The sequence below is a fragment of the Nicotiana tabacum genome, chromosome 11 (genome assembly GCF_000715075.1).
Source record: "Nicotiana tabacum cultivar K326 chromosome 11, ASM71507v2, whole genome shotgun sequence".
Lineage (NCBI taxonomy): Eukaryota > Viridiplantae > Streptophyta > Magnoliopsida > Solanales > Solanaceae > Nicotiana > Nicotiana tabacum.
This window is the reverse complement of record NC_134090.1, coordinates 10117996-10190084: the sequence shown is the minus strand read 5'-3', so window position 1 is coordinate 10190084 and position 72089 is coordinate 10117996. Positions and strand designations below refer to the sequence as shown.

General features: G+C 38.3%; 3 protein-coding genes across 12 annotated transcripts; 1 reads left to right on the top strand and 2 right to left on the bottom strand.

The window, feature by feature from the left end:
• Positions 1–19016: 19016 nt before the first annotated feature.
• On the top strand, positions 19017–22449 carry LOC107810359 (F-box protein FBW2). Of its 9 annotated transcripts, none has more exons than XM_016635121.2 (4): positions 19017–19168; positions 19724–19811; positions 20837–21160; positions 21532–22449. In XM_016635121.2, the coding sequence occupies exons 3-4, from the start codon at positions 20853–20855 to the stop codon at positions 22199–22201; spliced, it is 978 nt and encodes a 325-aa protein (XP_016490607.1). In that variant the 5' UTR covers positions 19017–19168; positions 19724–19811; positions 20837–20852; the 3' UTR covers positions 22202–22449. The 9 variants fall into 9 exon arrangements, with proteins under 9 accessions (XP_016490607.1, XP_016490611.1, XP_016490605.1 ...); XM_016635125.2 differs by having other exon boundaries at positions 20834–21160; XM_016635119.2 differs by having other exon boundaries at positions 19111–19267.
• A 4722-nt stretch (positions 22450–27171) lies between these two features.
• Positions 27172–36238, bottom strand: LOC107810361 (uncharacterized). 2 transcript variants are annotated; one of them, XM_016635126.2, is made up of 14 exons: positions 35958–36238; positions 34036–34101; positions 33912–33960; positions 33079–33218; positions 32401–32502; positions 30611–30685; positions 30384–30487; positions 29909–29990; positions 29244–29336; positions 28687–28751; positions 28524–28536; positions 28362–28442; positions 27797–27905; positions 27172–27663 (listed from the first exon to the last, which is right to left on the bottom strand). In XM_016635126.2, exons 1-14 carry the CDS (start codon positions 36081–36083, stop codon positions 27539–27541), a joined length of 1230 nt encoding a protein of 409 aa, XP_016490612.1. In that variant the 5' UTR covers positions 36084–36238; the 3' UTR covers positions 27172–27538. The 2 variants fall into 2 exon arrangements, with proteins under 2 accessions (XP_016490612.1, XP_016490614.1); XM_016635128.2 differs by lacking the exon at positions 29244–29336.
• Positions 36239–37235: 997 nt separating this feature from the next.
• Positions 37236–42065, bottom strand: LOC107810358 (uncharacterized). Its single transcript, XM_016635118.2, has 3 exons — positions 41128–42065; positions 39010–39120; positions 37236–37704 (listed from the first exon to the last, which is right to left on the bottom strand). Exons 1-3 carry the CDS (start codon positions 41902–41904, stop codon positions 37501–37503), a joined length of 1092 nt encoding a protein of 363 aa, XP_016490604.1. The 5' UTR covers positions 41905–42065; the 3' UTR covers positions 37236–37500.
• Positions 42066–72089: the final 30024 nt, after the last annotated feature.

Sequence of the window (72089 nt, the reverse complement as noted above, 5' to 3'; positions counted from 1 at the left end):
TATAGACTTCGGGATCGGCCGTTTAGCAAACTTCACGGCCTTACCCAAAATAATGATACGCTAGTCGCTTTAGGCGCGCCTTTAACAATTTACTTTCTGAAACTCGAGTGCACATTTATGTGACCCAAATCCAAATCTCAACAGAGTCGAAATGTGTCGATACCCACGGGTACATTGATGCGACGTGGTCGAGATATGTTTTTCACAATGTTGTAATTCTCTGTTAAAATAATAATAATAATAATAAAAGCGGTAAAGAGTTTAAAGTTTGCACATAAGTTCATAATTGTATAAAATCAGATAATTAAGCTAAATACGATAGTTGAGCGACCGTGCTAGAACCACGGAACTCGGGAATGCCTAACACCTTCTCCCGGGTTAACAGAATTCCTTATCCGGATTTCTGGTTTGCGGACTGTAATACAGAGTCATTCTTTTCCTCGATTCGGGATTAAAACCGGTGACTTGGGACACCATAAATCTCCCAAGTGGCGACTCTGCAATAAATAAATAAATCCCGTTTCGATTGTCCTTTAATTGGAAAAAATTCCCTTTCGCGTCCCTTCACGGTGGGTGAGGGTGAAAAAGGATGTGTGACAGATACCTGAGTAGAAATTCATTACAAAGGACCTTTTGCCTCACAACCTCAATATGCTGAGGCAGTTCAGAGAGAGAGCAGGCTGGGACTATTTCATAGGCCACGTTGAGAATGCAAATGAGCACTTGGTGAAGGAGTTTTACACGAATGTTGCCCGTATCAAAAGGGGCACTACAGTGACCAAGGTGCAAAATTTGAATGTAAAGTTTGATGGAAAAACGATCAATGACTACCTGAACTTTCCGGAGGAGGATGAGACGTTGTACTTAGAGAAGGTCACTTTGGGGGAGGATGTCCATCCATGGTTAGCTGAGTACTTGGAAATCCTAGGTACCACCCCAGCTTGGTTGACAACGGGACTACGGGAGTAAAAATTCTGAGGAGAGCCCTGAACTTCGAATCAAAAGGGTGGGAGACATTTGTTTGTAGCAGGATAGACCCCACCACTCACAACAACTCTCTTCCTATCTCCCGAGCTATATTGGTGGCATCTATCATGGCGGGGTACCTGATCAACATCAAGAATGTGATGTCCAGGGTGATTACACGGGTGGTGAATGAAGGTGATAGATCCTACCCCTTCCTAAATTTCCTGACCATGTATTTTGAGGATCAAGATGTGGAGAAGAGAAGATTTGATGTGAAAGTGAAACCCAAGACACCTTTCTCCTGATACAACACCAAGGGTCCTGACTACCCCAAGGACCCTAAAGGCAAAGCCACTACTTCTACTGGCCAATATGAAGAGCCAGCAGTAGTAGTGGCTCCTACTCAGCCTCCTTCAGCCACCCCAAACATGACCCCAGGATCATCCACTTCTACAGTTCTAGATATCCCATCATCTGCAGCATATCCTCTGACTACCTACCGCTTGAGCCAGACCCTTGCCAGTATCAACAATTGGATGCAGGCAGCCACTTCTAAGCTGTCTGTACTTTCTACTTTGGTGGTATCCCAGTCTGTACCTCCTCAGCCACAGGTCCCACAGTTAGTGGAGGACACTCTCAAAGAGCTTTTGGAGAACCAGAAGAAGCTCATGGAGAACGAGCAATTAATATTGGACGTTGTGGGTTCACATGGAAAAGCATTGAAGGAGTTAACCAAAGAAACAAAGAAATTGAGAAAGACTCGGGCATCTAAGGAGTCGGTGAAAGAGCTGAGGGTGGAGGTGGAGAAATTGAACGTTGATCACTTGCCTTTGGACCTTTTATTGCATGACCCGGCTCCAGCAACCCATCCTGAGCCGGAGCAGGAGACAGAGAGACCAGCCAAGAGGAAGAGGGTGATTCCCCGTGCTGATGATGTTGTGATAGAGTTAGAGGAGCCGCAAGGATGTTCTTCTAGCCAGCCTCAGGCTCCAGTGCAGGCCCAAGACCCAGTATAGACCCAGGTCCCAGTGAAGACACAGGTTATAGGGAGCCGGTCATAGGTTCCCGAGTAGTCCAAGGACCTAGGGACCCAGACTCATGATCCTATGCAGACGAAAGGTTAATAGAGAGTTTCTTTTTACTCTCTATCTTTTACTTTGAGCTATTTTTCGTTATTTAGCATTGAAGGACAATGCTAGCTCTCATTTGAGGGGTAGCCCTATTTGGATGAATTGGGTTGTATATATGACACTATTTTCTTTTATTATGCTTTCTTTTTACTTTTGGTATGTACATAATTTTACCATTCTAGTTTACTTTTTGTACTTTGCAACTTTGGTCTATATATAAAGTTATTTTCTGATGTATATATTCATTCCCATTTATGTATATTCATCTAAATCCCCTTTTGTACATATTCATTCTACTTTCCGCATTTTCTCTTTCATAACTTCTTATTTCATTTTGATAGCTTCTTATTTTGAGTTTTGCGTTCAATAAGCCTTTGATTTTCTTAATGCTACGGTTCTTTCCAAAGGTGAAATTATGTGAACCGGGTGACTCTTCCCAATGATGGATGGCATGACAATCTTCTTAAGGGTTTGAGTCTATTTTTTTGTTCTTTTTGTGTAAATAGTAGCTAGTGAGTAATGGTGCCTCAAGCAAAGCTTCACTTGGGCCTAACACATTTGCCTTTAATCCTATGGTTAAAAACAAATTGTTATGTATAAGATGGTGAAAGTTGTGACCTTGAGACTCTTATGTTGGCCGATAATCATCAAGTGATTTTCCGGGACCATTGTGTTGCTCAAATCTTAGCTAAAGTTGTTGTGGTCTCTCGACTCGGTATCTTTAGCAATCCTATAGCTTGTGTGGTGAGAATTTGAATTGCAAGTCCAAGTCCCGAGCCATTAGTCTAGAACTTGCCGTGAATGTTTGTCTAGGCAAAATTCTAAGCGTAGTTTGACTTGAGATGTGATTATAGGCTCTCCTTGATCCGAATGATATCTTGAAAACTTCCATAGCCTACCAATGTTAATATCCCTAGTCAACCCTTTTGAGCCATAGACCTTTTTCTTTCAAAAACCACGATACAAGCCTTTACCCGTTCTAAAAATAGCCTTTCTTGTTACCCGATCTTTCCTTAGCACAAGGCAAAAGCATAAATTTGGGATAGAGACGAGGAATGTAACAAAGAGGTAAAAGGTACAAAATGAAGAAAAGGAAAGGCAATGAAAAAGAAAGAAAATCAAAAAGACAAAAAGAATGATCAATATAAAAAATGAAGGGACTCAATAAAAGTAAAAGGATTAAAGGTGTGGAAAGTTGAGAAAAGAGAAAAAGGTTTGAAATGAACAAGAAAGAGTGACAGTGTGTCTCTCTAACCCCTCAGAAAGAAGTTAATGACTCAAAAAGTCAATAGAATGTATGCCAAAATGAAGCAAATGAAGTGCTTAAGGGATGATGGAACATACCAAGACCAAATATTTCATACCCTGAACCAAAAGCCTTCACTGTATCTCCACAAAACCTTATATGATCTTGAGTTGAATGAAGCTTACATTAGTGTTGATCCACATAAGGGGCAAGCTTATGGTACTTAGAGCCGGACTTGTGACCTTTTTTTGAGAGAGATGAGTGTGTTTCCACTATCCTCCTTCTGAGTGCTACAATCTAAAAGTGAGGTTTGCTTAGGAAGAGTTGAGGAGTATGAGTTTGGGTTCCACAATGACCAAAGTAGTAGAAAGAGTTTCTTTGATGGGTTGAGTCAACTCTCGATGCTCTTGTGTCGCACTAAATCCATCGTGTTTAGAAGGTCGAATGTAGTTAATGATTCATTTGAATTGAGGGCAATTGTTAGTCCCAGTTGATGCTAGATGAGGTCACTTTAGGTCAACTGAATTTTCTTGAATTTACTCTTAAGGAGGTGAGTCTTATTTTGGTTGCTTGAGAACAAGCAAAAGCTTAAGTTTGGGGGAGTTGATACTAGGGATTATAGTTCATTTTACACTCCTTCTTACTTGAGTTTTGATTAAAAATGTATACAAAATAGTCTCAAAGGCTTACATGTTGTACTTGTTTGTAGGGTTTGGTAAAAAAGGTGACAATTAGTCAAAACCAGCTCAAAAAGAAGCGAAACATGTACAAGTACCAAGAACAAGTCTAAGCACAGTGCAACAGAACCACTGCGGCCGCATTCCATCTAATGCGGTCCGAGTGAGGAGATTCATAGAGGTGCATATTTTGGAAACTCAAGCACTACGGCAGCAAACCATTTTGTGCGGACCGCAGTGGCCTCACCGCGGCCGCAATCGAGTTTGTGCGGTCGGAAAAGATGGGGGTTCAGAGAGTTGGGAGTTTGGAGACTAATGCCAATGCGGTCTGCGGTCCTTTTTGTGCGGACCGCAGTTGAAGCCACCGCGGCCGCAGTGCATTTTATGCGGCCCATGGTGGCCAAGTTCAGAGAGCAGAGACTTGAAGCCAAAAAGCCTCACCGTTGCCGCACTCCATTTCTTGTGGTCCGCGGTACCTTCGCAGGGGTATTTTTGTCCAGAAAAATTAGCTTAGTATATATATATATACTTTCTTTTCCCATTTTTAGGTCATTTTTTATGTAATCTAACTTTCAGTTGAGCACGTGAACGGTGGTTTTTGACTATTTTGAGTAATTTTATAGTGGGTTTATCATTGAATCTTCAATTATTAGCTTGTAATTAAATCTTATGAGTTATTCTTCATCTATTTCTCTGTTTTCTTTCATTATTATGAGTAGCTAGACCCATTAGCTAGGTTTGTGGCTCAACCTTAGTGTGAGTATTTGATGGGTCTTTTGATTTAAGGATTAGATGTTTATGGGTAGTTGATATTTGGACTGATTTTGTATTTTCCATGTTGAATTAGTGGTTGCAAATACTAATTTGTGCCTATTTGACTTGGGCTCTTCTTGAGAAAGAGAGCTTGAGTTTAGGAAAATCAGTCCAACAAGGAATTTGGGTGTAATCAAGAGATTGATAGCCCCAATTAAAGGGTTAAACCTAGAGATAGTAATACCCGACTTGAGCCTATATTGCTTGCACAATTTTGACACCCAATTGGTCTTGAGAAAGCCAATTAGGGCAAAGTCACTCAAGCTACCGAGAGGTATAGAGTGAGTAATTTCATGCATTGGCTATATCACAATCCCCAACATAACGTCTTTGCCTTAGGCTTTATATCCCGTCAAGTATTCACCTAGGAGAATGTCACTTCCCTAGTGCCTTTTTAACTAATTAGAAAACCCCCATAAGTGATCATTCGTAGTTTAATTTAGCTTATTATTAGCTTAAATATTATAAGTAATATCCAACCAAAATATGATTGGAAGAGTAATTAAGAGCACTACGCATCTCTAGTTTAGATAGGAATCCAATTCCCACTTCTCGCTCCCTGTGGATTTGATCCCGACCATCTCGGGTAAAAGCTGCTCCGACTTCTCTCGCCACTTCGTAGTGGTGTTAGGTTGGCTCCGATCAGCGCCCCTGCTTCGACCACGGAGAGGGGAAAAGGTGTCGTGGTTGAAGATTACGAGTCTGAATCCGATCTTGATCCTGATAATGTCAGAATGTTCTAAGAGGGATTTACCCGTACTGTGGTAAGAGCGGGAGGTCATTCCCGTATACTCGAGATTCCATTGGAGCTCAATCTTCTGTGGGAAATGGAGGGTTTGGTGCCGCAGTTCGACCTTTTATTCTCTGAGGTTGAGTGTGAGGCTCTTAGGGACATTAGCAATGTCGAATTAATGCATGAAGTTGCCGCTATGGGCCTAAGGGTAAGTTTCTCCTCTTTGTGTGTTTGTTTTTTTCTTTTTCTATGTTTTTGGCTTCCTTGGAATTCATCGGCTTTTTCTTTATTTTCAGTCTTATATGTTGGAGATCGAAAGTGCTCATAGGGCCGAAACTCGGGCCAAGATTTTTCTGATGATGCTGGAAAAGTATCAACGCTACCGCAACAAATGTCGCGAGATGCATGAGCGACTCAGGGCAAGCACAAGCAATCCATCTCTCAAGGAGGAGTTGGAGAAAAGGGATCAGGAGCTGATGCAGTCTATTTGTAGGAGTAGTGAGCTCGAGGAGCTACTTCGTACAAAGGACGAAGAACTTGAGTTGAGGAAGAGGGTCATTGCAGAGTGCGAGCATCTTCAGGGGAAGGTGTTGTCGTTGCAATCTGAACTTGATCAAAATGCCACCGGAGTGGAGGCTTTGAGTGCCGAGTGGATGGGGAAATTGGCCAAGCTGGAGAGGGAAGTGTCTGAGTTAGAAATGCCGAGAATGCTCGGGCGTCGGTTGCGGCAAGGGCGACAACATTGGAGGACACTATCCGTGTTTTCCAATCCGAGCAGGAATTTGAGAAGGCAATGAACACGCTAAGGGAGGCGAGGATCAAAGAGCGCATTAGCTTCCAACTTGGAAGATCGGGTCGCTGTCATCGAGGCTGAAACGACGCAATTGTTGGCCCAAGTTAAATCTGCCTCTGCCGTTGTTCCTCGCCACCTGCATGAGCTCTAAGTTCATGCCGAGGCCCAATGAGACATATACAAGAGTTTGTGGGAGCGGTCAATGTTTTCGAAGCTGCTTATGAAGGAGCCTGGGCTAAAGCACAAGAGGCTCGCGTCAACTGTGGCTACGACCCTACGACACCAAAGACCTACGAAGACGATGCTGAGGGGGAGTTTCCCGGAGAACATGATGGGGAGGACGGCAGTGATGGTTTCGAGTGAAGAGTTGTTGCTGCTTTAGTATATTTGTTATTATTTTTTGTTCCTTTTCATTTTTCTCTCTTTTTTTATTTGGCCTATTTCGGCCTTGTATAAGGTGTGGTCGTTGCACACGTATATATAAATGAAAGAATTGTTTTTCCTTTATATATCCTTTGATTTTATTTCCCTTCCCCTTGCTTGTTAAATCTTTTGTTTTGGCGTAGACCTTCAGGTTTTTGTATGGCGAGTCCCAATTTATTTTTTGCTTTAAGAAATTCAAACTTCGACCGGACCGTGTAGGGTCTCGTCGTGCGAGTCGGAATGGAGTCGCTTCAGACTCGCTTATTTGGGCGAGGTTGGCTTTCAATTTGTCGCTTTAGGGGGGAATCATTTTTTGTTCGACCGAGGTCGAATCCGGATTTGTCGTTTCGGGCGAAGTCAGTTTCGATTTGAACATTTGAGTGGGATTGAGTCGACTTACCAATTTAGGCAAAGTCAACTTTTTCATATGTGTTCGAGCGGGGTCAAACTTGGGGCGAAGTCAATTTCTGGCCTATTTGAATGAGGTCGAAAGAACTTTCTTTTTTTTGTTTGACGATGGCCGGTGGCCATAAAGGTGTTATTTCGAGTAAGATCGAGATAGTGACCTATTCGGTTTGGCGAAGGTCATTGGCCATGAGGACGTCATTTTGAACTAGGGTTGAAACGTTAACCCGTCGCGATTCGAATGAAGTTGAATCCATCTTTTGGCGATGGACTTTGGCCGTGGGGGTCATTTCGCAAGTCGAAATGTTAACCCGTTGTGATTCGATCGAGGTCGAATTCTTCTTTTTGGCGATGGCCTTTGGCCGTAAGGGTGTTATTTCGAGCTAAAGTCAAAATGTTAACCCATTGTAATTCGAGCGAGGTCGAATTCTTCTTTTTGGTGTTGGCCTTTGGCCATATGGGTGTTATTTTGAGCTAAAGTCGAAATGTTAACCCATTGTAATTCGAGCGAGGTCGAATTCTTCTTTTTGGCGATGGCCGTATTCGAGCGAGGTCAAATTCTTCTTTTGGCGATGGCCTTTGGCCGTAGGGGTGTTATTCCGAGCTAAAGTCGAAATGTTAACCCATTATTTCACTGTCAGATTTTGGAGAATCACAGATCACCGTACTGTTTGGGCATACGCCGTGGTGAATCTTGGCGTACTCGGTTTTGTTTTTACCCGAGAATATTGGGCATTCCCTGGGGGAATCCCAGTTTTGCTTAGCTTTTGCATTTCCTGGGTGAGTCCTAATTTGCTTAATTTTGCTTGCATTGGAGAATACGACGCATTTCCTGGGTGAGTCCCAGTTTGCTTAGTTTTGTTTGCGTTGGAGAATATGATGACGGGGAGTATAGAACGTTACTGTTTCACTCACTAGAGAATGCTATACCTGTTCGTTCCATACATATATTGGAGAAGTCTCCACATCTCTAGTTCCTTAATCGTCTGGTCTGGGGAAGTAGTCAACAGGTGGGGTGATGAATCATGCTTGAACTTTGGGACGCTCCTCTCATCGCCTCGTCAAAACCTCCCTAAGAAAACCCAATTGGGACAAATCCCAATTGAGGGAAGAAGAGTACGACTTGAGGGGCGTCCCTTTCCGGAAGTTGAAGTATTTGAGGTGGGAAACATTCCAATTGTTTTGTAGTGGTTTTCCTTCTATTGTTTCTAGTTGGAATGCTCCTTTGCTTGCTTGTCCGTGCGAGTGCTCGCGTTCCTGTTTAAACCAACAACATAGGATAAGCAAAAATGAAATTTTCCTTACCTTGATCCAACGGGTCATCGAAAGGAGCGGCTTTGTAGCGTTACTCGCTCTGCCTGGTGTTCGAATGATGGTGTTAGATTTGGTGGCCGTGTTCAGCTCCATTTTTAACAGTGTCAAGGATGCGCGCGGGTCGGGCCCACATCACTTGCTGAAGTATTGAAATCGAGTCCCGGTCCGATCTCGTTCGATTTGTACCAATAACAGCGGAAACAGGTCATACTTTCTTTTTATGAAAAATTTAATGCATGTGGGAGTGTGAAGGTAGGGTAGGATGTGCCCATTCTTTTATAGGACTGCATAGCAAGCTGTCGTCCCCTCATGAAGGGTGGGAATACGGGTTAGTATATAAGGTAAATGCATCAAATGGGGGTGTGGTCATGGCAAATGACCATGATCCTATTCTGAATGTGCGTACGTCGTGCTTACCCTATCGCTACTGGCGAGATGTGGGTTTTGTATAGATATTGTTTATAACTTCTACTTTTATGTAGCAGCCTAATCTAGATTAGCACGGTTGCCTCGAAGGTTTATTTATTGTTCTTTCGAGGGGGTGGTGACATTTCTCCGGTTCTAGATCTAAAGGAAACTAAAAAATTTGGCTAAGAAATTCCCATAAACGGCGCCAAATTGTTTGCTCCAAAAAAGTGTAAAACCATTTTGACAAACTAATTATTAATAATATGGAAGGTAAATCTTAGTTAAACATAATTAATCTCAGATCCAAATATACCAAACGAGAAAGTAAAAGGATAAGAACTTGTAGGATTTATTATTATGATAAATGTGCATCAAGCAAGAGAGATAAGCTTACACCCAAGATGGATTTGCCTCATAATCACGAGATCCAGGAAAAGGAAAGAGAGGGAAACGTTGATAAAAGAGAGATTCCTCCTTTTGACTCTCTCATAGTAGCGGTCTTGAATCCCTCCCCCCTTTCTGGGCTCAACTTTCCCTATATATATTAACAATTTTTTCTTTTATCTAATGGTCTTTGACCGGCGTATTTTCTCATGACCGTGCCTCTCATTGCTCGCCCAAACTTCACGCTCGTTCTGCGATATAAGCTTTCCGGCGATTTGACCTCGGCAATGGCCGAGGTACTTTTTATTATTATGCCTCGTGGGCGTGGTTATGGCTTGGTCGACCCCTTATCGTTCTTTTTTAAGAACGATCGTCCTGTGGCCAGATTTTAACCTATACAGAAGTTTTTTTAAAATATTTTTTGGCTAAAACATCAAAACTATTTACTTATAAATTGAAAAGAGACTATATTTTTGGAAATCAAACCACAACGATTTATCAAGTCCTAAGCTTTAAAGGTAAATTAGTATAGAAAATACAAGCTTTTCCTTGTGAATAACAATGTCGGTGGGGCATAACTTGTGAATAATGCAAGTTTTTCCAATTCGGTATGATTTATGAATAATTTAACAAGACATGTAGAATAAAGATTATACTAGAGTTTGTGAAACCATAATTTTCACTCTTTCAAGTAGGGGTGTCAATGGATATTCGAAAACCGACTAAATCGATCGAACCGATTTTTAGGTTTCTTTTTAAGAAACCGTAGGTAAATATATAGATCTATAACCACACGATAATTAGGGTAGGTTTTCTATTTTATAACAATAAACTAAAAAAAATACCGAACCGTACCGAATAAATTTTACTTGTAGAAAATATATTTATTTATAAGTTTAAAAATAATAATGCATTAAATTTTCTTTGGGCCTTGGAATTATAAAAACTATTACAAGCCAGCAAGTAATTAAACTCAAAATACTAATTCCTAAAACCTATTATGCTACTTCTACTTAAACTAAGTTATTTCAAGTATCTCTATTAGCAAGACACAAAGTATTCTAGCGATTATGAGTAGCAAACTACAATGTATTGAATATGTTTTATTTCATATAATTTAGATTTATCGTTTTGAATATTTAATCTTCTATAGACTTTATTCTTGAGTCCCAACTTGGTATATCTTTCAACCCGTGTGATTTATATTTTCTTTGCTTTGTTTGAATTCTTTTACATTATTGTAGAATAGTTGATGGATCTATACTCTAGCCATCTTTCTTTTTTCTTTTTTAATTCATCACCCTTTAAATAGTAAAAATATCTAGAGAGTTTTGCTAAGTCCTCTAAAAGAACGTATGTTATTGCATTCTACTTCTACTGGTGAATTTTATATGATATTAAAAAAAATACCGAAAACTAACCGAACCGTATCGATACCGAAGAGAAACCGACAATGTAAAATTCTTTTACATTGTTGTAGAATAGTTGATGGATCTATACTCTAGCCATTTTTATTTTTTCTTTTTTAATTCATCACCCTTTAAACAGTAAAAATATCTAGAGAGTTTTGCTAAGTCCTCTAAAAGAACGTATGTTATTGCATTCTACTTCTACTGGTGAATTTTATATGATATTAAAAAAATACCGAAAATTAACCGAACCGTATCGATACCGAAGAGAAACCGACATGATTGAGACGGTTTCGAAAAGTTTAATTTTGGTTATACATAATAGAATAACCGAAAAATTGGCATGGTATAAATTTTATAAAATAACCGGTCGAACCGGAACCGTTGACACCCCTACTTCCAAGTGTGTAGCGCCGAGGTTATTTTTACACAAACTTATAATAACAAATTAAATAGCGGTGTAGAATGATCCTATTTATAAAAATCATTTTAGTACTAGGCCATCCTTCATTTACGGGCTGAATATTTTTAGACACTGCTCTTTTGGGCGTGAAATTCAAAAATAGTTAGATTTATAAGTGGTAATTAAAAAATAGTTAGAATTTCAGAAGTAATCGAAATTTAGTCACTTTTCATGTAAAGATAAATCTGAACGAAAATACTATTTAAAAACCGAAAAATATCCCAGCATAATATGCTGGAAGTTCATACACAGGTGCTTCAATCTCCAGTATATTATGGTGGAACTTTCCGTGTATTGGAGTTCCAGCATAATATGCTGGAAGTTCATACACAGATGCAACAATCCCCAGTATATTATGCTAGAACTTTCCGTGTTGCCGCAAAATAGTGACTATTTTTTAATGACTTTACAAATGCTGACTATTTTTTAATTACCAATCTGAAAAATAGCTAGCCCGTGCTATTTCCGCCTCTTTTGTGCCACAAAATGGATTAACATCTGTAACCAGACTAGAGAAAGACAGCCTAACACATTCCTCAGATTACCAATAGGCCTATGATGTTTAATGAATATTAACTCAAATAGCCGCTCACCCTACCATTTAAATTAAAAATAACCGGTGAATATATAATATATGCATAATTTATGTATTATATGTGCCACAAAATGGATTAACATCTATAACTAGAGACTAGAGAAACTCAGAGCCCAACCCATTCCTCAGATTTCCAATAGGCCTATGATGTTTAGGCTAGCTAATACCAGCTAATTCAGCCCATATCTCATCTCAGGGCCCACTCTTGCAAGTTTTTCTTTGGAATCTTTACACAAATAGCTAGTCGGATTCACTATTTACTTTTTCTAGTCGATATATATAAATTGTATATTAATTATACATGATTAAATACATATTATATATGAATTATATATTTAATATACATTCCCCACTGTTTTAATTTAACTGATTAGGTGAAGGCGATAGGTTAATTCTTCCTTTTCTCTTTATCTACATATTATCGTAATGTTGATGCTCTAAAGACAGTCAAAATTACATGACACTATTCATAATTTTGTCACATCCTTACTAAAAATATTATTTTGAATAAATCAAATTATAAGAAACACTTTGAGGAACAACGAAAATATCTTTCAACAAAAAGCAAAATGTACTTTTAAAATTTATGGAGTTATAAAACTACAACCACAATGAGAAGGGGGAACAAGTGAAAATATAGGTGGGTCATCAGCCCATCCTACAAAAAGAAAAAGAAAAAGAAAAAAAGGCAAAATGGCTTCTGACCACTTAAACTTGCATCCAATTATCAACCCGGTAAACAAACTTATAATTTCCTATTTGAACACCTCAACTCGATGGAATGTATCTCCAAACACCTATGCTTTCCTTCGTAACTTACCCTAATTTCCCAAACTGCTCGCCTCTCATCTCATCTACTTTTCACTTGACCCCTTCCCAGTTATCTCTCATTAGTTCACTCCATTTTTTATCCAGTTTTTTTCTTTTCATTATCTTTTAAATATTTCTCATCTCGTTTTCTCATTCTTTCTCAAATATAGTGAGTAGTTTGAGAAAAGAAATGCTATGGCTTTTGAATTTAAGCGAGGACAGAGAGCAATTGGGAATTTTCTGGCCAGATTCGATCTGAAGATGTGTGATTTTACTTATCTCTTATGATTTGAACTTTTTAAAAAAGATATGTGGTTATGTGGTTTGACATTTTAAAAAAGAGATGAAATTTTGACAAATTAATTTTAAAAGTGGAACCCACAAATAACACATGTCAAGCAATAAATGGTTTAGCATATGTTTGACATATTAGCGCAATTGATATACACGCTCGGTTGGATGTGTTTATTAGTATTCATTCCGCAAGTTAAGGTGTTCAAATAGGAAAATTATAAGTTTGTTTACCGGGTTGGCAATTGGGTGCAAATTTAAGTGGCTAGAATATCATTTTGCCAAAAGAAAAAGGGGATGATTTCTTATTGGTTTCTCACTCCGTGTTCAATACCAGTTTTTAGATTCGACTGGGCTGGATTCAAATAGGAAAATTCCACTTTGGTGTATGACGCTCCTTATCAAAGGTGATTGTTTACCCTCAAAATCGGATAACAATTAAATTCGTAAGTGATTTTAAGAATATGCGAATTAATTTGATATAAAACGATAAATTGAATTAGCATGAACAAGTAAAGGTATAATAAATTCAAACTGCGCGAAGATGATGATTCCAGCCTTAGTGTAATGTCCACCTTCAATCCGGGGTCACAATGGCCAATATATATTGATGAACAATTAAGGAGCTTTATTAACAGTAAAAATAGTATTGTATTGCTTTGGAATGCGTGTTACAGCGTGTCTAATGAATTATCAGTCCCCCTTTTATATAGTAGGGGAATCATACTCTAGGTACAATTCTATAAAAGGTAAAAAGTCTTCTGTTTAACTGATTGCCGGTTCCTCATCGATACATGCCGAGATCCACGCCGTGATACCCGGCCGATCGCGGATATCACGACCTTCTGTTGATCGTGTTTGATTGCCCGATAATGTTCTTCGAAGTCTTTCGGGATTGTGATCCCGATATTCTCGAGGGTGACCATCATGCCCCGGGACTCTGACTCGATGAGAACCTTGCCTTAATTTCGGTCCTTCGTCATAGCTAGCGTTTTGGGCTCGATTTATCCTATCGGAGATCAGAGTGTACCGTGAGCCCGATTTTACCCATATACAGTGATATCATTCTCACTTCTTAGCATTCGAACCGAAAACTTTTAATTAAGGATGACATAATATTTATCGCTAGATACTTTTGGTGATAATAAAAGGGGAATGGTGTTAAAAAAGGGGAATGAATGTAGCATTCACTTAAAAGTTAAAACTTATATTCATATTGTACCTTTATATTTTCTGCAAAATTTAAATAGGTCTGATTAATTGGGTCAGGCTCGTACATAAATGGACAGCCTGCTCAAAGACTAGAAGGAGTATAAGAATTTCTAGTATCATGTGTAAAGCGTTTAGTAACACGTACACTGTTAAATTACCTAAAAGCAAAGTACACATAATTATTTACTACTCCTATAAGAATATGTGAACTATTAATAACTAGAGAAAGAGAATAAGTAAAATTGTTGACCATGTCATTATATAGAATTTAAATCCTTAAAATTGTAAAATAAAAAAAAAACTATTACTCCAATGAACCAGGGGTGGAAATTATAGGTAATTCATTTTCTAGCTAAAGGCGAAACATTATGAAGATAATTACACGTTTTCTAAGTCGTGAGCCGAGGGTCTATCCGAAATAGTATTTTTATCTTCACAAGGTAATGGTAAATTTTGTGTACGCACTATCCTGTTCAAATCCTACTTGTAAAATTGCATTGGATTTACTGTTATTGTTGTTGTTGTCGTCAAGTCCCGGCTATCACGAAGTTGAGAATAGAACATATAGAGATTTTTTTAATCTTATTTTTATTATTTGCTTTCCTTATTTTAGTATTTCCTTTCTTAATTAGTTTGAGTGGAAGTTAATAGCTATAAATACTTAGTAGTACTCGTAATTAGGGGAAATTTTTGCATATTGTTGTTATTTGACAAATGTCATTGTGAGGTTGTAGATTGAATGATTTGGATAACAGGAGGTTTTCTCTGTACAGTTTTATTTATTTTTAAAATATTTTTTGCTTCTTCATTTCCAAATGATTTTATGTCACACCAAACTTGCCCAAGTAGATTCCTGAAAAGCAAAAAGATGACTTCTTTTCTGGTCAAATTATTTTTTCTTCAGAACATGTTGATCTTTCACTTTATAATTTTCAGTGCATATTTAGGTAAAATTTAATAATATGTTTCTAAAATATTTCTTAGTTAACACCTAAATTGTTTTTCCACATTTCATTTATAAGGATCTCAAGAGAGGATCTACGTTTAAAATATAATATTCCATTTGTTTGAAAAATCTATTAATTGTATAGAAGAAAATCTATTAATCAATCTTTCATTGTTTCTTTTTCGACCAAATAAGATCTTTTATCATCCCACGAAATTTCAAGGTACAATTTTATTTTTCTAATAATTTCAAAATCCTAATACGTCTTTCGTTAAAAAAAGTTCAGATTTTAATGAACAGTAAAAACCGCATATTTACGACTCGCAGTAGTAGGAACTAGGAATACACAACATAAGAAGACAATTTGTTTTGATAAATTATATTAACGGAAAAGGGCCAAAACTACCCCTATCGTTTGCTAAATGGTTTATAAATACCCTCCGTCCATCTATCCGTCCAAAAAAATATACGACGTTAATTCTATTAATAAAAATACCCCCGCGACTAACGGCAAAATTGGTGAGTCTTTCATTTAATGACGTGACAATTTTTAACTGGACCACGTGGCAATTTTTGACTGGAACAAATAATGAATATTATTTCAACCCATTTACCTTATCCGACCCATTCTTACAAAAATGGGTGGTATCTATCACACCCATTCCACTCATCTGACTTCCCCCTTTCTTCTCTCCAATCATAAACCCCATCTTTGGGAAATGAACATACCAAGAATCAAAGAAGATATCGAAAATGTTAGACCCTCCATCTTCAGCCATATGGATGAATTGAAGTTCGTAGCGATAAATCAATAGCAAACGACTCCAAAAAGTGGAGAACACAACTGCAATTTTCAGTCGCAAATCATTGGCAGCAGTTCTTCGTCTTGTTGAGAGAATGAACTCCAAAAAAATTTCAACCTAAAATCAACTCGAATCAGCTATACAGGTGTTCCTCTTCGATTTACCAGTTGCTTGGATCGTTTCGAACCAGTCCACAAAGTTCTTCAACTTTGTAGCTGGTGTTCTTCGGGTTCATCAACTGATTCAGGCTTCAATAGTAATGAATTCTCGTTCAATGAATCAGGCTACAAAAACAATTCGAAGCTATTTCACCAGCTGAAGCTCAGAAATGTTCGGCAAGTGTTCATCATATTTCAACTTCAAGCTGCCAACCCAAAGTCAACCCAAACCTCTTCAACTTAAACTCAAAATGGAACCACAAGCTCGTCTCAACAATCCGAACAAACCCCATAAACCAATTTGAACAATCGCCCACAAAATCGAAGGAACCCAATTCGTCTTCTTTGTCGAGAAATCGTTTAAAAAATTTCAACTCAAAATCCTAGAAAATCACTCAAATCGATCATAATCCTTCAGATTCGGCTTCAAAATGATGTTTTCAACTAGAATCATGAACATCCAATCGAACTCGAAGCCCTAATTTTCATATTTCAAACGAAATTTAGCTTCTTCGTTAAACTCGGCAGAGACGGGTTTCAATTGTAGCCTCAAATTCAATCTTGCTTCTTCGTAATATTGAATGGGTCAATACTGCAAAGCACAGAAAAATGGATAAATGGGCCGGACTAGGTAAATGGGTAAAAATAAGATCCACATTTGATTTTGGGTTAAAGATTACCACGTGGCCCAGTTAAAAATCATCACATCATTAAATGAAAGACTCACCAATTCTGCCGTTAGTCGTGGGGGTATTTTTGTTAATAGAATTAACGCCATGTATTTTTTTGGACGGATAGATGGATGGAGGGTATTTATAAACCATTTAGCAAACGATTGGGGTAGTTTAGGCCCTTTTTCGTTATATTAAACACCCATATAATATGACTCAATTGCAAATACACCCTCTGTATTTTAAAATCAAACACTTATACCCCTATACTATAAAAATCACATACAAGTATTTGCCCGAAATGTGAATAATATATCCATTAGTAAGTTTTTTAGTGTTTAACTTTAAAAAAATATGAGATATATTTATAACTAAATATATTAAAATACAATTACTAGTATAAGATAAGTTAAAATTGCAAGTAAAAAGTTCCTTCATATTTATAGCACGTTTGGTCAAGCTTCTAAAATTAGCTTCTTCTTTTTTTTGTAAAAGTATTTTCTCAAAAAGTACTTTTGATGAAAAGTAGTTTGTGTTTAACTAATTAATTTGAAAGCACATTTGAACAACAATTAGTATTTGACCAATCTTTTAAAAAGTGTTGCTAAGAGCCCGTCTGGACATAAATTTTTTTTTTCTTTTTTTTTTCAGAATCAACATTTGTTCATAAATTTTCAATTTTCACTTGAAGATGCATTTTGGAAAATTTCAAAAACTAGAAAAAGCAATTTTTCAAAATTTTCACTCAAATCACTCACAAAACTTCAAAAACAACCCAAATTAAAATTTATGTCCAAACACAACTCTAAATATCAAATATCATTTTCACTTGAAAATTTTTTTCACCATTTTTTGAAATTTTACAATTCTTATGTACAAATGCCTACTAATAATATTTTTTGGAAAAGTGTTTTACAAAAAGTTTTTTTGGGAAGAAACTATTTTTTTCAGCTTCTCAAAGCTGCTTTTGCTTTTGCTGAAAAGCATATTCTCATTCTAAAAAATTTGGCCAAACATCTTAACTTTAGAAAAAAATACTTTGGATCAAAAAACGCATTTGCCCAAAAAAAAGTTTGGCCAAACATATTATTAGTAGGATGCTTAGAATTTAATTTGAAAAACGTGCGATATGAATAAATTCACTGAAAACGAGCAAAGCGTTTACCACTAACGGATGCGATAAGATGAATTTGATCTCTTCACCCTTAATCAAACGTTTTGAGCTCTAGTTCTGAGAATAAAAGAAGTCTTGGTAAGAAACACTTTCACCTTTAATAAACCTTATGCCATACAAGTTACTGCTGATACACTATACCAAGTGGAAAAAAAGAAGAAAAAAACAAAGTATTTTTTACGAAAGGTTCTTTATCTCTAATTACCAATTGAGGGTAAAAAAATTTCAATTATCTACTTTACACTTCAACTATACAAAAGGAGACAATTGAGATAGGTACTAGTACTACAAGGGAATCTCAATCATAAATAAGAGGGGGCAGCCACATCCCACAGACCATAAAGACTGAGTTTTTAGAGTCACAATCAATGCTTCATTTTTATTTTTTTACAGTAGCCATAAGTACTCTTTTATCTATACAGTTACTTAACTCACTTCCACACTCAAAACAGAAACCAAACAGGGAAGTAAAAGGTAATAGTAATAATAATAAGAAGAAGAAGAAGAGGAGATCCAAAAAAAAGAAAAAGAAAATTTCAATATAGTACTATTTTTTTTTATCTTTACATGCTGCTAAAATATTTGATTTTATATATAGTAGTAGTTAGTTCATTTTTGAGTATTTAAGATTTAGGCTTGAATTTAATGTGACACTTTTTTACTTATTATTTATTGCTGATGTATACACAAGTCCATATTAAATATGGTGTCTTATCAAAGTGAAAATGACTGATAGGAGTGAGGTATGCAAGCAAATTCCAAATATCATAAGAAATTGGATTTAAGTTATTTACACATATGGTGGCATGAATTTTTTACATCATAAATATTGTACTAATTTAATACTCCTTTGTTATATCATGTTACTTATTATTCATTTAAAATTACCAGTTACTTAATTTACCTTTTGAGTGACATGTTATTAGATATTTCTATAACAACCATCCTATATAACAACATGTTAATATAATAATTAAGTTTTTTCAACTATTTTTTCATATTATGTTACTATAATATATGTCTACTATAATAATATGTCACTGTATAATAACTAGTAAAAAATATCGAAATAAAAACGAGACTGTTATATAGAGGTTTTCGCAGAATAAGGTAAAAGCATAGTAGAACTTAAAACAATTACATTTTGCTGTCTGAAAATACATATTCTCTCAACTTTTTTCACCTTCACATGTTTATTTCTTTATTTATTATTTCTGTCTGTGTAATCAAAATCCTGTTTGCTTTTTGTTTCACTTCTTGTTTCTTTGTTTCATACTACTTAGCTTCTGTATCTCTCTCTCTCTTTATACCCCACAAACAAAAGCAAAGAAAAAGGAACTGAAGGTACTGAACTGAAGCTCCTCATATTACCCTTCATTTTAGGCGGATAAACCGGTGGTTTTTTCACAGATCCAAACACTACCTAGCTAGCTAATCTTTTTGGTTTGCTCTCTTTTTCTGACATTGGTTTTGTATTTTTCTACATTTTCTTTAGTGTCTGTTTGAGTGTTACTCATGATGTTACATTTCATGTCCAAGAAAATTTTCATAAGGGTGTTTGGGAGGAAATTTTGAAGTGACTTTTCTTTAAAGATTTTACCTTTTTGGAAAGTAATTAGTGTTGGTATAAAAAGTTTTTGCCTTTCTTTATTTGTGTATTGAGATTTCCAAAATGTATTTTAAGATATTTATATACTGCTGAAAGAATTTCATAAGGGTGTTTGGGAAATTTTGAATGAAATGACTTTTCTTTAAAGATTTTACCTTTTGGGAAAGTGATAATTGTTGGTGTAAATTTTTTTTTTCTTGCTTTATTTGTGTATTGAGATTTCTAAATTGCATTTGGTTTTTGGGGTTATTTTAGATTTTATATCCTGATTTGAGCATTTCTCTCAACAGGGTATTGGTTAATTTTGAGTGAAGCTGATCTGTGTAGCCATTTGAATCCCATAGCTTGTTTTGCTGTGAGCAGTATGGTTGCGTAAAGGTAATTCATTTATTCTCTTTTCTCTTTTCTTAGAGTTTGATTTGTTCATAATTTCCATGTTTCTCTTGTAAAGATTGTGACTTTATGCTGTTCTTGTTACCAAGTTCATTTCTTTGAGTAAATCTCTCTTTTTCTCTTCACCAGTAACTATCTCATCTTATATTGTGGAGTTGGGGGTGTTGTTTTTTTATTCAAGATTTAATTTTTCCGGTTGCTGTTGGCTCATTGAGTTGATTTTCTTTCTCAAGATTGAATTTTTTAATCGTTATTGTTTGCTCATTGAGTTGAATTTCTTCTGGATTGGATTTTTATGGTTATTGTTTGCGCATTGGGTTGATTTTCTTCTTCAAGATTGGATTTTTCTGGTTATTTTTAGCTCATTGAGTTGAATATCTTCTTCAAAATTGGATTTTTATGGTTATTGTTGGTTCATTGAGTTGATTTTCTTCTTCAAGATTGGATTTTTCTGGTGATTGGATTTTTCTGGTGATTGTTTGCTCATCGAGTTGAATTTCATCTTCAAAATTTGATTTTTATGGTTATTGTTGGTTCATAGAGTTGATTTTCTTCTTCAAGATTGGATTTTTCTGGTGCTTGTTTGCTCGTCGAGTTGAATTTCTTATTCAAGATTTCATTGTTATGTTTATTGTTGGCTCAATTCGTTGGATTTCTTCTTCAAGATTGGATCTTTATGGTTGTTGTTGGCTCATTGAGTTGATTTTCTTCTTCAAAATTGGATTTTTATGGTTATTGTTGGCTCAATGAGCTGATGTTTCTTTAGTTCTATATTAAGTTATTATATTTTCACTACTTTTGCATTTTTTTACTATATTTGGTAAGATTTAGTTTCGATATAATGACTCCACTCTTTTAGCGGCTAAATTCATAAACTTCCTTGAACCTATTTAGTTTTAGACCGAGTCTTTCAGATATGGAATTTGAAATAACATCGGTGGATTGTGATCAAGCTTTGTTCTTTTCTGTGAGCTGGAACTTCTGTCCATGTTTTTTCATTATTATAGCAGAGAAACCAGAGTTAAAATGGAGGAAGGATGCGAGTTTAGACAGTGGGATGAATTGTTACCCGACGCACTTGGGCTAATATTTAGAAACCTTTCCCTTCAAGAGGTGCTAACTGTAGTTCCAAGAGTTTGCAAGTCATGGGGAAAAGCAGTTAAGGGACCTTATTGTTGGCAAGAGATTGACATTGAGGAATGGAGCAAAAACCGCTGCCCGGAGAACCTTGATCGGATGCTTCGATTGCTTATTCCAAGAAGCGGCGGTTCCCTCCGTAAACTCTGTGTCTCTGGTCTCTCGGACAAATCAAGCTTCGAATTCATTGCCAACAAGTTAGTATATCAGTTTCGTTATCTTCATTATTGCAGTTATCTATTTATCACTGGAGATAGACATCTATTTATGTACTATAAGATACTATGCTTCAAAAATTCATATTCGTTCAACTCTTTTTGTATGAACTTTCCGAGTCAATGTACTTGGATACGAGTCTCTATAAGGAAGTCAAATCCTAGGATGATAATAAAGAGTACATTTTGAAAGAAAAAAGAGGAAATATGGAAGTTTTATTGCTTTCGAGTTTATTGCTGATTTAGTTGGAGTTCGGTAGACTTGTCATGTAGCTATCAAGAACATGTCATTTTGTTTCTTATCACCTTTATTTACTTGGAGTAAACGTCTACTTCTTTGTTTTGGTTGCTAGTGCCAAATCTCTGCAGACGTTGCGGTTGCCAAAGTGTGAAATAAGCGATTCCATAGTGGAACAGGTTGCTGGAACGTTTTCCAACATTACATTTTTGGATGTAAGCTACTGCATAAAAATAGGAGCGAGAGCCCTAGAAGCCATAGGAAAGCACTGTAAATGCTTGACTGGTTTGCGTCGAACAATGCACCCCCTTGAGGTTATTGACAAGCTCTCACAAGACGATGAAGCCCTTGTAATAGCTACCACCATGCATAAGCTGAAACAACTAGAAATCGCCTACATGCTAGTTGGTACATTGAGCATAATGGAGATTCTCAAGAACTGCAGGCAGCTCGAGCTGTTGGACGTAAGGGGTTGTTGGAATGTAAACCTTGATGAAAACCTTGTCAAGAAATTCCATAAACTAAAGGTTATCGGACCCCTTGTTGTAGATTGCTACGATAAGAATGGCTGGGACAATTGCTCGGATTATTCAGGTTCTTCTGGCTATATACCATGGGACTTTGTAGCTGGTGACATTGATGACGACTTCGACGATGATGAGATGTCCGATGGGTATTGGGAAGATGATTGGGAAGATGACCTACGTGTGGAGGACGTGGAAATGTGGTTTTATGATGACTTAAATGCTGTGGATGCTGGATATGATTGGCCACAATCTCCTTGAGGTTTGCTGAACAAAGTTCTGTTGATTCAATTTCCACAAGTTTTCATATACTTATCTTCTATATGCTATTGACTCTGCTTATAATACTACTATCTAAATGAAAGTTTGCCTGCTTTCTAAGATGTAAATCTGGTTTCCAAATCCATCTATCCTTTTCCTCTTCTTTCTGCTCCGATTTTCTCCTATTTTCGTCAGATTATATGTACTTCCCGGAATCATATATAATAAAATGATTGCCATTCTATGAACTGATGTAGTTGAGTATATACTTTCTTGAAGCTATCGATGTAGCAAGGCGTTCTGCTATCGCTCTTCCTGTTTTTTAGTACATGTACATTAAAAGGGCAGCCTAGTGCACTAAGCTCCCGTGGGATCAGGGGAAGGGTTGGACCACAAGAGTCTATTAAACACAGCCTTGCCCTGCATGTCTGCAAGAAGCTGTTTCTCCCTTGATCAAATGGCAGCAACTTTACCAGTTACACCAAGGGTCCTCTCACATGTACATTGACACTCACAATTTTAACCATTGTTATTGTCAATGTCACAAGTCCATTTTTAACCATTTATAGCCAACCCCATTAATCACACCTATGTTTAAAGTTCATCCATTTTTCATCAATGACCACAAATATAGTAAAAGATGAAAAGTGGGATTTGGTTTGTGGTATAAGCTTAGGACAAAGTTATCTTGCTATGGGGAACCAAAAATCTCAATAACTTTGATACTTGAGGAGAAACGAATAAAGCACATAAAGGAAGGCTATTGTGAGTTGGTAAAAAGAAACAAAGGAAAAAGAGGTTTGTATACCAACTACAACACCAAAAGGAAAACAAAGAGAAAGTTAAAAACTAACTTTGGTAGTGAAATAAAGATAGCAAATGATGATAGATTTTCCTCCAATTCCACCCACTTATGGCTTGTTTGGTACGAGGGATAAAGGATAATTAATCTTAAGATTAAATTTGAGATGAATTTATTTCATATTTTAAGAAAAGGTAGTCCGGTGCACTAAGCTCCTGTTATGCGTGAGGTTCTGGGAAAAACCGGACCATAAGGTCTATTGTACGCAGTCTTACCCTGTATTTTTGTAAAAAGTTGACTGTTCGAATCCGTAACCTCCTGGTCACATGACAACAACTTTATCAATTTATCTTATGTTTGGTTGAGATAAAATTGCGACATAATTAATCATGGGATTGTAGTATTATTATGATTGTAGTATTATTTTTATCCCGGTAGAAGGATGGGATAACTTGTTTCCCTATCACACGACCCGTTAGCGAGAAACAAAGGGGAAAAGCAAAGATTGACAAAGTGGAAGAGTGAGAAGAAAGCAAGAATCCAACAAAATATTATGTCTAAGTTTATTATCATGGGACCTCAAAGAGACACATAAGGACAAACATGAGAATAATACATTTGACTTTGAGTTCAAAAAGCATGTCTACTTTATTTTTAAAATTTATTTTTCCTATATGTTTTCTTAGTGGGCCATAAAACATCTTAGATCTTGTTGAAATGTTGGCTTGGATTTCTTCACTTAGGGACTCAATCATGAGTCTTTGCATCTATTCTTTCAACATATTATTATTATGTTGACATATGTCACTTTAACTGTGTGTATATGAGTATTGTATATAATGGAAAATTCCAAACATAGGGAAAAGGAACGTTGTTGTAGGTTGACAATCAACGTAAAAATAATCTAATTGTGATAGAATATTAAAGAAATACAAGAGCGTGAGTCGATAGTATTTAAAAGAGGAAAAAAATGAGCAAATGCCGAATAGGATTTATGAAACATCAAGACGCGGCAGGGGCGGATCTAGCCTTTTGATACCGGGATTAACTGAACCTAGTATTTTTATTACGGAGTATAATTTATATTTAAAAATTCGTTAAAATTATAACAAATGATAGATATGAACCCATAACTTTAAACATTCAATAGATTCAGTGTTTATATAACTTATCCTGAATATTTTAGGATTAAGACATGGTTAATTATTGATTGATTAAATGATTTTTGATTGTCACCTTATAATATGAATGATTGATTGGAAAGAACTTTTTCTCATAGCTTCTTTTTTTCAACTTTCTGTCATAGCTAAGTGTAAAAAAGTAAACACTGCTGAATTGATTTTTGTGCATAGTTGATATAATTGAATATCGTACACAAAATAAAAGAACAAAATGGAAATTTTATGGAGGGAAAAAGGTGTTTCCAATTTGGGAATCGAATATATAAATAAAATAAATCGGTGGAGAGGTCTACGTACTAAGTAGACTATTTATAGTGCCAATTGATTCTTGGACTTACTTTATTCTCTTATTCATGCCACTTTTGGTTTCTTTTCCTATTTCTTTTATCCTTTTGGGTGATCCAAATTCTTGAAATACTCATTTATTTAAGGATCAATTTGGGCACACCTTGATAAATTTTATGGAATATTTGTTACCTTCACCATCACAGATATCGGGTAATGAAAGATTCTTAACTAAATTCTTTAACCACTAGGTCACACCCTATTTTAACAATAGATGAAGTGAGTGTTTGGACATAAGAATTGTGAAATTCGAAAAAAGTAAAATTTCTTTTCAAATTGAAAATGATATTTAAAAATTGAAATTGTATTTGGACATGAATATAAATTGAAGTTGTTGTGGACTTTTTGTGAGTGACTTGGAGTAAAAAGAGTGAAAAATATTTTTTTTCCGAATTCCGAAATTCAACTTCAAGTTTGATGTGGAATTTTCAGGACCAAACACTACAACAACAACAAACCCATTATAATCCCACAAAGTAATAAAAAAAAAAAAGGTTTCCGAAAAAAAGTAAAATTTTTTATGGCCAAACGGGCCCTAAGTAAATCTATGTTAAAGTTAAACACCACTAGAGTCCTAGTGTAGCACTAAATACAGATTAAGGCCAAAATTGAACAAATAGACTAATAGTAAATACAAATTAGAATTAGAGAATTTGCCAAAAGTGCTACTATGTTGTTTGACAAATTTGGAGTTAGATTTCAAACTTCAGTAAAAGCCTAATTTTCAGGACCTAAAAGCTAGTAAAATGAACTTTATGTTATACTAAGACAATGACTAATATAAAATGGACAATGTCCTAATTTCAAATATTTTAATTTGAGAGAACCCCTTTTACCATGTCTAGTTCCACAAGTGAAGGGGAAAAGGTAAATAAAAGAAATTTATTTATTTAATTCCTTCACGTAAAGTATTCATCATTTACTTTATTTGGGGTTTGGTGCAAGTGCAAGGGATATAAAAGAGGCACACTTTCTTAGCTTTCTCTAATTTTGAAGTCATAATGAAAAAAATTACTTGAATATGTATTTTTCTTCTAATTTCCTTCTCTTTAGCTTCCTAACTGAAATGACCCTTATCTCTCTTCTCTTAGTTTTTTTTTCCTTTTCTTTCTTATAATCAAGTGGTGTCCGGGTCAGCTTACATATTATTGGACTATCACATCAAATATCAGCTACTTCGTTGAGATTTGAAGCTCGATTTCTCATGATTTTCACCTACTTAAATGAAATGCAACCCTCACCATTCCTTGTACTAGTGTTATCCTTGTGTTTCTTATTTTTAGATCGATATTTTTTTAGCTGATGTTCTCTTTCCTTCGATTTATTTTTCTGATTGTTGTTACTATTTCATTTGCAGCAGTTTTCTATCATAATTGTTGTAATTTTATTGTATTGAGCCGAGGGTCTTTCGAAAATAGTCTCTCTACCTTCACCAGGCAGAGGTAAAGACTGCGTATATACTACTTTACCCAAACCCCACTTGTGGAAATATACTATCTATGTTGTTGTTTATTTTTTCACCCAACCAAGGATGATACTAATTTCTCCCAACTATATGGTAATTGATAAAATCTTTTGTAAGCAAGTTTTGATCCCAATATCTCTTATTTTTAAGGTCTAAGCTTGTTACCATTAGACTAATGATTCATTAGCATGTTAGCTTAATAGCTAGGAGTAGCATTTTGCCCCTAAGGAATAGCTTCTGAGTCCAATCTAGGAACTTGAACTTATTTTGCTGAAACCAATTTTTTTAAAAATAAATCAAACCAAAACCTTGCAAAGAAAAGAACAATGATTTTGAATTGAAATTAACCAGCTTTTCAAGAAGTGAATAAACAAAGTAAATGGTGAAACCATAGTCAAAATTTTAGTAATAATAATTGTCATCCAAATTCAACTAAGGAGTCCATAGAAGTCAAACAAAAGATAAGGAATTTTACAGAATGGCTGGCCATCCATTTTGGAAAAAGGTGAAAAAAGATTCCTTTTTGTTGACTCATCCTAGAAAAAGACATTAGATTAGAAGCCCCCACCAAAAAAGATTTGTTTCAGTATATTTGGTTTTTCTTCTTGGCTATTGCAGTATAGCAGAAGCTGAAGTCTGAAGATGCTTTCTGGATAAATGCCAATTCATGTCAGATCATGAAGAATATTTAGCATACAAACATAATTTTACACCTTCACTCACATGTGTAATGTCCTCTCTTTCATACAAGCACCAGATCAGAGGATGCTATTATTCTTTGTTCCCAAATTCAAATAAATAAATAATACAACAACAAAAACAACAAAACCAGTGCAATCTCACAGGTGGAGTCCGGGGAGGGTAATGTGTTCGCAGACCTTACCCCTAACTTGTGAAGGTAGAGAGGTTGTTTTTAGTAGACCCCGACTCAAGGAACAGTGAAAATAAAGTAACAAAAATGTAATAGGAGCAAATGGCATAACAAGTAATAATAAAGAACTAGGAATAAGAAATACAAAAATAGTACTAGTACTACTGGTAAGACTAAGAGACGCTAACGACTACTTGTAACCTTCCATTCTAATTCTAGACCTCCACCCTTCCCTTTCCTATCGAGGGTCATGAAATAAATAAATAATACACCAATGCAAATTGTAACACCAGTCACAAGAGGATGTAAGGAACAAAAACCCTTTAAGCGAAAATCTTTAAATTACAATCTCTAATTTTAGAACATGAAGTAGCGATCTTTTCTCGCTTTTTTTAATACATTGTTTTAGAACATAATGTAGCAATCTTGAATATCAGTTAGTACCTTTTATGATGGTACATGAGGATGTGAAGGATTAAATGATGACCTCCAAAGGAATAACTTTTGATATTTGCAGCCTTCTATTGTTTCAGTTAACATTTAGCTAGTTCCTGGTTACTTGGCCTTGACTCATCTCAATAGCAAACTAGGAGTGAAAAGAAATAAGATGTGTTGTCAAAGCTCTTGAAAGAGAATTGATCGCATGTCTAAATTCTGGATCCAGTATTTTCACTTAGGTAGTCCACTCTGGTATGGTAGATGGCTTTGAATTCAAGACATCGGATCGATACAGATCCTCATCTTCGATAATAGGAGGTATAGTCCACGTTCCAAGAGATGGACCTGACGTCTTCCCACCTAACAATCAAAAGGAAGATGGTTAAATTTTGGAAACACTTAAAGAATAGATTCAAAAACCTGATAATAAAGAAACGAGCTGAAGGGCCAAATAGTTGAAGGACTCGTTATAAAAAAAAAAATGAAAAATTACCTTCTTTAGTAGCTTCTTCGCATCTTTTCTGATAGTTCAGAGAGAGCTCCGGATCAAGAGCTTTCAATAGACTATCATACTTCTCTTCAGCTTCAGTTATAATTTTTGCCTGGAATTCACTTTAGTTAGCTTCCAAATCAAGAAAACAATACCAAGTAATTTTTCTTTCAAGTGCTTCTCATAATATATTTTGTCGAAAACTTATTTCACCGCGCCTAGTTGATAACTAGAAATGGATTCAACCTGAGTTTGCAAAGGCTAACACTTACTGAGGTTCAATCATTTTATCATCTTTAAGACACTCTTTTGCAAGAAAACTAAAATAGAGTCACTTTATATATATATATATATATATATATATATATATATATATATATATATATATATATATATAAATCCAAAAAGTTTGATAACTTTTAAAACATTTATCATCCCCGGGAATGTTTTCGAGTTTAGTTGACACTTAAAACTTTATTGGTCAAAACTCTTTGGACTCTTCCAAACGCTTCACAAGCTTCGTTTTAGAGATTTAATCGAAGCAAAGACGATAAATCTGTAATCTTACCAGCATAGCTGGTGCTGCAGAAGCCCCATAAATTCTGTTGAACATGCGCAGAATATTGAAGTTATTCTCTAACACATCATCCTACCGAAAGGAAAAAAGAATAATTAATCTTTCTGCACGAATGCCTCAACAGGTAAACATCATCGAAATCAAATGATTCACCTCATAGTCAAACCTGGTCCATTCATCCATTCATAAGTAAGATCATCAAGATTAATCGTACCAAAGGCATAAAAAAAATCAACAAATCCCGTATTAGTTGGGAACCACACAAACTTTTCTCCGCCAGAATAAAGGTAATTAACATAATTCACCAAATACTTACAGGTCATCAGATACCTCCACAAGGAACTCTGATATTGACAAAAATTCCATATGCATATCATCGACCTGCAGTACAATTTCAAAGAAACAAATGAATGCAAAATCACATTATAAATTGATTAAACCACACGGTTAAATGTCTTGTGTCCATAATCCTTGAGAAAATTATGTTGGGAAATTATATGTATGAATTCAACTTCACAAATCATGACATAAAAAGTTGATGCTATACTGCACTGCTCCTTAAGAAACTACTGGGAATAATACGTATAAATCAACTTCACAAGTGGTAACTTTTGTGTCCCTCTTGACATAATCGACATATGTGGATCAATATTACACTGACATCTCAAGCCCAATGGTACGATATGCAAATGGTAAATTATAAACATTTTTTGCACTTCCCGACTTCTCGTATACTTTCATTTATGAAGAAGTTTTTACAACAGAAGAAAAGAATATTGTACTGAAATACATTTCAAAGTAAAAGGCACAAAAAAAATAGCATAGTCGAAAGAAATATGAAAAAATTCAATGAGTAATACTTCCTAATTATACCTTTACACCTCTCAGTTGATACAACAGAAGATTCAGCACTCGATAATCAAAGGACTTCAGATGAATTGCCCTAATGACATCTTCAACTGAAATCTGTTCATAGAATGATCGATTAAAATATAATAGGAGCTCAGAGAGGAAAGGAGTCGCAGTTAAAGGAAAGCATTTTTAAGTCATCGCTAATCTTCTGACACAGAAATGAAATATACATATGTTTCAGCCTTTCAGGCACTAATAAAGTTCAGTTTCAAATTATAAGTTTAGCTGAAACTGATTTTATAAACTTCCCCACACGTGAAAAGATAGTGACTTCATTTCCTAATCCATTTATCTAAACAATACCTATCCCATAAAATTGCCAGCCTCAGGTCATATAGAATCGTAGAGCGAACTTTGCCGACATTATGCTAGAATGCGTCAAGTATTTTATACAACACCGATCCAGCACGTGAGTTTGTATATTGTATGTGCTTCATTTTAAGGACTCCTTTGACACCATAAATCAAGTAATGAATAGACCACAACTTAGTGACTCCAAGAGGTCAGCACATTGGTGTAATTAAGTTCAAGAAGACTGTCCCATAATAAATGTTAATCAGGAAGTGATGGTAGTTAAGACAACTTGTGAGAATTTGCTCGACCTGTTCAACATAATGAATCAATACCTCGTGTTTACTCCCAAGTGGATGACATAGCTTTCTTTCCAGAGACCAATATTCTACTCCACTCTTCATTTCTTCTCTTATCCTAGACAAAGTGAATAAGCACTTAAAGGTCACAGCTTAAGAATCACCCGCACCATGGAAAGTTGACCAGTAAAGTATCTATAGAGTAGTTTGTGGAGACTACCTTTAGCACAAAAGCAAAAGTCAAACTTCAGAGAAAATCTACCGGAAACAAGGACAAAAATAAAAAGGAAAAGAGAGAAAAAGATGTCTTGTGGACAAAGAATCCGCCCTCAAAGAAAGTGAAGTACACAAAAAAGTTCTAATTAAATGGAGAAAATAAAATTCAAGCATGGTTTGGAGCGAAAAATAATTTTCAGCACCATAGAAAACTCTTCTCTACCATTCCTTCTCTCACAAACAGAGTGGAAAAGGATGAAAAGGAAAACAAATATAAATAGGTAAGAAGTTAGACCTGTCTGTCAAAAGCCCATGATGCTCAAGTACATTACAAAGTGGTCTAAACGGATCATTGGTCATCATTCTCACAGATGTAAGATCCCAGTCTTCTTTTGTTTCCTGCACTTAATATAACACACAAAAACAGGCAATTGGTAATTTATTTTCAGTTATAAGCAAGTAATGACCAAAATGCTCCTTAATTATTACTAATGAGAATCCTTCTAATGTCTGTAGTATTACCACACTGTATCCACGATACGATGATTGATCCTTCCCAACTGATGGCTGCAGCAGCTTCTCATTTAAATTATCCAACTGTACCAAGAAAATATACGAATTAAGAAGAGGTTGGGTTTGTTTACCTTCTTAGCCATCCAAGGGGAAGATAAGCAAATAAATCGTTACCCTAGTAGAGTTCTTCAATACAAACCAAGCAAACAAAGGGCAAAAAGGGAGTGAAGCAGCGGAAAAAGTAACACTTGTAGATCAACAAGTATTTTAACAAAATACGGTTCAGGGATCAGCTCTTAGTCCATTCCTATTTTCCTTGGCAATGGACGCATTGACGAGACACATTCAAGGTGAGGTGCCATGGTGTATGTTATTTGCTGATGAGATAATTTTAATTGACGAGACGCGGGGTGGTATTAACTAGAGGCTGGAGGTTTCGAGGCAGACCCTAGAGTCTAGGGGTTTCAAGTTGAACAGGACCAAGACGGAATACATGGAGTGCAAGTTCAGCAACGGTACCCAAGAAGGGTATATGGAGGTGAGGCTTGATACACAAGTCATCCTCAAGAGACGTAGTTTCAAGTATCTTGGATCTATAATACAAGGTAACGGGGAAATTGATGAAGACGTCACGCATCGTATCGGAGCAGGATGGATGAAGTGGAGGCTCGCTTCTGGTGTCTTGTGTGATAAGAATGTGCCGCTGAGACTTAAAGGTAAGTTCTACAAGGTTGTAGTTAGACCGACTATGTTGTATGGAGCAGAGTGTTGGCCGGTCAAGAACTCTCATACCCAGAAGCTAAAAGCAACTGAGATGAGGATGTTGAGGTGGATGTGTGGGCATACCCGGTTGGATAAGATTATGAAGTTATTCGGGAAAAGGTGGGAGTGGCCTCTGTGGAGGATTAGATGCGGGAGGCGAGGTTGAGATGGTTCGGGCATGTTAAGAGGAGAAGTATAGAAGCCCCAGTAAGAAGGTGCGAACAGTTAGCCTCGGTGGATAGCAGGAGGGGTAGAGGTAGGCCTAAGAAGTCTTGGGGAGAGCTTATTAGGCGGGACATGGTGCAGCTGGAGCTGACTGAGGACATAGCCCTAGACAGGAGGGTGTGGAGGTCAAAGATTAGGGTAGAAGGTTTGTAAGTAGTCGAGCGCTTCTCTTTGTCTTACTCAGTTCGCTAGCATTAGTGTTAGTATGATACTCCCCCTGTTCCAGTTTATGTTCCTTTTTGGTCCGCTCAAAAAAGAATGACCCCTTTCTAAATTTGGAAACAATTTAGCTTAAACTTTCAACTCTACCCTTAATGAGAAGCATTTATAACCACACAAATACTCTGGACCCCTTTTTGACTTATTTAGGACCACAAATTCTAAAAGTCTTCATTTTTTCTTAAACTCCGTGCCCAGTCAAACAAGTTCACATAAGTTGGAATGGAGTATCTTTTATTCATAGAGGGCTATTACTACCTAGAGTTTGACTGCATTCTTGGATTCAATCATATTTCATCTTGCTGTTATTCCTACTTGTTGCAATTACCTTTTCTTTTTCAGTTGTTCTCTAGCCGAGGGTCTACTGGAAACCGCCCCAACCGCAGCATCGCTCGCATCACACATGAGCTCAAAGGGTAAGCTCCAATTAGGTGCGGTAATGATAGGGGTAAGGCTGCGTACATCTTACCCTCCCCAGACCCCACTTGTGGGAAACTACTAGGTTTGTTGTTGTTGTACGGTGATGTGTAACGTGCTAGTTTTCACAGGAATGCTTGAAACCAAAATGACTAGCAGTTTATAAGCATTTTTACCTGATAAATGTAACTTTCAGTGAATGAAAGTATTGGTAGGTATTTGAATATAGACTGCGGCTGGTGAGGATCCATTTTGTGAAACATAAAATAAGACCTGCACTGGCACACCAAACCAGCATCAGCTTATTATTTCTACAAGTCCCTAAAACCAATATAAAACAGATAATTAAGTCGGCTAACATTGAACTTGATGCATGGTGTTAGAGAGAAATATCCATGACTTGCATGTCAACGTATATGCAATGTTCCGATAATGGAATGAATTAAGTCATTAACAATAGCTCTTTGAGAAAACAGAAACACAAAAGTTTAACTTCAGATAACTCTCGACTCAAGAGTGAAAACTGGGAAGTATAAAGGTTAAGAACATTACACCATTCTCAGTTCTTTTTATTTTATTTTATAAGAACTTAAAAATGTTCTTGATAATTAGCAATACCATAAAAGTAGAAAGGAATTTCTTCTCCTTCTATAGGTTGAAGAAGTATATAAGATCAGACAGAGAGTAAATTTCCCAATTACACAAACAAGACATCAGATCCCTATGGTCAACCGCTAATTTTATCTTCAGCATATTTTGTTTATTTGCCAACTATGCGCAGAAAAAGGTCCACGGACCAAAAATGATACGACAAATAGCAATCTTTAAGATCCACAAGGGAATTCAGTACTCACAAAATCTTCTAATGTAGAATTAGCTCGTCCCATAGCGTCAAGCTCAATCATTGCCGTATCCTTGAAGCCCTTTTGAGATGGAGCAGGTATAGTCTTATCATCACAATCAAGTGGACCGGTATTTACCATTTGTTCAACACCTGCAAGAAAATTTATGGTGAAACCAAGCTAATTATAGAAAAATAGATAAAACCTTCTCACATGGATATGAGGGAACTAGCACATCTCATATAATTTTAGTACTAAATAAATGTCTTCAGCTGATAAAGCAAACTTGTGGTATTTCGGTCCATTCAGATTGTAGAATAAAGATTTCGTGTCCACCCCACAACCCTACAACTTTTTTGCATTTGTGCTCATTGCATTAATGAGTCACTGACGTAGGTTTTATCTGAACAATCAAGGTAGAAACCTCATGCTTCTGTAGAACAAAGACCTAGTTTTGAGAAATAAGACGAGCAATCGAGCAATAGGTACAAATGTAAGTAAAGTCAAAGATCGACGGATACTAGTAGCACCTAGCAATTACTAACAGAAAGAATAACCAACTTATCCCATATTTGAACTGGTTATGCTTCCTGTTGGACAACAAGAAAAGTCCATAAAAAACACAACGCATTTCCATTAGTAAACATCATCAAGTAAGTAAGCAGGGAATTTTTTGGATATTTTGGACTCTTTATCTCTTAGCTTTATTTGGATAAGCTATCTTTAGAATCTAGTTAGTACCAAGTGTTATCTAAATACTAAGGAACAATCAATTACCATAAATAAATGGAATAAAATCACAAAGGAAAATGCACAACTCATGTCAGATTTGCTGTACAACACACCTTGCTCACTTATGCACTGCATTGTTTCCTCAAAGAACACATGTGAAAACTGCCAAAGAAACAATATGTATGATCATTGCATCTTCTCACAAAATTGAAAGAGTATCTAAAAGCTAATGCAAACCTTCGGCACATGGTCAATAATCAATTGGCACTTGGCATCAACGTCAAGCTCATGGCATGGCGAAACCTTCATTGGAATACGTTTGAGGTTAGAAAGTGACCAGAAAATATGCTAATGTAGCAATATCTATATAGGTAACAAAGAGAAATTCACCAACCAACGCCACTCCGCCAACTTAAGAGGAGCACAAGGGATAAAAGAAAAGAGAAAAAACAAGCAATAGAATGTACTGCCAATGATCAGCACCGAAATGTATCTGAAGGCACTGGGATGAAGGTGGCTCATTGTTTAAGCCTTCATTAGGCTTACAGGGTGGATGTAACACCTTCCTAGTCTTTGTGTAGCTAACACACTAGGTAATTAGCTCTATTCTCTATATGTTGACTTGGTTAGAGCATGAGTCCATTATCCTTGCTCCATAAATATTCGGTAATGTACAAACAGTGGATGAAAAGTATCTGCTCTTCTTGTACATAGTTACAAGGTCAGTAATAATCAATGATAGATGACAAGTTCCACATTTTGTACTCAAGGGTGTGACCTAGTGGTCAATGAAATGGGTTGAGAACCATGATGTCTTAGGTTCAAATCCAAGCAGAAGCAAAAATACTAGGTGATTTCTTCTCATTTGTTCAAGTCTTGGTGGACGAAGTTACCCCGCACCGGTGCTGGTATCACACCCCGACCTTGGGGAGCGGGACGGGCGCTCAAACATCCTTACGGTGGTCAAGCAAGCCTTTGTTCCATATCCTTCCCATGAGTTCCCATGCATGATTTAGAGGATCAAAATGAACCATTCTTTTCAAATAGTTGCCTTCCATTAATCAGAAAACATTTCAAAATTTATAGAGTAAAATTTGGTCACAAGCCATGCATAATTTTCATAATAGACCATGAAAGAAATAACACATTTTCGTACATAACATCACCCACACTGTTTACGGAGCCTCTAAGGTGTAATGAAATACAATAAAAAAGTGCCGGTGACAAGGCCCCAACTATACCTAAAATAGAACAGAAATCCAAAAGTAGCAACATGGATTCGCGATGGTTCTGCGGTCAGCGGAACTGATCCGCGGTTCGCATAATCGACTTTTTGCTAATTCTCCTACCTACTTCACGATGCATTGCACATTCCACAAATCCGTACCGCGGCTTGCTTCTGAACACATTAGCCTGATTTTGGTACTATAGAACCTTAAATCCTCGGCGAACTTTTATGGGGCCTTACAGCTGGTAAGAGGACGTAGCACGTAATTAGCCGAGGAGGGCCCAAGCTGGCTCGGATACCATGGTTATTTAAAATAAAAATAAAAAGATACCAAATTCCACATTTGGTGGAAGAATGTAGCATATATCAGGGGCGGACCCAAGTGGTGAGAAGTGGGTTCAATTAAACCCGGTTCGTCAAAAAATAATATTGTGTATATGTATAAATTATGGCTAAAGTAAGGTAAATTTGTATAGAAATTATTTTTGAATCCGCTTATACGGCTTATACCGCTTATGTTAGTTATGGACTTCTCCGACTGAACCCGCTTGCACAAAATCCTGGGTCCGCCACTGGCATATATTCAGCTACCTCACGTCCAGCTAAAATGAACCCATAACCTCATCTCTCTTCTTCTATGAAACATAGGAACTAAGCCATATAATTAACTATAAAAGGTTCACTTAAAACTAAAAGGGGTATAAAAAGGAAGATAATTGAGTTCAAAATTTCAACATAACAACCAAACCCCACATCAAAGATCCTATTTTTTTTTATCACTATTCACTTTACAGCTTCAAATATTTTACAGTTACTAATGTTTACTATTATGCAAGAAAACCCAACGTTGTTGTTTGTCTCAATTGTCAAGAATATATAGAATATGAAAGATTGAACACTAAAAGAGTAAGTTAAGAATTAAGGGAGTTACCAAAAGAAGTGTTAGGTCAGCAAGAAAACGAAGAGAAGTTGCATTTTGGGTGTTGCTAATAATTCCATGAGATTGCATTATTTGTATAATTTTCTGTACATTTTCTAGCTTCCTTAGTCCTTCCATTTTTGGGGGGTTGCTTAACCTTCTGTTCTCCTTTTCTTCTTTAGCCTTCCAGTTTCAGTGTATTTGATCAAGTGACAATAAGAAAATATTATATACCACAGTAATACGACGCCGTATAGCCATTTCTAAGTCCCTCACAATGGTCAATGGCTACTCTGTTTTTCACATAGGGAGTTTAGAGGTCTCTATAAGTTTGGTTCGAAAAACAATCTCCAACCTTATTCTTTTTTTTCTTCTTTATTTTTTGGGTATAATTATGGTGTCCGGACCAGCTTGCATGCACCTCGACAAACAATCTCCACCCTTATTCTTTTTTTTCTTTTTTTTGGGTATAATTATGGTGTTCGGATCAGCTTGCGCGCACCTCGATTAATTCCACGGGATACTGTTACCTCCCACCAGCAATTGGTACCACGCAAGTCTTCCAACCTTATTATGCAATATCCGCTGTTTTGTTATCAAGCCTCGCTTATAGAAAACACCTAAATTATACTAATGTAGTATCTTTCAGTTAAACTAAGAATCATGTATTCATAACTTCTATTCTTCTGGTGATTAGAAAAGGATCTCATATAATCAAGCTAGCAAAATAGTTACCAAGTTTTCTGTAAAAACATAGTAGTACTTTATATTTGCCTTTAGTAGGAAAATTGTAAGCCTATTTCGCTAAAGCTACTGAAATCAAAGGCGAATGTCGAAGCGTGTGATCATCCCATCGAAAAACTAAACTTCTTGAGAGAGCACCCTTTTAATTATTTAATATGTTTGTCTTCAACACACCCCTCACGTGCAAGCTTGTTTCTTTTTTATAAGCCAAACATATGAAAAATCTTTTTTTGATAATAGATGGCAGTAAAACTCTAACCCACTGGACCTCTTCCTACTTTAATATCATGAAGTGTGACCATTTCATCTAACAACTTAATTTTTTTAGAGAGAACGTACTTTTAATTATTTAATTATGTCTTCAACAGCGAGAAAGAAGCAGACCATATATAAGTATCATTACAAGTTCCTACAAGTCCAATCTTGCGGCAACAATTTGTGCCCTTTTCGAATCTCATATTGCACTTCCAGAAATATAAACAGACATTTCCATTTATCACAATGTGTTTGCAAACAAAGAAAATAGTGAAGTACTTGCAAGCAAAATTTGACTTCTAATGATCCTCAAAACATATCAGAAATTGCATGAGATGGAATGGTGTTTCTTAATACACAACGTTTCGTTGTCAAATTAACGTGAACAAGAAAATTTCAAGTTTCACAATTCTCGTTTTTCCTCTTCCCCCACGAGACACTGATCTCAAAAATTGGGAGGAAATCAATATGGGAAAGGGTATGATTCCTCACATATCCATCAATCTTCACCCACTTACAGCAACCATGCAATGCCCCTTCGTCGTGTATACAGAAACTAGCATCTGTCGTTGTTGGTTTCTCTGTGTCCCTTTAAAGATTGTAGTCGATTCACTTCCAACTGTGAAACTCCATCAACGGCTGTATTAGACACATTACTTGTATTCTGTGCTGGTTCTTGACTAGGTCCTCGCTTGTTCTCAAATAACTTTCCAGTTTTCCCAATTGCAAGAATTAATTCGAGTTGTTTGTGTTGCTGCTCCTGTAGATGAGTATAAATAACAAAAATAGGAGTCAGATAAAGACAACTAATACAACTTCCGCAAACCAAATCATAGATGCTTAGATATCTATTTTTACTCTATTTTCATTACTTCACTTTTTTCTGATGCAGTTGTATTGCCATCAAAACGCCATTACAAATTTGGCAGAAGTATGCATATGTTAGATTAGGCACCCAAACAAAAAGCTATCAAAGACAGTTGAATATATAATGGTTGTTAACACTCCATGCTTAAGGCTTGGACCCTCACTACTAACAACAGCAGCAAAACAACAAAAGTAACATGAAACGAACAAGAAAGAGAAAACAAAAAAATAAACCAATATCCATCTGAAATCTCGTTTCATTTCCAATGTTACTACTGCTACTAAAAGATACTCCCTCCGGTTCAAAAAAGTGTCAACTTGCCAAATCAAGAAAGAATTAACCTTATTTTTTCAGAATTGCCCTTAACGCAAGTCAAACAATGGTTGGAAATCCTCCATTCCAATACTTTCCTACCAAACTGCAGAAAACAACAACAACAAACCCGGTATATTCCCACAAGTGGGGTCTGGAGAGGGTAGTGCGTACGCAGATCTTATCCCTACCTTGTGATAGACCCTCGGCTCAAACCAAACTGCAGATACCAGACTAGAAATATATACTTTATTCCAGATCTTGTTCATTTCTTTTTGCTCGGGATTGTTAAAAATTTTAAGCCAAACTATGAAGAAATAACCTTTTCTGCTTTCTTTCTTAGTGGAATGAGAGTCTGCCTGCAATGGCAATCTACAGCGGCATAGATTGTGTCTAGAAGATCTATGAAGTAACCATAAAACTTCTTAAATTTATCCACTCTTTCTTCTTCACTTTCATGTTTATTACGTCAAAGACATGCCTTCACCATATATCAGTTCATTTAAGATCCAGAGTTACCAACCCAGATTCTCTAGAGTTCTACTACCCTAAGACTCACCGTGCACAAAACTATGTAGAATAGATCATGATTGAATTTCAAATTGCTTTTCCACATAAGAAAAAGTAGAAAGTCAACACTGTCCAAATGGTTTAACCTTTGACAGCCACTAATCACCCAAAAGGTGAGATGGAGAATGAACCTAAATATTAAGCTTCACATGGTATGCTAGACACAACCTAAGAAAAGGATTGTCTGATGTGAGCATTCTTTTATCATCTTGAAGATGTTAATCTACCAGGGAAACTTTTCCAGAACAAAAATGTCCCTAAGGCAATTTAAAATAACCACGTGAATCTTGGAAAAGTAGTTAAACAGCACTTTACCTGCATTGCCAGCAGAACCTTCTGTATCTCACCGAGCTCCTTCTCCAGACGCTCACCCTGCAATGCCAATGCTCGAGTGGCCTCAGAGTTCTTTTGGGCCAATGCTGCAGCCTGGATAGAAAGAAAAAAGAATCACACAAAGGCTAGAGTATAATATAGCACACAGAGGAAGGATCTGAAGGAAATGGCTTAGAAGTTATTTTGGAACAAAGAGCAGTGTCGTTAAAAGTGAAAGCGCCAAAAAACGACAAGGCACTCGGGCTTCTAGCGAAAAGTGAGAAGCAAAACTCGCACTTTTTCAAAATGAAATGCAAAATTTACCGAAAGTAAAACAATTACTCATTAGTTACAATTTTTTACTTAAAACATCAACTTGCTACTAAAAGTACGGATTTTTCATTTCAATTAATCAAGCATAAAGAAGAATCAATTTGCAGTAGTAAATTTCATATTTAATAACCTTAGCAACTCAAACAAGAGAGCAGAAGAGAGAAAATCAGAATCAGAAGTAGCAAAAGAAGAAGAAACAGTACATTCTAAAAAAAAAATACTAGAAGAAGAAAAGTAGTAGTTAAAAAAGAAAAATAAGAACGAGATAAACCAAACGTAGAGAAACATAATAGTAGAAGAAAAAGAAGAAATTGACGACAAGAGAATGCTGAAATGTACATGGAAAGGAGTCCTAATACTCAAATAGCAAAAGGCACAACATATTTCCTCCTTTTTCCTCTTTTAATTTCAAAAAACCGACTGCTCCTTTATAGATCATTTTGCACCTTTGCACCTCATTGTCTAAAGGGAGAATTTCGCTAAAGCACACATAGCTTCACCCATCAAGGGAAGCATTAATCTTGCCCTTCTGAGCGATCTTTTCTCTCTTAAATGCAAGGTGACATAGTATAGGAATGACAGCTGAGTATAGATAGGGATACCCCTCAACAAGTTGTCTCTACTTGGTTCATCTTGCGTAATTCAAAGGGATATGCCTACTCTATGGTTTCAATTGGGGGTGGGGGTTCTTTCGTCTTTCAAAGAGAAGAACACCATGTAAGCTTCTTGGACAAAGTTAGAGAATATATCAATCAATCAACTATGCCTCAATCCAACATTTGATGGGGTTGGCTATGTGAATCTTCTGTATTCATTCCAGTCAAAATTTAAATAAGGCAACTCTTACCGAAAGAAAAAACATGAGGTAAGTCATTATCATGATAAAGCATCTGAGGTTTAAACATGCACAATCCTCACTATAACTAGAGCATATGCCAAGTCACTGTATCAGTTATTTTCTCAGATTTAAGTTTCCCAAGCCCGCTTTGGTGTTCAGGTAGAGGTTGGTCCTACTTTGTATAAGTGAGCCATACTAATATAAGTGGTTGTTTCAACTAATAATTTGATGATTTACAAGTACGTTCCGCAAAAAAAACAGATATACCAATGGTATACAAGTAAGTTCCATAAGAAAACAAACAGACATACGACGAGATCAACTTTTGGTCGCTGCGGGAGAGATAATGGACTTCCATCTTCTTGATAAGGTAATGATATCATCTAAGATTAGAGCAAAAGACATTCAGAGTAAGAGGTCAACTACATCATATTTTATTACTTATAATAGATAAAAATATTGCAACCATAGTTTTCTCGTTCCCAACTCTCTACTTCCAGAAAAAACTTTTTTTGCAACTAATCTCAAAGCTACTAGTATGGTTTCTGATTCATTTCTCTATAAATCCCTAATTAGTCACTTCAACATTTATAAATGCAACCAAAGCATCCACTTTTAAAACCAATTATCCATCCACCGCCCAAACTCCAACTTACATGCTGCACTTAATACATTCCTCAAGAATGCAGCAATATTGAAGACCAAAAGTTAGTGACAACGTCTAACTTCTGAAACTTCGGTTATCGATATCAACTAGGAATACATGGACATAGTTCAAAATCAAGTTATCAGAATCAAAGGCAATGAACCAATCACCAACGGATCATTTGAATAAGAACTTTCTAGCACAAACACAATGCTTATACATTTGACCTCTACATTATTCATCACATATCCTTATCAAAAAAAAAAAAATTATTCATCACATATGCTTAAAATAACATTGTTACCTCAGTAACCGGATCTTTGAGAGTCTTTCTTGTAACTCGAAATCGAATTCCCAGCTTCTCAAGCTGTCTCGATAGAACCCGAATAAGCGTCGCTGAGCTCCTCAAATCTTCCTCTAATTTTTCAATCCTCTCCACCAAATTAACCCCTCTTGAGCCACTCCCACTCCTGGAGGAAAATTCAAACGTACAAATCCTACTCCATTGTCTTCTCCTAATCACAGAACCAATGATCACTCCACCCACCAACACAACACACTGTGCACCTAACACCCTATTTCCTAACCACTTCTGAGACCCCCAAAACCAAGAATTCACAGCATAACCAATTGCCACGACAGCTGAGGAAAACAGACACAGAAACTCAAGAATCGAAAGGAAAGCATCAATATTGAACTCAAATTCCGCTAAAGATTGTTCCTTTACACTTCCCTCTGATTCAAAGGCCTTAACTTTCCATTGATGACACTGTAAAGATTCAATTTTTAGCAAATGCGGTTTTTGTGTAGGGAAACATAAACGGGTTTTAAAGGGTTTAAAGTCTAAAGGGGTTGAAAATATTGGGTTCTTGAACTCAAATTCAGCTAAAGATTGAGCCTTTACAGTTCCCACTGACTCAAAGGCCTTAATTTTCCATTGATGGCATTGCAAAGATTTAATTTTTAGCAAATTGGGTTTTTCTATAGGGAAATATAGAGGGGATTTCAAGGGTTTTAGGTGTAATGAGGTTGAAAATTTTGGGTTCTTGAAATAAAATGAATTCTGGGGTATGATTGACATTATTTGGGGTTTCAAGAATTGGCCAAGAATTTATGCTATTTTTGATATTTTGAGATTTTAACTAACAAGATTGATGAATTCATGGCTATTGAAAAACCCCAATTGAGAAAAGAAACAGATTCAGGTTACTTGACTACTGTGACTACAATTGTGTTGTCCATAAGTTCAATAGTTGGCGCCGAGGAGGTTTATTTACGCATTGTGCGCACGTTAGTTTATGTTTATAGTTCTGAGAGTTTTACTATGCGCCTGAAATGTGAAATGTGTAATTACCACCCCATTTCTTAAAGTCAAAAGACACTATAGTACCTTTAACTTTTATATAAGTTAATATAATCCCCAACTTTTGGTTTTTACACCAATTCTAAGACAACAAAAAATTATTTAGAGGCCACAATCTTTATAGGGGTAATGTCTGCGTACATATTACCCTCCCCAGACCCCACTTGTGGGATTATACTGGGTCGTTGTTGTTGTTGAATCTTTATAGGGGTAATCGGAGAAGAGAAAGGCAAAATGACTACTCTAGAGGTGCCTTTTAATTTCTGAAAAGAAAATGAAATATTTTCTGTTACGTCTTTTTTCATTTATTTCTTAAATATTGTAACGATTCGACTGGTCATTTTGAGCATCTACACTTCGCTCGATAGTTTAAAGGCTCGATTATCTCCGCATGATGTATTATGACTTGCGTAAATAGTCTGTGTTGGTTTTCAAGTTATTCAGAATCGATTTGGAAGAATGAACTTCGAGATTTAAGCTCTAAGTTGGAAAAATTGACCAAGTTTGACTTTTCAGCATTGAACGTCGGACTAGAGTTTCATCGATTTCGTTAGCTCCGTTGGGTGATTTTAGACTTAGAAGCGCATCCGGATTGTATTTTAGAGGTCCGTAGTCGGATTAGTCTTGAAATGGCGGAAGTTGGATTTTTGGGAAGTTTGACCGGGAGTGAACTTTTTGATATCGGGATCGGATTACGATTTTGAAAGTTGGAATAGGTCCATAATGTCAAATGTGACTTGTGTGCAAAATTTGAGGTCAATTGGACGTCATTTGATAGGTTTCGACATCGGTTGTAGAAGTTTGAAGTTTCAAAGTTTATTAATTTAACTTGAGGTGCGATTCATCGTTTCGAGGTTGTTATGCGTGATTTGAAGCCTCGAGTAGGTTCGTTTCTTCATATAGAACTTGTCTGCAAAATTTTGCGCCATTTGGAGTTGATTGATATGGTTCGGACGCTTGGTTGCGATTCTAGGAGTTTTTGAAATTTACTTTGATCTTCATGCGTTTTGGCATCCGATTCGTACTCTTAGAGGTTATTTTGATGTTTTGATCTCGCGAGTGAGTTCTTTTGGACCTGGGTGCATGGTTGGTTTGGAGCCTCGGGGGCTCGAGTGAGTTTTAGATTGGTTTCGGAATGATTTTTCATAATTTTTGAATGCTGGTACTGGTGTCATCGCATTTGCGATGTTTTTGTCGCAAATGCGACAATTGCAAAGCAGCCATCGCATTTGCGAAATTTAGGTTGCTGGAGAAGATTCGCATTTGCGAAGAAACCCATCGTATTTGCGAAGTGGGGTTGTTCGCTTTTGCAAGGACCCTGCCGCTTTTGCGAGATAATGGTCTTCACATTTGCGAAGTATTGGGTCGCAAATGCGACCTTAACAGTAAGTGTTCTGGTTCTCTTTTGCGATAGATTGTTCGCATTTGCGGGGTTTGCGAACCCCATGTCGCAAATGCGACATCTACAGCCTGCATGTAGCTGAGAATTCTGAGACTTAGATTCATTTTGTTATATTTTGAACCCTAGCTTCGATAGGAGGCGATTTTGTGAAGGGATTTTCATACCAAATCATTGGGTAAGTACCTCTAATCAATTCTCAATTATATTTTATGATTATACATGTAACGACCCGACTGGTTGTTTTACTTTCTAGAACCTCGTTCCCCTAAATAAGACTTTATGTACTTGTTTTTACTGATTTATGACTTGCGGGGATGATTGGTTTGGGATTTGAAAGAGTTTGGGTTGAAATCAGAGCACTTGGTTCCTTATGTTGGCTTAAAAAGACCAAGTTTAATTTCAGTCAATATTTTGAGTAAACGACCTCGGAATCGGGATTTGACGGTTTTAATAGGTTTGTATAATGATTTCGGACTTGGGCGTATGTTCAGATTAAGTTTTGGATGACCCAGGAGTGTCTTGGCGCATAATAGTGAAAGTTGGTTCTTGAATATTTTTAAAAGTTCTTTAAATTTGGTTTAGAGCGGGTTTTGATGATATCGAGGTCCAAACAGGATCCCAAGACCGGGAATAGTTTCGTAATGTCATTTAAGACTTGCACATAAAATTTGGTGTCAATCTGAATAGTATAAGTATGTGTTCATCACCTTGGAAGTAAATTGAAGAACTTGAAGTTCGTAAGTTTGAATCAATTGGTTTTAGGGTGTGATTCCTAATTTTAATGTTGTTTCGAGTGTTCCGAGGGTTCGAGCAAGTCTGTTTTATCATTTCAAACTTCTGGGTGTATTCGGGCGAGGCCCCGGGGGCCCCGGGCGTCAATCGGACGAAGCTCAGACTAAATTGGAAAAATTGAGCAAGAACTGAATGCCAGCTTGTGTCATAACCGCACTTACGGTTGGTCAGTCGTAGAAGCGAGCTCGCAGGTGCGGGCCTTGACTTGCAGATGCGGCCAAGGGCGGGCAACCCAGAGTCACAGATGCGGCCCTTTCACCGCAGAAGCGGAACTACGGAAGCAGTGGGCCTTCCGCAGAAGCGGCCACAACTGGCCTAGTAAAGTTCCGCAGAAGCGGACCATTGTCCGCAGATGCGAGGGCATAGGTGCGGCCCATGACCGCAGTTGAGGAAATCACTGAAGGCAGTAACTTTCATTTAATACGGGCCTTTGACTTTTTTGGCTCATTTCACTCCATTGTTGGGGGATTTTTGAGCTTCCTGGGAGAGGTTTTTCACCAAGCTTTTGGAGGTAAGTAATTCCTACTACATGTGAGTTAAATACTTGGATTTTGGGTAGATTAACATGTGTAGATTAGTGAAAATTATGTGATTAGAGTAAAACCTAGGTTTTTGATAAAAATAAGATTTAACCAAGAAATTTGTTATGGAATGAAGTAAAAATTATATATTTTTGACCTAGGTTATGGGTAACAACTTTATTTGAAAATTTCCGGAATCTGGGCATGTGGGCCCAGGGGTGAATTCTAGGAATCTTACAATATGGGTTGGGTAATCACTCTAATAGTGGGAATATGAACTTTTGAGCTTATATTGATTAGTTTTTACACTATTTGAGTAGTTTCGGATTGTTTGGCTCTGGTTCGAGGGTATGAATGCATTCTTGAGTTGGAAGTAGGCTCGAAACGAGGTAAGTCTCTTTTCTAACTTTGTAAGAGGAAAACTTTCCCATATGTGAATTTAATTAATATATGATTAATTGTGGGGGCTACGTACGCACAAAGTGACGAGAGTCCGTACATAGCTACTATTCTTGTTATGTCCGAGTAGTTCTAGGCTTGCACCATGTTTTGTGGGTACCGCTATATGATTATATTTGTTGATTTGCATTGAATGAAATTAAGTTGAAGATTTCATGATTTTAAAGATTTCAAGTAAATTATTGTTTTGAAAAGAATTGAGTAAAACATTACGTTATATTATATTTAACAGCGTCGCAAGTCTATTCCGCGAGTGGGGTGATTATTTCCACTACTCTCATGGGAGCGGGTTGTTCGCCTCGGCAGTTTAATAAATGTATCTATGGTTCGGGCCGTTCGACCCTCAGCAGTGCACAGTTTACTTTTATGTTGGATCGGGCCGAACGTCCTCGGTGGTATTTGTGTGTGATAATAGAACCGGAACTCCTTATAATTCGTATGATTTGTTGCTTGAAAGGTCACTTGTTTTAAATGAAGAAAGTGCCTTGATTTCTTAATTTGATGAAAGGATTTTTAGTATCATTCTTGGTTGAGCTTGTTCTTATCTACATATACTATGATTTAAAATATTGAACTTCATATTATTATATTGCTGGCCCTAGTAAGTGTCGGAGTTGACCCCTCGTCACAACTTCTTCGAGGTTAGGCGAGATACTTACTGGGTACATATTTTTATGTACTTATGCTACATTTCTGTACTTGATTGTACAGGCTTTGAGGCAGGTGCATCTGGCCATCAGTCCGGCGCATAGATTTGACTCCTCAGATGTGAGACTTCCCGGTGAGCTGCCCTTTTGAGCCGTTCTGCAGCAACCAGAGTTTCTTGTCACGACCCAAACTGGAGAGCCATGACTAGCACCCGACCACACTTGTCGAGCACCAACGTACATTTCATCTAACCTTCATTATTATCTTTTAGGGCTGACGAGATCAATATAAATGGTAGACTTGGATCATGGACAACCAATAATAAAGTATGACGGCATGAACATACAAAGCAGGGGATGACTAGACAATCAAAAAACTACATATAAGGTATGAGCTACCACGCTACTATGAAAGACTATACAACAAAAACTAGCCGACAAGGCATACCAAACCATACATGAGTCGACACCTGTCTATGAGCCTCTAAAAGAACGTAAGTGCTGCAACATAGCCGGAACAGGGCCCCGACATACCCATAATGTCTATAACAAAAATGCATACCAAGACCAAGGCAAGTCTGGAGAAGGGATCTCGCCAATCACCGCTGAACTGGACAGCCTACTGTGGTGGGGGAGCTGCACCTGCCTATCTATCAGGACCTGCAGCACGACATGCAGCGTCCACAAATAAAAGGACGTCAGTACGAATAAAGTACTGAGTATGTAAGTTAGGGAACCATAAATACGATCAGTAATGTAAGCAAGGATAGAGAATATACAACCTGTAACATCTTAGTACCTCTGAGGTCTACTTACATGAAATGCATGATACATATGTATAAATACATAAACCCTTAAAACATTCTCCTCTGTGGGCATCATCATCATCATATCGTACCCGGCCATAATAGGCTCGGTAAAAAAACGTACCCGACCATCATAAGGCTCGGTAGAATCGTACCCGGCCATGTGGAGCTCGGTAAAACCCAACTGATCAGTGGTTGCACAATAGGTGCCGTACCCGGCCAACTATAGCGTGGCTCGGTAGAGTAAAATAGATACATATATATAATGCATTCTCGACTCATGGAATCACATTCTAAACCTTTCGGAGTGACGTAAGGTCGGTATCCTCTGTACACGTTATTAGGACTAACTCTTCACTATGAACCTTATAAGAATCGGGAAGTACCAATAACATTGATAACATAAGAATAAGAGAAGCAACATTAACATCAATCGTTCCATAAGAGGGAAAACAATGTAAGTACTGCTAGCTTCTAAGAGTAGAGTATCTTTGGAAGCTCGTTCATTACATTATGTACAATCGGAGTCGTGCAAAAGAAGGAAAGGGATAGCCTCACATACCTTGTATATACTGCCCCAATCTCAAGCTATGCAATTGTCAAAACTCCTTAGTCTACAATAAGAGAAACGATACTATTGTTATCATTTAAGCGTCATAACTATTATGTATCGACCACAACCTATTTTACGATGAAACGGACAACACCTCCCCTATATATATGACCTCACACCATTCAAAACAGTCACCAAACAGCCCAAACAACATCAATAATAAACATATTGAGCCTCCCAAAATAGTTCACACACAGCCTAATCACTCCATACATACGACGACCACCGTAGTCGTGTCAAACAACCTGGAAATATTACGAATAAATATCAGCCCATAAACCTACATATATATGGTGTTTCTCCACACCCTTCCTCCTCCAAAACTCCACAAGATAGTAGTAAAATACGCAGCCCAACAATAACGCAAAACAGTCCACAAAACAATAACATTACTACCAAGCCTTTCGATATATATCTCACAAGTTCTAGCTTCAATGGCTTAGCCGCAACTTGGATAATCTTAAATACATATAGAGTAAGAGGTTCCTTACCTTTATACAGAAAGAAAAACTCCAATTTGACCTTAAATTTTCATGAAATATCCCTCCAAAGTTGCCACAACAACAAAAAAGCGAAACTAGCGATCAATTAGTGTTTTTGGCACTAGAATCACTTTAGAATGCTTGAAATCACCTAGGATTGATATTAAGAACATGAGGGAGTATTTAAAGAACATAAACCCTTTAAAACAACCTCCCACACGAGCTGGAACAACACAAAAATGAGCAACAACAAGAAGAACAAGAGACTTACTAGCGCCACGGAATTCCCGACACTTGATTTGTGTTGTTTGCCCCTTTTTTGGGTCTTGAATCTTGAGAGAACCTTGAGAGGATGTTCCTAGGGTTATAAGATCTGAAAATAGTGAAAAGAAATGACTTAAAACGGGTTAGAGGCATCCTATATAGGTCCAAATATCTTAAACCGACTTAGTGGGCCCCATAGAGAGGTGCTTGGCGCAGTCTCGCGAAAACGCGAATATATCTCTACTCCGAGATCGTATAGATGAAAGGTTTAATGCGTTGGAAACGAGACTCATAGATCTTTAATTTTGTTGGTATATCACCCCATAATTCCTTGTAAATTATGAGAAAGATTAGAAACATTTGACCTAATGTTTAAGTAAAATTATGAACCTAAGTTGCGACAACTTTTGTCGACTTTTGTTTCATAACTCGTTTGACTTCAAGACTTATGATACGGATATTATATGATTAAAATACCTTAATAAATGACCTCTTGAGTGTATTAAGCACCGCTAGATTACCTGAAAATATGAGTTACAACATCCTTGATTCGTTTAACTTCTAATACTGGTTAATCACCCTTATACACTCTTGTATCACTTAAGACCAATAGGATTGACTTCTTATCATCTCAAAGATAATTCCTTCTTGGATTTATGTTAACTAATATATGGCATGAACTAACACATGTGGATATGGGTTGTAACACCCTCCCCCTTAGGAACATTCGTCCTCGAATGTAAGGGTTTATGGGGAGTTTAAATCATCGTGGATTCCAATGGAAATTTTCGATCAATTTTCCCCTATAAAATGGTCACTAGCAAAACTTGCAAGTAATTAAGCCCAACATATGGCTTCACAAGGCTACACAAAGCATTATGCGTATTTACATTATCTACATATCACCATTTTGTATTAAGGAGGAGTATTCTCAAATTATTGCTTACCTCATAGAGCCGTTTCACCTTCCAATGTATCCTGTCTTCTACCAGCATCCTTGTTATCTTCATTCTGGAATAAGTAAGGGTATTTAGATTTCATCTCCTCTTCTGCTTCCCATGTCATTTCTTCCATATTTTTGTTCCTCCACAATACTTTGACGGAAGCTACATCTTTTGTTCTCAGCTTGCGGACTTGCCGATCTAATATCGCCACTAGCACTTCTTCATATGATAGGTCCTCTGTAACTTGTACATCTTTGATAGGGACGACTCGAGAAGGGTCTCCAATACATTTTCTCAACATAGATACATGGAATACTGGGTGGACAAATTCCAATTCGGATGACAATTCTAACTCATAAGCAACCTGTCCAACCCGTCGAAGAATTTTATACGGCCCGATATACCTTGGACTCAGCTTACCTTTCTTCCCAAAATGCATAATACCCTTCATTGGTGAGATCCTCAGGAAAACCCAATCACCAACCTCAAACTCTAGATCACGACGTCGGACATCAGAATAAGATTTTTGCCTGCTTTGTGCCGTCCTCAATCGCTCCTGTATCACTTTCACCTTCTCAATAGCTTGGTGAATCAAATCTGGCCCATATAATTCTGTTTCACCGACTTCGAACCATCCAACTGATGATCTACATCTCCTCCCGTATAGTGCCTCGTATGGGGCCATTTTAATACTGGAATGGTAGCTATTGTTATAGGCGAATTCTATGAGTGGAAGATGATTATCCCAATTCCCCTTAAAATCTAGAACACATGCTCGTAGCATATCTTCCAGTGTCTGAATGGTACGTTTAGCCTGTCCATCAGTCTGCGGATGAAATGCAGTGCTGAGATTTACCTGTGTGCCGAAACCCTTCTGGAAAGACCTCCAAAAGTTAGCCGTAAATTGAGCTCCTCGATCTGATATAATAGATATGGGCACACCATGAAGCCTAACAATCTCCTTGATATACAACTTTGCATAATCTTCAGCCGTGTAAGTTGTCTTCACTGGCAGAAAATGGGCACATTTGGTAAGTCGATCAATTTTCACCCAGATGGAGTCAAACTTATGATAAGAGCGAGGTAATCCAATAATGAAGTCCATATTAATCACCTCCCACTTCCAGGTCAGAATCTCTATATTTTGAAGCAATCCACCGGGTTTCTGATGTTCTATCTTTACTTGTTGACAATTGGGACACTGGGCTACAAATTCTGCAATAGACTTCTTCATATTATCCCACCAATATTGCTCCTTGACATCATGATACATCTTTGTCGAGCCGGGATGGATGGAATATCGGGATTGATGAATCTCATTCATAATCTTCTCTCGCAACCCTGCCACATTAGGCACACACAATCGGCTCTGGTATCTCAGTGCCCCATCTTTTCCGATCCCAAAAGCCATACTTTTACACTGTTGAATGCTTTCTTTTAATTGTACTAAGATAGGATCTTCATATTGTCGTGCTTTTACCTCGGATACCAAAGATGATTTTGATGTATTCTGTACAGTAACACCTCCGTCATCAGAGTCTAACAATCTGATTCTCATATTGGCTAGCTGATGAAGCTCTTTAATCAACCCCCATCTACCTGCCTCAATATGTACTAAGCTTCCCATTGATTTACGGCTGAGAGCGTCTGCCACAACATTGGCTTTACCGGGATGATACAATATCTCGACGTCGTAGTCTTTCAATAATTCAAGCCACCTACGCTGCCTCAAATTCAACTCTTTCTGCTTGAAGATGTATTGTAAACTCGTATAAGTAGTGCCGCCATATCTTCAAAGCATATATTACTGCAGCCAATTCCAAATCATGGGTTGGATAATTCTTTTCATGCTTCTTCAATTGTCTTGATGCATAAGCAATCACATTCCCACGCTGCATCAATACGCACCCCAAACCTATACCTGAGGCATCACAATATACCACATAATCTTCTGTTCCTTCAGGAAGAGTGAGCACTGGTGCAGATGTCAATCGATTCTTCAGCTCCTGAAAACTACGTTCACAAGTGCCAGACCACTGGAATTTGGTAGCTTTTTGTGTTAACTTAGTCAATGGTGATGATATAGAGGAAAATCCTTCTACAAACCACCTATAATATCCTGCTAGTCCTAGGAAGCTGCGGACTTCTGATGGTGTTGTAGGTCTCGGCCAATTCTTTACTGCATCGATCTTCTGAGTGTCGACACTAATACCCTCATCAGATATCACATGGCCAAGGAATGCTACTGAGTTCAGCCAGAATTCACATTTGGAGAGCTTAGCATAAACTTACGATCCTGAAGCGTCTGTAATACTATCCGCAAGTGGCCCGCATGTTCCTCCTCTGAACGAGAATACACTAGAATGTCATCAATGAATACAATCACGAACACATCAAGATAGGGCCTGAATATAGTATTCATGAGATCCATAAAAGCTGCTGGGGCATTTGTTAGCCCGAACGACATCACCAAGAACTCAAAGTTCCCATATTTTGTCCGGAAGGCCGTCTTTGGAATATCCTTCTCCCTAACCCTCACCTGATGATACAATGAACGTAAATCAATCTTAGAGAAATACTTGGCACCCTGGAGTTGGTCAAACAGGTCATCAATTCTTGGAAGTGGATACTTGTTCTTTATAGTAGACTTATTCAACTGTCGATAGTCGATACACATCCGTAACGACCCGTCTTTCTTCCGCACGAATAGGACTGGTGCACCCCAAGGTGAAGTGCTAGGCCTAATAAAGCCCTTATCCAGCAAGTCCTTCAACTGCACCTTCAACTCTCGCAACTCTGCCGGGGCCATTCTGTATGGAGGAATAGAGATCGGTTGAGTGTCAGGCAACACATCAATGCTAAACTCAATCTCCCTTTCAGGAGGAAGGCCTGAGAGTTCATCTGGGAAAACATCTGGGAATTCGTTGACCACAGGGATTGATTGTAAAGTAGTCGGTTTCGCCTCCGCATCCCTAACGCGAACGAGATGATAAATGTAACCTTTTGAGATCATTTTCCTTGCCTTAAGATAGGAAATAAACCTACATTTCGGTGTAGCAATGTTCCCTTTCCATTCAATGACGGGTTCACCCGGAAATTGGAACCTAACCATCTTCGTACGACAGTCAACATTTGCATAGCATGAGGCCAACCAGTCCATTCCCATTATCACATCAAAATCAACCATTTCTAACTCAAATAAATTTGCCGAGGTTTGACGACTACAAATCATCACAGTGCAACCTCTATATACCCTTCTAGCAATCACAGAATCTCCTATCGGAGTAGATACCGCGAGGGGTTTACTTATCAATTCAGGTTCAATGCCAAACTTATTAGCCACAAAGGGTGTAACATATGATAATGTAGATCCCGGATCAATCAGCGCATATACATCATAAGAAAACACAGATATAATACCTGTAACAACATCTGGAGACGACTCGAGATGCTGTCGACCTACTAGAGCATAGGTTCGATTTTGAGCACCACTCGAACTCGACACTGCACCTCTACCCCTACCACGACCTGTCGACTGCTGAAAACCCCGTGCTGGAGGTCGAACTGATGAGGAAGAACCAGACACAGATCTAGTCGGCTGAGCCATACCATCACCTCCTCTATTAGGACAATCCCGCATCATATGGCCAGACTGCCCGCACGAATAGCATGCATCAGAACCTCGACGACACAGTCCAAAGTGGGCCTTGCCGCACTGATCACAATGTGGTGTTGAGGGTCTCATCTGACTAGTATCCCTGTGATGTTGCGAGCCAGATGCCTGCGAACTCTGACCTGGACCAGAATAGGATCGATCATATCGAGGCCTCTGAAACTGTGGAGGAGCACTAGCTACAGGTGGCGCCGAACTCCTCGAAAATTGTGGCCTGATGCGGCCTCTGAAGTCATCAGAATACCCTGCAAATCTCGCCCTCTTATGCTGGCCTCTATCCTGCTCCCTAACTGCCCTCTGCTGGCACTTACGATCCTCTAGGGTCTGGGCATAAGCTTGAATACGGGAAATATCCATGCCCTCCACCAAGGAGGCTGTCGTACACTCATTTATCAGATGTGGTCCCAACCCATTCACGAACATATACACCCTATCACTCATCTCGGCCACCATATGGGGAGCATACCTTGCCAAAGAATCAAACTGCATACTGTACTCTCGCACACTCATATTACCTTGTCTAAGGTTCAAGAACTTATCAGATCTAGCTCGTCGTATCTCAACTGGCAAGTAGTGACGAAGAAAGGCCTCAGAAAATTCCTTCCACACAGTTGGAGGAGGGTTCGGACCCCTGGATCTCTCCCAACTATCATACCAGAGAACCGCTAAATACTGTAGCCGATAAGAAGCCAACTCTACTGCCTCTGTATCACTAACATGCATATCCCGAAGCGTACGATGAACCTGGTCAATAAAAGTTTGTGGGTCCTCCTTGGGGTCTGATCCGGTAAACACTGGAGGGTCTAAATTAGTAAAATCACGAACTCTTGTACTAACTGGTTTCTCAGCAGCACCTGTATTCTGCCTCTGAGCCTGAGCAGCTACCAAGCTAGTCAATAACTGCAAAGCACTCCACATATCCTGGTCTGGGGTGCTAGACGGAGGAACTGGAGGCGCTGGGTGCCTTCTAATATCCTCTGGAGGAGATGGAGTAGATGAGGTATGAGAGGGCATCTCACTCTGAGCCTCACTTTGTCCTGCTCTGACTTGGGTCACCTGACTGGTACCCTCTCCCGCTGCTGTATCAAGCCGTCTACTAATCGTTTGCTTCCTAGTCGAAGGCATCACTAAAAAAAACAAGGTGAATATTAGAGACGAATACTTACGACTCAACTCTACGCACGATCTAGATTCAGGAAGAAGGTAACAACCCTAGATGTCATGTAGCCTCCTGATTATAAATTTGGCGCGCTACACATCCATAATCAAGACTCTACTAGATACGGCTCATAGACAACCCCTAGGACAGACTTGCTCTGATACCAAGTTTGTCACGACCCAAACTGGAGGGCCATGACTAGCACCCGACCACACTTGTCGAGCACCAACGTACATTTCATCTAACCTTCATTATTATCTTTTAGGGCTGACGAGATCAATATAAATGGTAGACCTGGATCATGGACAACCAACAATAAAATATGACGGCATGAATATACAAAGCAGGGGATGACTAGACAATCAAGAAAACTACATATAAGGTATGAGCTACCACGCTACTATGAAAGACTATACAATAAAAACTAGCCGACAAGGCATACCAAACCATACATGAGTCGACACCAGTCTATGAGCCTTTAAAAGAAAGTAAGTGCTGCAACATAGCTGGAACAGGGCCCCGACATACCCATAATGTCTATAACAAAAATGCATACCAAGACCAAGGCAAGTCTGGAGAAGGGATCTCGCCAATCACCGCTGAACTGGACAGCCTACTGTGGTGGGGGAGCTGCACCTGCCTATCTATCAGGACCTGCAGCACGACATGCAGCGTCCACAAATAAAAGGACGTCAGTACGAATAAAGTACTGAGTATGTAAGTTAGGGAACCATAAATACGATCAGTAATGTAAGCAAGGATAGAGAATATACAACCTGTAACATCTTAGTACCTCTGAGGGCTACTTACATGAAATGCATGATACATATGTATAAATACATAAACCCTTAAAACATTCTCCTCTGTGGGCATCATCATCATCATATCGTACCCGGCCATAATAGGCTCGGTAAAAAAACGTACCCGGCCATCATAAGGCTTGGTAGAATCGTACCCGGCCACGTGGAGCTCGGTAAAACCCAACTGATCAGTGGTTGCACAATAGGTGCCGTACCCGGCCAACTATAGCGTGGCTCGGTAGAGTAAAATAGATACATATATATAATGCATGCTCGACTCATGAAATCACATTCTAAACCTTTCGGAGTGACGTAAGGTCGGTATCCTCTGTACACGTTATTAGGACTAACTCTTCACTATGAACCTTATAAGAATCGGGAAGTACCAATAACATTGATAACATAAGAATAAGAGAAGCAACATTAACATCAATCGTTCCATAAGAGGGAAAACAATGTAAGTACTGCTAGCTTCTAAGAGTAGAGTATCTTTGGAAGCTCGTTCATTACATTATGTACAATCGGAGTCGTGCAGAAGAAGGAAAGGGATAGCCTCACATACCTTGTATATACTGCCCCAATCTCAAGCTATGCAATTTTCAAAACTCCTTAGTCTACAATAAGAGAAACGATACTATCGTTATCATTTAAGCGTCATAACTATTATGTATCGACCACAACCTATTTTACGATGAAACGGACAACACCTCCCCTATATATATGACCTCACACCATTCAAAACAGTCACCAAACAGCCCAAACAACATCAATAATAAACATATTGAGCCTCCTAAAATAGTTCACACACAGCCTAATCACTCCATACATACGACGACCACCGTAGTCGTGTCAAACAACCTGGAAATATTACGAATAAATATCAGCCCATAAACCTACATATATATGGTGTTTCTCCACACCCTTCATCCTCCAAAACTCCACAAGATAGTAGTAAAATACGCAGCCCAACAACAACGCAAAACAGTCCACAAAACAATAACATTACTACCAAGCCTTTCGATATATATCTCACAAGTTCTAGCTTCAATGGCTTAGCCGCAACTTGGATAATCTTAAATACATATAGAGTAAGAGGTTCCTTACCTTTATACAGAAAGAACAACTCCAATTTGACCTTAAAGTTTCACGAAATATCCCTCCAATGCTGCCACAACAACAAAAAAGCGAAACTAGCGATCAATTAGTGTTTTTTGGCACTAGAATCACTTTAGAATGCTTGAAATCACCTAGGATTGATATTAAGAACATGAGTGAGTATTTACAGAACATAAACCCTTTAAAACAACCTTCCATACGAGCTGGAACAACACAAAAATGAGCAACAACAAGAAGAACAAGAGACTTACTAGCGCCACGGAATTCCCGACACTTGATTTGTGTTGTTTGCCCCTTTTTTGGGTCTTGAATCTTGAGAGAACCTTGAGAGGATGTTCCTAGAGTTCTAAGGTCTGAAAATAGTGAAAAGAAATGACTTAAAACGGGTTATAGGCATCCTATATAGGTCCAAATATCTTAAACCGACTTAGTGGGCCCCATAGAGAGGTGCTTGGCGCAGTCTCTCAAAAACGCGAATATATCTCTACTCCGAGATCGTATAGATGAAAGGTTTAATGCGTTGGAAACGAGACTCATAGATCTTTAATTTGGTTGGTAGAGCACCCCATAATTCCTTGTAAATTATGAGAAAAGATTAGAAACATTTGACCTAATGTTTAAGTAAAATTATGAACCTAAGTTGCGACAACTTTTGTCGACTTTTGTTTCATAACTCGTTTGACTTCAAGACTTATGATACGGATATTATATGATTAAAATACCTTAATAAATGACCTCTTGAGCGTATTAAGCACCGCTAGATTACCTGAAAATACGAGTTACAACATCCTTGATTCGTTTAACTTCTAATATTGGTTAATCACCCTTATACACTCTTGTATCACTTAAGACCAATAAGATTGACTTCTTATCATTTCAAAGATAATTCCTTCTTGGATTTATGTTAACTAATATATGGCATGAACTAACACATGTGGATATGGATTGTAACATTTCTCTTATGTCTTTATTTTCCTGTCTATTTCTTTTCCAGACAGTAGGATAGTATGATTTTGTATATTCTACTAGATTGCCCACACACATGTGACACTAGGTCTTGGAACACACATCAATAGACTTATGATTTTTGGTTTACTTTCGTGATTTCAAATCGTATTTATTACTTCCATTTAATTATGCTTAAATTTTAAACTCCTAATTTCTTTATCAATAAGGAGAAGTTATCACGTACTAGTTGTTTAGAACTAAATTGATTATTTAGGGTTGTCTTGCCTTACAGTGGTGTCCGCCGCCATCACGACCTTTAATGGAATTTGGGTCGTGACAATGTGGTATCAGAGCACTAGGTTTACTTAGGTCTCACGAGTCATGAGCAAGTGTAGTAGAGTCTTGTGGATCGGTATAGAGACGTCTGTACTTATCTTCGAGAAGTTATAGGGTGTTAGGAAACTACTCTTTATTCATCTTGTATCATGCAGCTGATGGTATACTAAATTTCCTTCTTCTATTCTCTCACAGATGGTGAGGACGCGTACGGCGAACATTCCAAACCCGGGAGGAGCTGCTTCCTCCATTGCTAGAGGTCGAGGCAGAGGCCGGGGAGGGCACCGACCCGAGGTAGGGGACGAGGGCGTCCCAGAGCTGCCCCAGTAGCACCACCGGCAGATCTAATAGAAGATCCCATTATTGAGGAGCAGGGCGAGGTGCTAGCAGCAAAGCTTACCCCTACGTATTTCATGACAACATCGGGCTTTCAGGAGGTTAACGGTTGTATGCTGCGGTTTATGGAATCTATGACTCAGGCTAGTTTATTTCCAGCAGACCCAGCCATATCTCAGGCAGGAGGGGGAGCACAGACCCCCACTGCTCAGGCTCCTGGGCATGCAACCGCCATATATCAGACTCCGGGTACACTATCCGCGGGCGGAGCCTAGTGAGTTGTCGCAGCAGTACCTGAGCCTAGACCAGCTGCGGACGGCGATTCGTAGAAGCTGCTGGACAGATAGACTGGGCTACACCCTCCCATCTTAAGGGGTGAGCGGCATGAGGACCCCCATGACTTTATTGATCGGTGCAGGGATAGACTACGCAATATGAGGATACTGGAGTCACATGGCATAGATTTTACCGCCTTCTAGATAGAGGGCAATGCCCGTAGATGGTGGCAGTCTTACCTTCTTAGCAGACCAGCAGGTTCTCCTCCCATGACTTGGGATCAGTTTACATAGCTTCTATTGGACATGTATATACCACCCTCTCAGAGGGAAGAGTTGCGGTGTCAGTTTGAGCAGCTCGAGCAGGGTCAGATGCATATGACCGACTATGAGGCGAGATTCTTTGAGTTGTCTCTGTTACACCCCATGTTTTCATACATAAAAGTACGTCGCAAGTCAACTGATGTAAGCTATAAAATGAGATAATCTATGAAAGTACATCAAGTAAGTTAATCATATTAACTTGGAGGTTACAAATATTTAAGATCATGAATACCAAGTACCAAGAGGGTTAGAAGACTTTGAAGCTAAATGAAATAAAGAAAATAAGTTTCATCAAAAGCCGACAAGTTAGGAATGTTATAACATGTACTTTTGGGTGATACTAGGGTGCTTAACCTTATAAGGAGATTATGTTATGAGTTATTTTAGTCGTATGATATTCGTGTGTCATGTTTTGAAGTCAAGCGAGTTGTGGAACAAAAGTTGGAAAAGGTCATCGCAAGTTACATTCATAAATATGGTGAAAATTAGGTCATATGTAGCTGAGTATTTATCCCAATGTACTTGGGATTACGAGATAATATACCTACCAACTTGAAGATCTACGAGTCTAGTTTCCAACGGATTAAACCATTAATTGATACAACATTGGAGTATAGAGATATTCGCATTTTTGCGAGACTGCGCATAATGGTAGGTGACAAGTAGGTGCATCACCTACGCCAAAAGGAGAGGCATCAATTAAAAGCCCTAAAGTCGGACAAGAGGGGTACTTTAAGGACTTATTAACTCATTTAGTTCACTTATTTCTAAGACCAAAAAAATCAAATTGAACCCCTGTACCTCCTCCCCAAAAATCCCACACAAACTCTAGGTTATTTCGGGTGTTACGATATGATTCTAGTGCCGAACAGCTTGCTAGTTTCCTTTTCTACTTCTTGTAGCCACGTTAGGGGACTGATTTTGGATGAATAAGGGCTAGATTTTGTGGGTTCTACTCATGCCAAGGTAAATTTATGCTTCTCCTTCCATTATCTATGCTTGTACGAGTTGTAACTCGATCGTAAAGACTAGACCTAGCGAGTTTCGAAAGAGTGGTATGTTGTTTGTTGTTGCGTCACTGTTGGCTGGTCATAAACTTATTTTAAAATTGAATTCATGGTTGTTTTATAGGATAAGAGGATTTATTATATACTTTTGGTTGTATTTCTCAATTTGACAGAAAAGACAAGTGAAACATGTTTTAGTAAACTAAAAAATCAATTTTGAGTTGTTGAACTTGTGGGACTATTTTGTGGGCTATTTCATGTTGCTGTTGGGTTGTATCTTTTGCTACTGTTTTTATGGAGTTTGGGAGGAGAAAGGGTGTGGAGAAACACCACATAATGGTAGGATGGTTGGCTGGCCATTCGTCATAACATTTTTGGATTGTTTGACACTATTATTGTTTTTGTTTTGTGTATGAAGCGATAGGGGTATGTTGGGATATTTTGTGGTATTTTGTGATGGATATAAGCTTCGAAAATGATGTATATGTGTTATTATTATTGTGTTCTTGTTGTTGTTGGTGTTATGTCGAATTGGGAGGAAGTAAAGATTATAGGGGAGATGCTGCCCGTTTTATTATAAAATAAGCTTGTCATTCGTTGTGCGATAGTTGTACCTTCCATAGTATGATGATTGCATTGTTATCGTTGTTGTAGATTAAGGTGCAATGAGACGAGTTTAACATGGTTATTGGACAGATTGTGATAAGGTATGTTAAGGCTAAATCTTTCCTTCATTTTGGCATGATCCTGTAACTACATGCGTTTGATAACGAGGCATAAAGAGAAGTTCTTATTCCTGACTTTATGTACATTATCCTAGTCTCATAAGCTACTGTATTCTCCCTTATCAGGACTTCATATTCAGTTTAGTTTTGTCTTCTTTCAGGCAAGAGAGCAGATAGTCTATATATATATTATTACAGTATTTTCACCACCATCATGTTATAATCAATGGGCAGGCCCCTATTGGGAAACCTCCGATCAGATGGTAAGTTATATATCGAGCCTACGGTGTCCGAGCACCTATGAGCGAGCCCAAAATGGCCAAGATACAGAGCCCAGTATGGTCGAGCGCCTATGAGCGAGCCTACTACTACAAAGCAGTTACACATACCGAGCCTTATAGGGCCAGACAGCTATTTTGCTTACTATATTGAGATAGTTGAGTCAGTATCAGTAGATAAACACATATTCAAATTATATTTGATTTCCATGTAGTTTCAGTTATTATATTATCAATTCATTTCAGCTTTTATTTATTCTGTTGCCTTACATACTCGGTACATTATTTCGTACTGATATCCCTTTTGCTGGGAACGCTGCATTTCATGTCTGTAGGTCCTCATAGACAATTGGATAGACCTTCCCAGTAGATAGACCCAAACATCAGCTTGGTTGGTAAGCTCCACTTCCTCGGAGTTACCTGGTCTAGACCTTGGAGTCCATTTTATATATACAGATTTGATGGGTAGGTTGAGGCCCTGTCCTAATCATGGTAAAGTTTAGTTATCTCTAGAGGCTTGTAGACGAGTCCTGTATAGTTTTTATATCAGTAGAATGTTAATGGCAGCCTCGTCAGCCTGCACTGTTATATATATATATTGGGTATGTTTACCTCTGAGATGTGAGGGATGATATTTTTAGATGATTCAGAATATGGCCTCATCGGCCTAAGTTGAGGGTTACCCCTCCAGAGTTCAACAACAACGACCCAGTATAATCCCACAAGTAGGGTCTGGGGAGGGTAATATGTACGCAGACCTTACCCCTACCCCAAAGGGTAGAGAGGCTATTTCCAGGAGACCCTCAGCTCAAAAACTCAACAGGAGCCGATATATTAGTACCATAAAAATGCATAATAAAATAACAACAATATAAGAGATATGAAATACAGAATACGAAGTACGAAATAGATGGCTGGTATATTAAAACTAGCATGTAAAGCCCTGAATCAATAGCACGGCCTCAAGTGGGTCCTCAACATTTGCCATTGCGCTTGTGTCATCCACTATCACTGCTGTGACAATGTCAACAAACGAGCACACCTCGGTTCTATTTGGTTGCCTCATTGATTTGCATACGTGGAACACCACCTTTTCATCACCAATACGGAAGGTCAATTCTCCTGCTTCCACATCAACCAAGGCCTTCCCCGTAGCTAGGAAGGGCCTCCCAAGAATAATAGGCACCTCGAAATCCACTTCGCAATCCACAATTACCAAATCGGCCGGCAATATGAACTTATCAACACGAACAAGGACATTATCAATAATTCCCAAAGGCCGCTTCATTGACCAGTCCGCCATTTGAAGCCTCATAGAAGTTGGACGAGGTTGTTCGATTCCCAAGGTCTTGAAGACCGAATATGGCATTAAATTTATACTTGCCCCCAAGTCACAGAGGGCTTTTGCATAGTCGGCACTTCCAATGGTACATGGGATAGTGAATGTGCCGGATCCTCAAGTTTTGGAGCCATAGAATGCACAATTAACTATCATGGCCGAAATGCATTCTGGAGTTTGCGGGCCGCACATGAACGGGTATGTCTTGGCAAATAAGATACTTCGAGTAGGTTATTATTGGCTCACCACGGAATGGGACTGTATCAGTTTTGTTCGCAAGTGTCATCAATGCCAGGTACATGGTGATTTGATTCATTCTCCCCCATCTGAGTTACACACAATGTCTGCACATTGGCCCTTTGTTGCTTGGGGCATGGATGTCATTGGACCAATTGAGCCGCCAGCGTCAAACGGGCATAGGTTTATTTTGGTGGCCATTGATTACTTTACCAAGTGGGTCGAAGCTGTAACTTTCAAGTCCGTGACCAAGAAGGCGGTGGTGGATTTTGTTCATTCAAATATCGTTTGTCGGTTCGGAATTCCCAAGGTGATCATCATAGACAATGCTGATAATCTCAACAGTCATTTGATGAAAGAGGTATGCCAACAATTCAATATCATGCATCGGAACTCCACTCCGTATCGCCCCAAGGCAAATGGAGTTGTTGAGGCTGCTAACAAGAACATATAGAAGATACTTCGTAAGATGGTTCAAGGTTCTAGACAGTGGCATGAAAGGTTGCCTTTTGCCTTACTGGGTTATCGCACTACTGTTCGCACTTTAGTAGTTGCAACTCCTTATCTGCTGGTATATGGAACTGAGCCAGTTATACATGCAGAAGTTGAGATTCCATCCATTCGGATCATTGCAGAAGCTGAAATTGATGATGATGAGTGGGTCAAAACCCGGCTAGAGCAGTTGAGTTTGATTGATGAGAAAAGGTTAGCTGCAGTATGTCATGGTCAATTGTATCAAAAGAGAATGGCAAGAGCATACAACAAAAATGTGCGTCCTCGGAAATTCGAAGTGGGCCAGATGGTATTGAAACGCATCCTTCCTCATCAGGCTGAAGCTAAAGGCAAGTTCGCCCCAAACTGGCAAGGGCCGTTCATCGTGACAAGAGTGTTGCCCAATGGCGCTTTGTATTTAACAGACATAGAAGGCAAATGTGTAGATATGGCTATCAATTCTGATGCAGTTAAGAGGTACTATGTATGATTTCTTTGCTTACCTTCAGTTGTATTTTGTACTTGGCATGTTCAAAGTTGAAATGACGAGGGCATTTTGTTCCTCTACCCAAACACTTTCATCCTTTGTTACCCCTTTTGAGCTTTATTTATTTTCTTTCATACCCCTCTTTTGAAATCAGTAACAGAATTAGAGAACGAAAAAAATGAATGAATGAATGAAAAATAAGAAGAATGAAAAAGAAAGAAAAAGAAAAAAAGAAAAAAAAGAAAGAAAAAGAAAGAAAGAAAGAAAAAAAGAGAAAAGAAAAAAAGAAAAAGAAAGAAAGAAGAAAAAAATAAAGAAAAAAAGAAAAGCAACAAAAACAAACAACGTCCTTTTGAACTACATTCGACATGATTCCTTTTAAGGATACGTAGGCAGCCTTATGGTTACCAATGACATTCTTAGTCTAACTCCTAACTGGCTAGTCTCACTCTATTGTGCTGTAGAAATATTCACAAATTTCCCTAACCTACAACCTTAATGCTCGACCTCCATAATTCCCTGTCAAGGGCCATGTCCTCAGTAATCCTAAGTCGCGTCATGTCCTGTCTGATCACCTCTCCCCAATACTTCTTAGGTCGTCCTCTACCTCTCCACGTGCCCACTACAGCCAGTCGCTCACACCTCCTCACTGGTGCATCAGTGCTCCTCCTCTGAATGTGCCCGAACCATCTGAGTCTTACTTCCTGCATCTTGTCCTCCATGGGGGCCACGCCCACCTTCTCTCGAATATCTTCATTCCTAATCTTATCCATCCTTGTATGCCCGCACATCCATCTCAACATCCTCATCTCTACTACTTTCATCTTCTGGATGTGTGAGTTCTTTACCGGCCAACATTCAGTTCCATATAACATGTCAGGCCTAACCACTGCTCTATAAAACTTACCTTTTAGTAACGGTGGCACTTTCTTGTCACACAAGACTCCCGACGCTAACCTCCACTCTATCCACCCCACCCCTATACGGTGTGTGACATCCTCGTCAATCTCCCTGATCCCCTGAATAACTGACCCAAGGTACTTGAAACTACCCTTCTTGGGAATGACTTGAGAGTCAAGCCTCACTTCAATTCCCGCTTTCGTCGGCTCAACTCCAAATTTGCACTCGAGGTATTCCGTCTTCGTCCTACTCAACTTGAAACCTTTAGACTCCAGAGCATGTCTCCAAATCTCTAGACTCTCGTTGACGCCGCCTCGTGTCTCGCCAATTAGAATAATGTCATCAGCAAATAGCATGCACCATGACACCTCCCCTTGAATATGATGAGTCAGTGCATCCATCACCAGGGTAAATAGGAATGGGCTGAGCGCAGACCCTTGGTGCAACCCCGTAATAACTGGAAAGTGTTCAGAGTCACCTCCTACCGTCCTAACCCGAGTCTTAGCTCCAGCATACATGTCTTTAATCACCCTAATATAGTCAACCGGGACCCCTTTATCCTCTAAGCAGGTCCATAAGACCTCCCTAGGAACCCTATCGTACGCTTTCTCCAGATCAATAAATATCATGTGGATATCCTTCTTCCTATCCTTGTACTATTCCACCATCGCTTCTGTGGTAGATCGCTGGCATGAACCCGAACTGGTTGTCTGAAATAGACACCATCCTTCGCACTCTCATCTCTACCACTCTCTCCCAAACTTTCATGGTATGACTTAGTAATTTGATGCCTCTATAGTTGTTGCAGCTCTGGACATCACCTTTGTTCTTATACAACGGGACCATTGTACTCCACCTCCACTCTTCAGGCATCCTATTAGTCTTGAATATAACACTAAATAATGCAGTAAGCCATTCCAAGCCTGCTCTCCCCACACACCTCTACAGTTCAACCGGAATTTCGTCTGGCCCGGTAGCTCTGTCCCTGCTCTCCCTACACCCCTCCGGAGTTCACAGTTACAAAATGCTATGATCAGGCCGAGTATGGCACTGCGTGCCGGCCACGCCTCCCCAGGTTTGGGGCGTGACAAACTTGGTATTACAGTAGTTCTGTCCTAGGGAGTCTACAAGACGTGTCTAGTAAAGCCTTGTTTATAGATGTGTTGTGCACCACATTATATAAATAGGAAGCTACAAGATGAGTAAGAATCAGTGAAGATGTGAAAAGATGCAAAAGATTAAGAGGAAATTGTGTATTAGTAAAGGATGAATGCGGTAAAAAGGCGAAAGGGGTTATATTGCATTTATTCATATCCTACATACATGTTATGACTTCAGAACATTATACGAGCACGATGGTGGGGAGATGCAGTAAGGGTTCCCACACTAGATGTTATTGATAAATAATTGTGAATGAACATTTGATACATTAGGAGCCAGTGCAAGTAAGTTAAGACAAAAGACATAACCCAAGAGAGGTTACACAGAATATGAATATAAGCATGGACTGACGAGTAGTTAGTAATTGATTCAGAAAGAGCTCGGTTATGGCTAGACAAGAGGTCTCAGATAAATCAGTAGATCATGCAAGATAAACATAGTGAAGCCCAGCATAGGAAATTCAGTCTCTCAGATACAACATCGTAATCCTCGAGAAATATTCAGATAGGAGATGGGGTAGTAGAAGGTCCAATATAAGTGTTACGAAAATAAAATAGGGTGTCACTAGGGAGACAACTGAAATTTCAATTCAGAAGCAACCCTACGAGCACAAGAGCGTGGAGGTATGTAACTAAGGATAATAGTAGGTGAGCAAGAACATCAGAAATTCCGTGGGACATACAATGTAATAAGCTCGCAGCTTTACAAGAGTCAGAGGGTCTTCCCTAAGCACTGCAACAAAAGACTAGCTGAGGAAATAAGGAAGAAGGCTTCAACATAAGCATAATGGCCTAAAGAAGAAATGGTCTTGTAACAACAGTCTCACTATAATATAGTATGCACTCCATAAGAAAGTGGCATCTATCATGACTAAGGAACATGAAGTAAAATCCAAAGTAATATTTGAGATCATATGAGTTGAACAAAATTCCAATAGGCATAGGCACTAAGATAAGTCAAGTATTCATGCAACAAGTGGTAGAACAACAAGTAAAAGTAATTGCTTACTTTTTAAAAAAGGTGGGGAAGGCGCGAAAGGAATTATTCAATCAATGACCCAGAGTTAGTTACTTTATGAACACGCTTAAGGCTTCGGAGTGTTATCCATGCAGCATATATGTTGACAATAATACAGCTATATGAGACTCCAGTATAAGTTAAAAGAAATAATTGAGTCCACGTCACAGACAAAAGCTTGAATTAATAGAAGGTTATATCATAAATGTTCCATAGCATCCACAAGGGGCTAAAGTAATAACTAATACACCGAGCCGCACATCAGAAGATAAAGTAAGCCTACTTAAAGGATGAGGTAGAAGAGGAAACTAAAGAGTTACATCAGCCAAATGAATTAGGAGTCCGATTATTAGACCTCGATTTGTAGAAATCTTGATTCAGAGCATTCTAGAATCACTCTAAATATCATAGGTACAAAAGATATAGTACAACGACCATATTCTATAACGACTCTACAACAAATCTAGTTAAAACAATACCAACCTCATAAAAAGCCAGTATGAAGCTTTAGCCGGATTGTGTATGTACATGATGTGCAAGTATTACAGTAGAGCTTTAAGGTGTGGACGTGAATTCCACCTATATGGAGGGAAAGTTATGAAAGAGATAGAAGATACAATGCAAGATTTAAAGATAAGAAAGGTAAAGGTAAAGAAGGTAGAGATACTCAAGTGTAGAAGATTGTGAATAGTTCATATTTCAAATAGAGGGTTAGAAGCGATATGATTCAGTATCCACAAATGATAGTTATATCGTCAGTGGAATATCTTCTATCCTATGGTTTCCAGATATAGAGAGGTCTAGTTCAGAGAGTAAAGAAGAGTTAGAGACAATGTGATGTCTTGCTTGAAGTTCCAGAATAACATAAAAAAATCTGTGGTGCTATCAAGTTAAAGGAAGGTTGCGAGTAGTATAAACAGATATGTGTAGGTCGCAAGCTAAAGTATGGTAGAGCGACAAGGTTTTACCTAGCCGGGAATAAGGATAAGAAAAGGTGAGTGAGAAGGTAACGAGAATAGATAAGTCCTTGGGATTAAACCCATTGCAACAAGTGAGCTGATGGTTTACATAAGTTATAAAAAGCTCAGTATAGCATGAGTGAACTCAGAGGAGTTTAAGACTAAGAGAATTTAGAAGAGATGGAATGTTGCCCTAGTGGTATAATAAGGGTGTAATTGTAATAAATGATAAGTAGATGACATTTAGGCCTTCAATTGAGTAATTATTTAGAGAAAAAGGGATTTCATGAATTACACAAGATTAGAACAGCCACACAAGATGAACCGTGTTAGGATGCTATGAAATACGGTTAATGAAGTATTGTGTAGTCCCTAGGTGGATCAGGCAAATAACTTTAGATGTTCCCCGATGAGATGTGATCCTAACGACAATGTATTACGTATAAGGTTTCATGTTATCAATGGTAGATTATTGATCAACATTAAGGTGAATCAACAATAGGCAGATAAAAGTTCAAAAGTATGAGATGAGATTAGGCCATCATTCTTAAAATGAACTGTAATGAGGAAGGATTAAGAACATCAATTTATGCGTATAGAATAAACATCGAGAGAGTAACCTAGATTTGGGTAGCAAACCTTGGTAATAATAAATCGAAGTAAGTGTTATGGTATAGTATAACCTACCTAGATGTAGTAAATTCATAAGGATAGATAACCGAGGTTGTGAAACAAGATATAACAATAGTCGTAAGTTCGACAAAGTATCAAGCGAAGGAGTTCAGTACACCTATAGATGCCTATAGGGACATCTTGTCATAGTTTTGTATATGTTCACAAAGTGAGGCCTAGAGATTAGATAATAGCTGCAGGAAAAAGAAGAGAAAAGTCTCATAGACGCACATACAAAGATAGAGTCGTACAAGCTGCATGATAGAAGGTAGCAACAATAATGATATTGGAAGAATTACGACCACAGGTCGTGGTTCGAGAAAGAGGCATAAAGGAGGGAATGCCCTAGGCTTTGGATTTATTAACAGTATAGTTACCTAGATGTCAAGGAAAATACTAAAGGACTCATAAGAGCTATAGGTTATGAGACTGGTAGTATATCAGTCAACATTCAAGGACGAATATTCCAAAGGGGGGGAATGATGTTACGCCCCATGTTTTCGTACGTAAAAGTATGTCGCAAGTCAACTGATGTAAGCTATGAAATGAGATCATCTATGAAAGTACATCTAGTAAGTTAATCATGTTAACTTGGAGGTTACGAATATTTAAGATCATGAATACCAAGTACCAAGAGGGTTTGAAGGCTTAGAAGCTAAATGAATTGAAGAAAATAAGTTTCATCAAAAGTCTACAAGTTGGGAATGTTATAACATGTACTTTTGGGGTGATACTAGGGTGCTTAACCTTATAAGGAGATTATATTATGAGTTAGTTTAGTCGTATGATAGTCGTGTATCATGTTTTGGAGTCAAGCGAGTTGTGGAATAAAAGTTGAAAAATATCATCACAAGTTACATTCATAAATATGGTAAATATTAGGTAATATGTAGTTGAGTATTTATCCCAATGTACTTGGGCTTACGGGATGATCTACCTACCAAATTGAATATCTACGAGTCTAGTTTCCAAAGGATTATAACCATTCATTGATATAACATTGGAGTATAGAGATATTCGCATTTTCGTGAGACTACGCATAATGGTAGGTGACAAGTAGGTGCATCACCTACTTGCCAAATGGAGAGGCCTCAATTAAAAGCCCTAAAGTCAGACAAGAGGGGTGCTTTAAGGACTTATTAACTCATTTAATTCACTTATTTATCAAACCAAAAAAATCAGATTGAACCCCTGCACCTCCTCCCCAAAAATCCCACACAAACCCTAGGTTATTTCAGGTGTTACGATGTGATTTTACTGCCGAACAGCCCCGACAGCTTGCTAGTTTCCCTTTATCCTTCTTGTAGTCGCGTTGGGGGACTGATTTTGGATGAAGAAGGGCTAGTTTTCATGGGTTCTATTTAGGCCAAGGTAAATTTATGCTTCTCCTTCCATTATCTATTCATGTACGAGTTGTAACTCGATTGTAAAGACTAGACCTAGCGAGTTTCGAAAGAATGGTATGTTGTTTGTTGTTGCATCGCTGTTGTCTGGTTATTAGCTTAAGTTTAAGTTGAATTCACGGCTAGTTTATTGGATAAGAGTCTTAATTATGTACTTTTGGTTGTGTTGCTCCATTTGAAAGAAAAGAAAAGTGAAACGTGTTTTAATAAACTGAAAAATCAATTTTGAGTTGTTGAACTTGTGGGACTGTTTTGTGGGCTATTTCGTGTTGCTGTTGGGTTGTCTCTTTTGCTACTATTTTTATGGATTTTGGGAGGAGATATTGTGTGGAGAAACACCACATAATGGCATGATGGTTGGCTGGTCGTTCGTCGTAATATTTTCGGATTGTTTGACACTATTATGGTTGTCGTTTTGTGTATGAAGTGATAAGGGTATGTTGGGATGTTTTGTGGTACTTTGTGATGGATATAAGGTTGGAAAATGATGTATATATGTTGTTATTATTGTGTTGTTGTTGTTGTTGTTGTTGGTGTTCTGTCAAACTGGGCGGAAGTAAAGATTATAGGGGAGATGCTGCCCGTTTTATTATAAAATAAGCTTGTCATTCGTTGTGAGATAATTGCACCTTCCATAAAATGATGATAGTATTGTTATCATTGTTGTAGATTAAGGTGCAACGAGATGAGTTTAACGTGGTTATTGGACATATTGTGATAAGGTATGTTAAGGTTAAACCTTTCCTTTATTTTTGCATGATCCCGTAACTACATGCATTTGATAATGATGCATAAAGAGAAGTTCTTATTCCTGACTTTATGTATATTATCCTAGTCTCATAAGCTATAGTATTCTCCCTTATCGGGACTTTATATTCAGTTTAGTTTTGTCTTCTTTCAGCCAAGAGAGCAGAGACCCTATGCATATATAGTATTACAGTACTTTCACCACAATCTAGTTATAATCGATGGGCAGGCCCCTATTGGGCAACCTCTGATCAGATGGTAAGTCATATACCGAACCTACTGTGGCCGAGCGCCTATGAGCGAGCCCAGAATGGCCGAGATATAGAGCCTAGTATGGCCAAACACCTATAGGTGAGCCTACTACGGCATAGTAGTTACACATACCGAGCCTTATAAGGTCGGACAACTATTTTACTTACTATATTGAGAGAGTTGAGTCAGTATCAGCAGGTAAGCACATCTTTAAATTATATTTGACTTCCATGTACTTTTAGTTATTATATTATCAGTTCAGTTTCAGCTTTCAGTTATTCTATTGCCTTACATACTCGGTACATTATTTCATACTGATGTCCTTTTTGCTGGGGATGCTGCATTTCATGCCTGCTGGTCCTGATAGATAGTTGGATAGACCTTCCCAGCAGACAGAGTCAAACATCAGCTTGGTTGGTAAGCTCCACTTCGTCAGAGTTACCTGGTTTAGACCTTGGAGTCCATTTTATGTATACAGGTTTAATAGGTAGGTCGAGGCCCTATCCCGACCATGGTACAGTTCAGTTATCTCTAGGGGCTTGTAGACGAGTCCTGTATAGTTTGTATATCACTAGAATGTTAATGGTAGCCTCATCAGCCTACACTGTTATATGTATATGAGCTTTTGGGTATGTTTACCCCTCATATGTGATAGAAGATATTTTTAGATGATTTATAATATGTCCTCATCGGCCTAAGTTTAGGGTTACCCCTCCATAGTTCACAGTTACAGAGTGGTATGCTCGGGCTGAGTATGGCACCAGGTGACGACCACGCCTCTTCAGGTTTGGGGCGTAACAGTCTCACCATGCACTTATGATACTTCCTACGCACGCAGAGAGAGTGCGGAGATTTGTTGTGGGGTTACACCCCAGTATTCGGGCTAGCATGGCTAGAGAGGTTGAGATGGGTACTGATTATCAGCTAGTGGTAGAGATTGCTTGGAAGATTGAGGGCTACATCTAGAGGGGTAGAGAGCAGATACAACAAGACAAGAGGGCCCGATTCTCGAGAGAGTTTAGAGGTGCCCCGGCTAGGGGCAGAGGTCAGTTTGGGAGGGGCCAGCCCAGCAGGCCCCCATATTCAGCATCACCATCACCTTCTCGAGGTGCTCTAGTGAGTCCTTATTTCAGTGCGATGCCAGAGAGTTCCTACCGCCTGCCAGCTATTCAGGGTTCCTCCAGCAGGTATTCTGGTCATCAGGGTTCTTCTAGTGCCTACTTCAGTGCTATGACATAGAGTTCATACCGCCCACAAGCCATTCAGGGTTCTTCTAGTGGGTATTCGGGCCATCAAGGTCATACTTCAGGGCAGCAGTCTATGGCACCGTGGGGTTGCTACGAGTGTAGGGATCTGGGTCACATGAAGAGATTTTGTCCTAGACTTCGGGGCAAGATAGTACAATAGGGTTATCAGCCTATGATTATAGTACCAGCCGTTCGGCCACCCATAGGTGGAGAGAAGGCACATAGGGGTCGTCCTAAAGGTGAAGGCCAGGCAGGGGGAGGTCAGCCAGCTATTATTCAGCCAAATGGAGGCCAGCCAGCTGGCGCTCCAGGTAGATTCTATGCTTTTCTGGCCAGACCAGATTTAGTGGCCTCAGATGCTGTGATCACAAGTATTATTTCTGTCTGCGGTAGGGATGCTTCGGTATTGTTTGATCCAGGGTCTACCTATTCATATTTGTTATCTCTGTTTGCTCATTTCCTGGATATCCCCCGTGAGTCTTTGGGTACTCCTGTTTATGTGTCCACTCCTGTAGGCAATTCTATGGTTGTGGATCGGATCTACCGGTCCTGTATAATTACATTCTATGGTTATGATACTAGAGCGGACCTTCTGTCACTTAATGTGATTGACTTTGAGGTCATCTTAGGAATGGATTGGTTATCTCCATATCACACCATCCTTGATTATCATGCCAAGACTGTTACTTTAGCGATGCTAGAGTTGCCGAGAATAGAGTGGAAGGGTTCCTCCGTTAGTTCATCTAGTCGGGTTATCTCTTTTCTGAAGGCTCGACATTTGGTCAAGAATGGATGTTTGGAACATCTAGCATATGTTTGAGACACCACCGCAGAGTCTCCGATGATTGATTCAGTGCTAGTAGTCCAGGATTTTGCCGATGTGTTTCCTTCTGACCTTCCAGGCATGCCGCTAGATCGTGACATTGATTTTTGTATTTATTTGGCTCCAGGTACCAAACCTATATCCATCCCACCATACCGTATCCGAAAGAGTTGAAGGAGCAGCTTGAGGAGTTACTAGCGAAGGGGTTTGTCAGACCAAGTATGTCACCTTGGGGTGCACCAGTGTTATTTGTGAAGAAG

Excerpts from the sequence above, each read along its gene's own strand:
- LOC107810358 (XM_016635118.2), bottom strand. The coding sequence starts at position 41,904 with ATGTCAATCATACCCCAGAATTCATTTTATTTCAAGAACCCAAAATTT. Across the intron at positions 39,121-41,127 it reads TCAAAGATCCGGTTACTGAG|GCTGCAGCATTGGCCCAAAA; the intron begins GTAACAATGTTA and ends CTTTCTATCCAG. Across the intron at positions 37,705-39,009 it reads AGGTTCTGCTGGCAATGCAG|GAGCAGCAACACAAACAACT; the intron begins GTAAAGTGCTGT and ends ACTCATCTACAG.
- LOC107810361 (XM_016635126.2), bottom strand. The coding sequence starts at position 36,083 with ATGGAAGGACTAAGGAAGCTAGAAAATGTACAGAAAATTATACAAATA. Across the intron at positions 30,488-30,610 it reads CGTATCGTGGATACAGTGTG|GAAACAAAAGAAGACTGGGA; the intron begins GTAATACTACAG and ends TATTAAGTGCAG. Across the intron at positions 29,991-30,383 it reads CATGGGCTTTTGACAGACAG|GATAAGAGAAGAAATGAAGA; the intron begins GTCTAACTTCTT and ends CACTTTGTCTAG.
- LOC107810359 (XM_016635121.2), top strand. The coding sequence starts at position 20,853 with ATGGAGGAAGGATGCGAGTTTAGACAGTGGGATGAATTGTTACCCGAC. Across the intron at positions 21,161-21,531 it reads TTCGAATTCATTGCCAACAA|TGCCAAATCTCTGCAGACGT; the intron begins GTTAGTATATCA and ends TTTGGTTGCTAG.